Source organism: Lytechinus pictus, chromosome 2, assembly GCF_037042905.1.
Source record: "Lytechinus pictus isolate F3 Inbred chromosome 2, Lp3.0, whole genome shotgun sequence".
In the NCBI taxonomy this organism is placed as follows: domain Eukaryota; kingdom Metazoa; phylum Echinodermata; class Echinoidea; order Temnopleuroida; family Toxopneustidae; genus Lytechinus; species Lytechinus pictus.
In genome coordinates, this window is record NC_087246.1 from 55,215,331 (window position 1) to 55,287,419 (window position 72,089).

Sequence of the window (72,089 nt, forward strand, 5' to 3'; positions counted from 1 at the left end):
TAAAATACCTCTATTAGGTCAGTATATCTGGCAACTGAGCGCGCTTCGCGCGCTCACTATGTGCCTCGAATTTTTTTGCGGGTCCCCCCCTAGTGCCGTGACCCACGGTGCGGCACTGAAATATACATAGCACGTGATATGCATTCCATACGTTTGGGGGCATCTTAGACCCTGTCCCCTTTTTCTGTGCACCAATGTTCACCCCTAGATCGATAAAGAGATTAATGATGATCAATTTACTTTAAGTTATTTTTTAATTCATAGACGATCGCAAGGAGGGTACAGATGCAAATTTGAAAACATTTCTTCAGCTATTTTAATTTGATCGTTAATTCTTTATACATGTTTAAACGAGATACCCATAAAATCGAATGCCAAGAAAATTGAATTGAATTTGGCTATTGAAATGATGATCTCATAGGTCATTCAAATTAGTTGATGTGCATTATTACATCATTAAATCGGTTGATATATTAACGAAATTGGAGGGAAATCTATAAGAATAATAATAACAGTAACAATAATTAAAATTCAATAATCCGCTTTATATAGCGCTTCATACGGATGTCATGAGACTAATTACAGCAGGGTGCAAAAGATATTCGTTCGACCCAACCCATTCGATTTTCTATAATTTGATATTCCTGATTGACAAAAGTGTATGAATATGGTTACAAATCTAACACTGATTCTAGAAATGGTAACTACTGAACTTCCTTTGCCCTAATTGGAAGATACATCAATGACTTTAAAACTATGTTTTAACGTGGCGGAAGAATTAGGGCTATTTTACTGTTTCAGATGATGAATTTGATATTTGTATTCCAACAATTCCACTTTGGTTTGGTAATAAATTCGCCGCTAATCGAAATCACCTTTTTATGTCTTGAAAATGAAGCAAATTGATCTTCATTAATCATTCCATCGATCTAGGGGTGAACATTGGTGCACAGAAAAGGGGGACGGGGTCTACGGTGCCCCGAAAGGTCGGGGTGCATTGCCGAAAATATCGCGTGAGCTGTTATGGCGTGCTATATATTATGGAATCCCCATATTATGTACGTGTATTCCAACTATTCCACTTTGGTGGCCGGGGGCTGGTAATAAATTCGCCGCTAATCGAAATCACCTTTTTATGTCTTGAAAATCAGCGAAATTGATCTTTATTAGTCATTCCATCGATTTAGGGGTGAACATTGGTGCACAGAAAAGGGGGACGGGGTCTACGATGCCCCGAAAGGTAGGGGGTGCATGGACGAAAATGCTATGTATTATATACGTGTATTCCAACAATTCCACTTTGGTTTGGTAATAAATTCGCCGCTAATCGAAATCACCTTTTTATGTCTTGAAAATGAAGCAAATTGATCTTCATTAATCATTCCATCGATCTAGGGGTGAACATTGGTGCACAGAAAAGGGGGACGGGGTCTACGGTGCCCCGAAAGGTCGGGGTGCATTGCCGAAAATATCGCGTGAGCTGTTATGGCGTGCTATATATTATGGAATCCCCATATTATGTACGTGTATTCCAACTATTCCACTTTGGTGGCCGGGGGCTGGTAATAAATTCGCCGCTAATCGAAATCACCTTTTTATGTCTTGAAAATCAGCGAAATTGATCTTTATTAGTCATTCCATCGATTTAGGGGTGAACATTGGTGCACAGAAAAGGGGGACGGGGTCTACGATGCCCCGAAAGGTAGGGGGTGCATGGACGAAAATGCTATGTATTATATACGTGTATTCCAACAATTCCACTTTGGTTTGGTAATAAATTCGCCGCTAATCGAAATCACCTTTTTATGTCTTGAAAATGAAGCAAATTGATCTTCATTAATCATTCCATCGATCTAGGGGTGAACATTGGTGCACAGAAAAGGGGGACGGGGTCTACGGTGCCCCGAAAGGTCGGGGTGCATTGCCGAAAATATCGCGTGAGCTGTTATGGCGTGCTATATATTATGGAATCCCCATATTATGTACGTGTATTCCAACTATTCCACTTTGGTGGCCGGGGGCTGGTAATAAATTCGCCGCTAATCGAAATCACCTTTTTATGTCTTGAAAATCAGCGAAATTGATCTTTATTAGTCATTCCATCGATTTAGGGGTGAACATTGGTGCACAGAAAAGGGGGACGGGGTCTACGATGCCCCGAAAGGTAGGGGGTGCATGGACGAAAATGCTATGTATTATATACGTGTATTCCAACAATTCCACTTTGGTTTGGTAATAAATTCGCCGCTAATCGAAATCACCTTTTTATGTCTTGAAAATGAAGCAAATTGATCTTCATTAATCATTCCATCGATCTAGGGGTGAACATTGGTGCACAGAAAAGGGGGACGGGGTCTACGGTGCCCCGAAAGGTCGGGGTGCATTGCCGAAAATATCGCGTGAGCTGTTATGGCGTGCTATATATTATGGAATCCCCATATTATGTACGTGTATTCCAACTATTCCACTTTGGTGGCCGGGGGCTGGTAATAAATTCGCCGCTAATCGAAATCACCTTTTTATGTCTTGAAAATCAGCGAAATTGATCTTTATTAGTCATTCCATCGATTTAGGGGTGAACATTGGTGCACAGAAAAGGGGGACGGGGTCTACGATGCCCCGAAAGGTAGGGGGTGCATGGACGAAAATGCTATGTATTATATACGTGTATTCCAACAATTCCACTTTGGTTTGGTAATAAATTCGCCGCTAATCGAAATCACCTTTTTATGTCTTGAAAATGAAGCAAATTGATCTTCATTAATCATTCCATCGATCTAGGGGTGAACATTGGTGCACAGAAAAGGGGGACGGGGTCTACGGTGCCCCGAAAGGTCGGGGTGCATTGCCGAAAATATCGCGTGAGCTGTTATGGCGTGCTATATATTATGGAATCCCCATATTATGTACGTGTATTCCAACTATTCCACTTTGGTGGCCGGGGGCTGGTAATAAATTCGCCGCTAATCGAAATCACCTTTTTATGTCTTGAAAATCAGCGAAATTGATCTTTATTAGTCATTCCATCGATTTAGGGGTGAACATTGGTGCACAGAAAAGGGGGACGGGGTCTACGATGCCCCGAAAGGTAGGGGGTGCATGGACGAAAATGCTATGTATTATATACGTGTATTCCAACAATTCCACTTTGGTTTGGTAATAAATTCGCCGCTAATCGAAATCACCTTTTTATGTCTTGAAAATGAAGCAAATTGATCTTCATTAATCATTCCATCGATCTAGGGGTGAACATTGGTGCACAGAAAAGGGGGACGGGGTCTACGGTGCCCCGAAAGGTCGGGGTGCATTGCCGAAAATATCGCGTGAGCTGTTATGGCGTGCTATATATTATGGAATCCCCATATTATGTACGTGTATTCCAACTATTCCACTTTGGTGGCCGGGGGCTGGTAATAAATTCGCCGCTAATCGAAATCACCTTTTTATGTCTTGAAAATCAGCGAAATTGATCTTTATTAGTCATTCCATCGATTTAGGGGTGAACATTGGTGCACAGAAAAGGGGGACGGGGTCTACGATGCCCCGAAAGGTAGGGGGTGCATGGACGAAAATGCTATGTATTATATACGTGTATTCCAACAATTCCACTTTGGTTTGGTAATAAATTCGCCGCTAATCGAAATCACCTTTTTATGTCTTGAAAATGAAGCAAATTGATCTTCATTAATCATTCCATCGATCTAGGGGTGAACATTGGTGCACAGAAAAGGGGGACGGGGTCTACGGTGCCCCGAAAGGTCGGGGTGCATTGCCGAAAATATCGCGTGAGCTGTTATGGCGTGCTATATATTATGGAATCCCCATATTATGTACGTGTATTCCAACTATTCCACTTTGGTGGCCGGGGGCTGGTAATAAATTCGCCGCTAATCGAAATCACCTTTTTATGTCTTGAAAATCAGCGAAATTGATCTTTATTAGTCATTCCATCGATTTAGGGGTGAACATTGGTGCACAGAAAAGGGGGACGGGGTCTACGATGCCCCGAAAGGTAGGGGGTGCATGGACGAAAATGCTATGTATTATATACGTGTATTCCAACAATTCCACTTTGGTTTGGTAATAAATTCGCCGCTAATCGAAATCACCTTTTTATGTCTTGAAAATGAAGCAAATTGATCTTCATTAATCATTCCATCGATCTAGGGGTGAACATTGGTGCACAGAAAAGGGGGACGGGGTCTACGGTGCCCCGAAAGGTCGGGGTGCATTGCCGAAAATATCGCGTGAGCTGTTATGGCGTGCTATATATTATGGAATCCCCATATTATGTACGTGTATTCCAACTATTCCACTTTGGTGGCCGGGGGCTGGTAATAAATTCGCCGCTAATCGAAATCACCTTTTTATGTCTTGAAAATCAGCGAAATTGATCTTTATTAGTCATTCCATCGATTTAGGGGTGAACATTGGTGCACAGAAAAGGGGGACGGGGTCTACGATGCCCCGAAAGGTAGGGGGTGCATGGACGAAAATGCTATGTATTATATACGTGTATTCCAACAATTCCACTTTGGTTTGGTAATAAATTCGCCGCTAATCGAAATCACCTTTTTATGTCTTGAAAATGAAGCAAATTGATCTTCATTAATCATTCCATCGATCTAGGGGTGAACATTGGTGCACAGAAAAGGGGGACGGGGTCTACGGTGCCCCGAAAGGTCGGGGTGCATTGCCGAAAATATCGCGTGAGCTGTTATGGCGTGCTATATATTATGGAATCCCCATATTATGTACGTGTATTCCAACTATTCCACTTTGGTGGCCGGGGGCTGGTAATAAATTCGCCGCTAATCGAAATCACCTTTTTATGTCTTGAAAATCAGCGAAATTGATCTTTATTAGTCATTCCATCGATTTAGGGGTGAACATTGGTGCACAGAAAAGGGGGACGGGGTCTACGATGCCCCGAAAGGTAGGGGGTGCATGGACGAAAATGCTATGTATTATATACGTGTATTCCAACAATTCCACTTTGGTTTGGTAATAAATTCGCCGCTAATCGAAATCACCTTTTTATGTCTTGAAAATGAAGCAAATTGATCTTCATTAATCATTCCATCGATCTAGGGGTGAACATTGGTGCACAGAAAAGGGGGACGGGGTCTACGGTGCCCCGAAAGGTCGGGGTGCATTGCCGAAAATATCGCGTGAGCTGTTATGGCGTGCTATATATTATGGAATCCCCATATTATGTACGTGTATTCCAACTATTCCACTTTGGTGGCCGGGGGCTGGTAATAAATTCGCCGCTAATCGAAATCACCTTTTTATGTCTTGAAAATCAGCGAAATTGATCTTTATTAGTCATTCCATCGATTTAGGGGTGAACATTGGTGCACAGAAAAGGGGGACGGGGTCTACGATGCCCCGAAAGGTAGGGGGTGCATGGACGAAAATGCTATGTATTATATACGTGTATTCCAACAATTCCACTTTGGTTTGGTAATAAATTCGCCGCTAATCGAAATCACCTTTTTATGTCTTGAAAATGAAGCAAATTGATCTTCATTAATCATTCCATCGATCTAGGGGTGAACATTGGTGCACAGAAAAGGGGGACGGGGTCTACGGTGCCCCGAAAGGTCGGGGTGCATTGCCGAAAATATCGCGTGAGCTGTTATGGCGTGCTATATATTATGGAATCCCCATATTATGTACGTGTATTCCAACTATTCCACTTTGGTGGCCGGGGGCTGGTAATAAATTCGCCGCTAATCGAAATCACCTTTTTATGTCTTGAAAATCAGCGAAATTGATCTTTATTAGTCATTCCATCGATTTAGGGGTGAACATTGGTGCACAGAAAAGGGGGACGGGGTCTACGATGCCCCGAAAGGTAGGGGGTGCATGGACGAAAATGCTATGTATTATATACGTGTATTCCAACAATTCCACTTTGGTTTGGTAATAAATTCGCCGCTAATCGAAATCACCTTTTTATGTCTTGAAAATGAAGCAAATTGATCTTCATTAATCATTCCATCGATCTAGGGGTGAACATTGGTGCACAGAAAAGGGGGACGGGGTCTACGGTGCCCCGAAAGGTCGGGGTGCATTGCCGAAAATATCGCGTGAGCTGTTATGGCGTGCTATATATTATGGAATCCCCATATTATGTACGTGTATTCCAACTATTCCACTTTGGTGGCCGGGGGCTGGTAATAAATTCGCCGCTAATCGAAATCACCTTTTTATGTCTTGAAAATCAGCGAAATTGATCTTTATTAGTCATTCCATCGATTTAGGGGTGAACATTGGTGCACAGAAAAGGGGGACGGGGTCTACGATGCCCCGAAAGGTAGGGGGTGCATGGACGAAAATGCTATGTATTATATACGTGTATTCCAACAATTCCACTTTGGTTTGGTAATAAATTCGCCGCTAATCGAAATCACCTTTTTATGTCTTGAAAATGAAGCAAATTGATCTTCATTAATCATTCCATCGATCTAGGGGTGAACATTGGTGCACAGAAAAGGGGGACGGGGTCTACGGTGCCCCGAAAGGTCGGGGTGCATTGCCGAAAATATCGCGTGAGCTGTTATGGCGTGCTATATATTATGGAATCCCCATATTATGTACGTGTATTCCAACTATTCCACTTTGGTGGCCGGGGGCTGGTAATAAATTCGCCGCTAATCGAAATCACCTTTTTATGTCTTGAAAATCAGCGAAATTGATCTTTATTAGTCATTCCATCGATTTAGGGGTGAACATTGGTGCACAGAAAAGGGGGACGGGGTCTACGGTGCCCCGAAAGGTCGGGGTGCATTGCCGAAAATATCGCGCGAGCTGTTATGGCGTGCTATATATTATGTACGTGTATTCCAACTATTCCACTTTGGTGGCCGGGGGCTGGTAATAAATTCGCCGCTAATCGAAATCACCTTTTTATGTCTTGAAAATCAGCGAAATTGATCTTTATTAGTCATTCCATCGATTTAGGGGTGAACATTGGTGCACAGAAAAGGGGGACGGGGTCTACGATGCCCCGAAAGGTAGGGGGTGCATGGACGAAAATGCTATGTATTATATACGTGTATTCCAACAATTCCACTTTGGTTTGGTAATAAATTCGCCGCTAATCGAAATCACCTTTTTATGTCTTGAAAATGAAGCAAATTGATCTTCATTAATCATTCCATCGATCTAGGGGTGAACATTGGTGCACAGAAAAGGGGGACGGGGTCTACGGTGCCCCGAAAGGTCGGGGTGCATTGCCGAAAATATCGCGTGAGCTGTTATGGCGTGCTATATATTATGGAATCCCCATATTATGTACGTGTATTCCAACTATTCCACTTTGGTGGCCGGGGGCTGGTAATAAATTCGCCGCTAATCGAAATCACCTTTTTATGTCTTGAAAATCAGCGAAATTGATCTTTATTAGTCATTCCATCGATTTAGGGGTGAACATTGGTGCACAGAAAAGGGGGACGGGGTCTACGGTGCCCCGAAAGGTCGGGGTGCATTGCCGAAAATACGGCACTTGCTATTATGGCGTGCTATATTGGGCGCTATATTATGTACGTGTATTCCAACAATTCCGCTTTGGTCTGGTAATAAATTCGCCGCTAATCGAAATCACGATTTTATTTCTTGAAAATCAACCAAATTGATCTTTATTAATCACTTCATCGATCTAGGGTTGAACATTGGTGCACAGAAAAGGGAGACGGGGTCTACGATGCCCCGAAAGGTGGGGGTGCATTGACGAAAATACGGCACTTGCTATTATGGCGTGCTATATTAAGTACGTGTATATTCCAACAATTCCGCTTGGGTCTGGTAATAAATTCGCCGCTAATCGAAATCACGATTTTTTTTCTTGAAAATCAACCAAATTGATCTTTATTAATCACTTCATCGATCTAGGGGTGAACATTGGTACACAGAAAAGGGAGACGGGGTCTACGATGCCCCGAAAGGTGGGGTTGCATTGACGAAAATACGGCACTTGCTATTATGGCGTGCTATATTATGTACGTGTATTCCAACAATTCCGCTTTGGTCTGGTAGTAAATTCGCCGCTAATCGAAATCAGGATTTTATTTCTTGAAAATCAACCAAATTGATCTTTATTAATCACTTCATCGATCTAGGGGTGAACATTGGTGCACAGAAAAGGGGGACGGGATCTACAATGCCCCGAAAGGTGGGGGTGCATTGACGAAAATACGGCATTTTCTATTTTGGCGTGCTATATTATGTACGTGTATTCCAACAATTCCGCTTTGGTCTGGTAATAAATTCGCCGCTAATCGAAATCAGGATTTTATTTCTTGAAAATCAACCAAATTGATCTTTATTAATCACTTCATCGATCTAGGGGTGAACATTGGTGCACAGAAAAGGAGGACGGGGTCTACGATGCCCCGAAAGGTGGGGGTGCATTGACGAAAATACGGCACTTGCTATTATGGCGTGCTATATTATGTACGTGTATTCCAACAATTCCGCTTTGGTCTGGTAATAAATTCGCCGCTAATCGAAATCAGGATTTTATTTCTTGAAAATCAACCAAATTGATCTTTATTAATCACTTCATCGGTCTAGGGGTGAACATTGGTGCACAGCAAAAGGGGACGGGGTCTACGGTGCCCCGAAATGTCGGGGTGCGTTGACGAAAATATCGCGCGCGCTATGTGTGTACGTGTATTCCAACATTTTCGCTTTGGTGGCCGGGGGCTGGTAATAAATTAGCCTCTAATCGAAAATAACATTTTATGTCATGAAAATTAATCAGAGTTATCTTCATTAATCACTTCATCGATTTAGGGGTGAACTTTAAATGGCGCACAAAAAAGGGGACGGCGTCTAAGATGCCCCGAAACGCAGGTAGTGCTTCAAAGTTGTTATGTAATTTTTTTATGAGAATTTAATGTGGTCTACCCCCCCCCCCCCCCTGTTCCAAGGCCCATGCGAGAGGGACTGATCTTTCATATGAAATTTATTAACTGATGCATTTTATTTAGGGAATAAGCAAAAACTATATTGATACACATAGGAAACTCAGAACACATAAAATGGTTGTATACTCCGCGCTGGAAATAAGATAGGATGGGAGGTCGGGTGTCCGGACACTTTATATTTTTGAAGCCTTCTTTTTTGTCTTTGGATTACACTAAAAATATGAATTCAATAGCTGTAATCATCTTCTGTTGTGTTCTTTATATTGTTTCCTAACATTTTGTACTAAAAATTGATGAAACTTCGATCGCTTGTAAATTTTTCAAAATGACTTTCTAAAATTGATCGTCCGGACACACAACCTGTCCGGACACACAACAACTGGGTATAGTTATTAATAAGAGTTGAATTTACAAAAGAGAATCCGGAAGCAATCATCAAACTCTGATACTGAATTTTGAAGTAAGCAGTATTTTGTGAAAATAAAATGCACGCAGTCATAACTATCTATTTGAAGTGATCATGATGACGTGTTCCAACTTCGTTTTGCTTATAAAATGCTCTTGCATGAAATCATCTTTTAATCATGTGATGTCTCTTATTAAAATAATGTCCATAAATTAATGAGAAAATGCATTAAATAGTTTTAATACAATATTTGTAATTCTATAGGAGGAGGAAATTTGAATAATCATGAATTCATGTGATTAAAAAAGTGGGAATATACAGGAGAGATTACTTTTCTCCATTGAATGTTAAAGAAGAAATGCATATAGAACTGGCCGAAATGCGGATCTTTAAAATATCATAACTCTATTAACCTTGTCCGATATTGTTTACATTTTACCAACTTTGTTTGATTCTTCTTTATCTGTATTATTTTCAGCTGCACTCATGCCATATAGAAACATACTCCATTCAATTCTTAATGATTATATTCAAATGTTATACAAATCAGTCATATACTAATATTTGAAGCAATCATAATGTGGAATAGTGCATTATGGAAGTTCCATATTTTCAATCATCTGTAAGTTCCGGTAACTATGCCTTTTTACTATACCATTTCCGTGCGCATTATGACAATATTCGAGACGTTTGAGAATTTAAGCTGTATTTAGGGTCTGCGACTAATAGACTACGCACACGGTGTAGGGCGGTTTGTATCGCGATAGCTCTGTGCGCTGGATTTGTGCGCTGGCTTGCTTCAATATATTCTGTGCGCTGGGTTTGTGCGCTGGCTTCAGCCTGGTGCACTGAACCCACTGTTCAGTGTTGAGGAGTTTTTCCATCATCATCACTAAATCTTCCATCACAGGCGTCAATATAATTATTGATCAAGATCTAGATGAAAATTATCAGTTGTATGAGATTATTAGATCGTAAGGGATAAAAGTCTGATTTGTTTTGATCGATTTTGATAATAATTTCATGAAAACTGCGCCTCGAATCTGCACGGTGAAGTGATCGTTCAGTCCCACCTTGTCCTGTTCGCGTTTGCTGTTTTCTTAGTTGGAACGATTTATAAAGCAGGTCGACAAACATGGCCCTTGGATTTTTGGTAAGCAGAGCTAACGTTAGGCCTAACCATTTGTTTTATCTCTCTCTCTCTCTCTCTCTTTGTCATTATATGCATATATGTCAGTATGTTGTTCACAAACTAAAGTCTAAAGCCTCAATCAACTTGACCATAATAAGTTACCTTGTTCATTGAATGAGTGAATTTGACATGATTTGATTTAAAACGTAAAAGTCCAGTGGCAGTAACGACTGTGGACACTAAAGTAAAAGCCTTTTACTTAAGTAAAAAGGCCTTTAAAAAAGTAGGGCTAGGCCCTAATACTTTATTTTTTCAATTTCATGATCACTGACTTGTTTTATTGACTTCTGTTTCTTTCTTTCACTTTTTCCTCTCCCATATCTCTCCTGTTGCGTTGTGTCTTGTTGTTTTTACTTGCACGCTGTAAGCAATTTTTTATCGAATAATGTACATACACTTGCACGCTGCACTTCACCAGTACGACAATACACCAGACGGTGGACTGTACTGTTTCCAGAAGAAGAAGAAGTCTCGAGTATAGATTTTGAATGTCGTATGATATTGATAATCATTGAAAATTATTTTCCTATCAAGTCTTTGCAAATAAAAGGGACTCTTAATTTCAATTTTAATTCATTTATGCCTAATATCTTTATGTATGTATGTTAGTTTGGTCATCTACCGTGTGTGTATATTTAATTGTAAATAATATCTGATTATCAATCAGTTTTTTTTTTCAAGTTTTAACCTGCCATCAACAAACAAACACTGCAATAGTGCAAAGAGGAAAGTTGTGTTTGGCTAACTATGTCATGTTCTAGACAGGAATAACCGTTCCAGGGATTTATTGAACAATTTGTGACATTTTACTATCAACCCAATTTATATGTTTTGGTGAGTAGAGACAAAACAACAAGTTCAGCAAAGCAAAACAACCAATGTCATTGTACTGTGCAACAGAGACTGAAGCTTTTGGTCCGTTCTGAGTTCTGACAGAATCGAGCTCCATCTATGTTTGAATTGGAATTAACAATAGATTGATTGAATTGAATAGAATAGATAGATTGATGATAAACGCAGTATAAACTGTACAACGACAGCATTTCACAGTAACCCAGGGGCAATGTGACACGGTTGAAGAGTTCAAGACTACGTTTTTTTAAGAAACAATGAAAATAAGAAAGAATAGTAATTCAGATATAAAATTTTTGGTGAGTTATACTTGTGACTACATAATGCATAAAAAATATCAATATGTTTTCATTACAGGATGTATAATTAAGCCACCCCCATTCCTCAAATCTATCAAAATACACTTGGACCACCATTTCAGAAACTAAGCTTGTATTTGAAGAGCTCACTTGCAAAAGGGGTTACCGTAGGTCTATATTTCATCATATTTTAATGTTTTCTGTCTCAAAACCTCTAAATTTTAAGTTGCTCTGATGAAAACAAAGAAAATTTGAATTTCACATGAAAACGTGAATAAAAGTGGCAAAGAAAAATCACTTTTTTAATAAAAATAGATAAGATTCATTTCAGTTTACTTGCAAAAGGGGTTAGGTCCACAATGATAATTTTTAAAGAATATATAGAAAAAAAATGAAGACAGGTAGATTTCTTTTATACCCAATTTTATGTTCACATGATAGGGTAGTACATCATGTCAATTTAATTTCTCATAAGAATATTGCAGTAAGTGAGAATAAAAAACATGGTTTTTCTCGGAATGGTCCAAAGTGGACCTAACCCCTTTTGCAACTAAACTCTTCATTTGTCATAAAATAATATTTTGGGTCCTCATAATCTTTCCCTTTTCTCATGCAGGTTGGATTTGCATCAGGAACTGTGTTTGGTGTATATCTCTCCCAGCATTATGATGTAAGTCTTATGATTCTTGCAATTAAGCATCACAATTTTTTCAAAGTATCCCACCCGGCACGCACACATTAATAATGAAGGTTTTGCTTTCATGATTTTGATCCATATTATTCTGAGTGTATTCAAGATGCACGAATCAAGTCATGCTCCTGGTATTGTTGGTACTTTCTTCCAGATGTTATTCAGTTCACCCATTACTGAGAGCCACACTTTACACCAATAAAGCCTCAAAATGAAATATTAGAACTGTCTGTAGCTTACAAATTTTGGAAGCGTTGAGAAATCATTTCTCAATTCTTTGTTTTGTATATTGTTAATTTTGATAAGTATTTATATTGTTGATTCACTTAGATTCCAGATATAGGCAACCTTTTGACATCATTCAAAGAAACTGCCAAGAAATATGAGAAGAAGGATGACAAGAAGGAGTCATGATGGTAACATCCAGGTAACCTATCTCTTTAGTTTCAGATAATGTTTCAGATATTAATATGAATTTAATTATATTGTAATCTGAGATTCAGTTGAAAAAAAGGAATTTCCTTTTGTTTGTAGACATAGATACCGATTATTACAAGACACAATTGATGTTATTTATGTACCCTTAAAACGTAAATATATATTTCAAACTATATTATATCATACATAATTTGATAAATTTAACATCAAAATTTTAGATTTCCATATTAGAGCCAGGCAACACTGCATTAATAATCAATGATTTTTTAATAATTGAATTCAATTTATTGTTTCTCTTGTCATTCTTCTCTTGTTTTGCCATATAACTCTTTAAAAATAAACAAAATCATAAAAGTAATATCATTGCTACATGTATAAAGTCACTGTTTTGTCTCAAATATATATAGAAATAAAAAAGTTCATTTTAAGTAATAACATTGCTATAAAGTCAATGATATTGTTTCCAATATATGTATATAGAATTAAAGAGTTCCCTTTAAATCCCATTTTGATTTTTATTTTCAGATTCCAGGCTACATGTAATTGTAATAAGGAGAGATCCGTGGGACCTGCTTTCATCACTCATGGGCCACTCTGAAAGACAATTATTCTTGTAATTCCAATCGAAAAAAAAGTTGAATATCTATATTCGGAATGTATCAATTTCCATTCCTGCCCCTGCTTCACCAAACTTTTTTTCATGAGCAAGGCTCCATAACATAAAGGTTTGCGATCAGTTTTCAAATAATGATTCTGATTGGTTGATAGTGGCATGGGTCCTGGATTGGTTTTTAAGGGGACTGACCATACAAAAAAAAAAAAACAATTAGATGGTAATTTTCCATTTTTAACACTTTTATTAAAAGAAACTGAACCCCCCCCACCCTTGTTCTGCGGCCCCGAAATGTAAATTTTAAGCAATATGCAAATGCAACAATGATATTCATGGGCTACAGTCCTTTTGCAGTCCTTTTTATTACCAAATTCATGCCAAGGGTCTAAGATCAAACCACATCCATTGTTGAATTTGATTAGAAACGAGCATGGAGATTTTGTAAGGACAATATCATAGTGGTCTCTAAACTTTTATGGAACAGAGACTAGAACTTTCCATCAATTATATATACTTCATTTAATTGCAATAGTAATTGTAGTTTTGTAAAATGAGGATAATCGTTTTCAAAATATAATCTTCTTGGTATGCCTTAAGACCATTCTGTTTTGTGAAAATTGTAAGAGTTTAAAACCAATTCTTTTGATTTATTTTTCATTGTGGGAAAAGAGTGAAAATGTTAAGTGGTGAAAACATGAGTTGTGAAGATTGCGTTGTAACAATAAGCCAACACTCTATATTATAGAGTTCAAATCTCAAGTTGGAAAATTTAAAAACCAGGGGGTGATGTATGTTTTCTCTATTCTCTCACTTCAACTTTCTCCCATGTATATACTTATCAAATATACTTTCTTGTAGAAAGGCATTGCTGTCAAGATTGTGTGTGCCTGAGTTAGATGTCATATTGATTTGTACATATTGATAAGATGCAAAATATATGAGTAGTATATCCTGTTCAAATTGTGCATTAAGAGCACCGCTTGATTTGATCATGTGCTGTACCATACATAGATTACTTCATTTACATGTACACCTGTCATTGATGTATGTCTTATTATCGTGCATTTTTACTTCAAAGCTTCCCTGTCTTATGAGGACAGAATGATGTTAATAAATGATCTGAATTTTTTACATCATCTGTGACCCGTTCTCATCTATTTGCTTATACCAGTTTAGTCTTGGTCCTCCAAATCAGAGATCTTCTGAACTGGTTTAAAGGAAACCAGTTCAAGAAAGTAGATGAGAACAGGGTCTTAATTTCTTAAGGTTATTAAAGGACAAGTCCACCCCAACAAAAAGATGATTTGAATAGAAAGAGAAAATTCAAACAAGCATAACCCTGAAAATTTCATCAAAATAGGATCTAAAATAAGAAAGCTATGACATTTTAAAGTTTCGTTAAATTTCACAAAACAGTTATATGCACATCCTGGTCAGTATGCAAATGAGGGGACCGATGACATCACCCACTCACTATTTCTTTTGTATTTTGTTATATGAAATATTTGAATTTTCTCCTCATTGTCATGTGAAACAAAGTTTCATTCCTCCCTGAACATGTGGAATTCAATTGTTTTAACATTTTGTGGTTCAAACAAGAGGGCCCTAATTGTTGAATCCATAAAAATTGAAATGTTGTATCATTCAAACATTCAAGAACAAAGAAATAGTGAGTGAGTGACATTATCGACTCTCTCATTTGCATATCACTGAGTTGAGCATAGAACTGTTTTGAGAAAAATAAGCGAAACTTTAAATTGTCATAACTTTCTTATTTTCCATCCGATTTAAATGAAATTTTCTGCATTATTCTTATTTGATTTTTCTAAATTGATTCAAATCAACTTTTTTCTGGGGTGGATTTGCCCTTTAATAACTGCCTGAATAAAACAGGTTAAAATTAGATTTCACCATTTACTTTTAAAAGGAAATGTCCACCCTTATTTAAATTCATGAAATAGATTTTCTGAAATAACATGAATTATAGTTGGACTCCTTAAACATGTAAATCTTCATAATTGTAACTTACTGTGATTCAATGAGAAGATTTTTTTTATTAGCAAGTCTATAATAAATGCCGAGTGTGTGATGTTGCCAGCTCCCTCAATTGTATACCACCCATGTCTTGTGCTTTACTAAGTGAAACTGATTTTCCATCTGATTTTTATATAAATATTTTGGGTTATACCAGTATAATTTTTCTCTATTTTTGTTCAAATCAACTTATAGTTGGGGTAGACTTAGCCTGCCTTTAAGTTCAAATTCAGTATGTTTACAAATTTAAACAATATCATGTAAAACACATCATGCTTTAGTTATTATGAGATCTTTCAGATCAACTCAACATGATATTAATGTTATCCTTCATTATCATTCAATATCAATTTATTGTATCTTCCTTGGGAAAATATCACTATTTTTGTATTAAATGTTATGTTTGTGTATGTATTTCCATATCTTTGATATTTGTGTACATGCAATGGAAATTAAATGATGATTTTACACTGAGCTGACTAATTATATCTTCATTAACTTGAAACTTAGTTTATTTGTTTGTTCATGTGGTTTGTCTCCTCTCTTGTATTTCTTAAAGTGGAATCCAACCTAGGTAATATAGTAGTACTGGTAGTTTATGTGAAAATAGACAATAAAAATTGAAATTCCACAAATAAACTTTGAAATGAATAAACATTGTTTAGCTCTCATATTGCCAACTTGTAGCAAGAGCACTTTCACAGTAGTATTTTTCAAAGGAACTCGTTTCTTATTTATATTACTATATAAATACTTCATAGTTCTATCCCACTTCTATAAGACTTGCCTTATTGAATTGTATGCAGAAAAGTAGGAAGGGGGTTGGATATGTCACACTGAACACTATACGCACTCAGTTCATCCACATGAATAATTGATATTGCTGTGATAACACTTTCTAAAATTCGTAATATGAGGGCTAAACCAATTTCATCAATTGCAAACATTTATTTGTGGGAGAAAAATCATAGCGTACATTTTCTTTCTGTAAAATACAGCAACTAAAAAATCCTTAATTGCTTTGCTCCCCTATTAAGGGAAATTAATAGCAGAATTTTTTTTTTACCCTGAACAGTGATTGTTACTTATTTTTTAGTCCGAGTGGCAAATGATGTATATGTGTCAATGGAACATTTATAAGCTATAAAAAAGAAAAGTGACAAAGCATGAATGACAACAAGATCACATTATCCATGGTTGGGTCATTTAACTGTCTAAAGCATTCAAATTCCCTTTTCAATTAAATATGTCTTCAGTTTCTTTTACAGATGGTAATTTCAAATACATGAATGGAATGGGTGTGCATATAATCAAATATAATGTAATTTGATGGATCTAAACTTACAAGAAAATCAGATTTTAAAAATGCATTATAGCAGCTATATTTTGCTATTCAAATTTGCCTGTGAAAAACACTAAAATAAAATTCATATCCTTGAAGAATTCAAGTTTCTATTAGTTTTTTTTTCTTTCTACATATATCACCACATTTATAATAGTAAATTGATTATGGATCAAATTTCATTCTTAAGCTACTAGATAATAAATTAATAGGCCCTATGGCATGTCCAATGCTTTATTTTGCAATTCAATGCCTATTTACACATCCACTAAGGCCAATTTTTTTCTCCAAATGACAGCATACATGCACTTTTCATATTCACCCATGTACTTCTCATATTCACCATCTAAGATATTTACTGGAATCTCTCTCTCTTTTCTACTTGGAAATGAATCTTATTCTAAAATCCAATAATAACATTCACAAGGGGCACAACCTTCATGAATATGCATTTTATAATCTAATTTGCATAATTGATTTGAGCTTCGCGATTCGTTTTACGCCCTGCCGCGGTACCCAAATGTCTGGAACTTTGTCTCATTTTCGCATGTTTTATTTATAATTCTGGAATCAAAGTTGACACATTTTGCGATAAGATGAGTCAAGCATTATTCGATGCCCTCGCTGGTAAGTAAATTGTTCTTCAATGGCTTTAAGTAGTATAAACATTTCCAATTTTATATATGTGTCTATGCGCCCGCACTGCACTGGGCGACTGTCATCTTGGGTACATGGTCGGCTTTTCAACCGGCCTTTACCCGTACCCGCGTGAACACTGAGCCGACGTTGTATTGTTGTGCAAAGCGCGGCTAGTGTACTGTAGTGTGGAAGTGTGACGAGTTATAACTGCGCTCACCCAAAATGCTTGTCATTTTCCAACATTTGACAGCCTAGATAAGAAGTAAAGATAAATCTGATAATAATTTGATATTGTTTATTCTACATGCCAAATAACATAGAAGAATATGCTATCAGAAATAAATATGCATATAAATTATGTTCATGCTTTATTCCAAAGACAAAATTTGAGGGTGTATGAGTCCTTGCTGGAAAAGCAACAACAACTCTTCGCCATGTTGGCTTTGTCCGGTATGAAATGAATATTCATGAGATTGGTATTTTGTCGCAGAGATTTGACCAATCACAGTGGATTTCAATATAAAATGTGTGAAGTATTGTAGATGGTATAGTATCTAGTATGGATGATCAACAAGATAAAAAAAAAAAAGGAAACATACATGTACTATAGTAGAATGGGATACATTCATCACATGAATAAAATGTCATTATGTCACATATCTATTGGGGGATATATTTTTATATAAATAATCAAATTTTAAGGGAGTTCTTTGGAAGTTGCATTGAGGCTGTGTATGGTGTGTCATCGTAAATAAATGCTCTGCAACCCTTGAAGTTCAGTGGAAATCCTCATTTCAGAGCTGACAATTAGTAGGATTTTATCATATTTGGTTTAATTTTTAAAGGAAGGTGACACTAAATAGGATTTTTCCCCCTAGAAATAGGATTTTTTAACTTGTAGGATGATCTTTGGTATGTTTTCAAAATTTTTAAGAAAATAGGATTTTAGGCTTGAAAATACTCAGATAAAAATAAATAGAAATATGATTTTTCACAAGTAAGGTTGACAGCTCTGTAATTAACATTAGATTTGACACTCCTGACCTTTGCTTACAACTTGTTAAAAATGAATAAAGAATAGGCTTATATTGTTAGAATCTGCTGGTGGTAAAAATTCTATATGATATTTGATTTTTAGAAAACCATATTTTACTATTTATTAATCTGTTGCTTTCTTCATTCAGGCATCGATGGGAGTGGCCTAGGAATGCAGAGTCTTTTAGAGACCACTCCCACTAGCACCATGACAACCATTGTTCAAGACCCAAATGCAGGTAATAATTTTTTGGATTTTCCATAAAATGTCTGTTAATTGAATGAAGATCAATCAGTTCTGAATGACTTGAAAATGTTGAAACTATTATTTTTATTATTTACTGTAGAGGCCTTGTATATGAGTTAGAGTATCCTAATAATAATGGAAATGATGAAGCAAAGATAATCAATAGTGGTATTTATGGTAATGATGACAGGCCAAGTGATAATAATAACAATCATCATCATCTGGTTTTCATTGTTGTCATCATCTTCTTCTTTTTAAAATGATGACTTTACTAATGATAATGTATACACATTCTATGGACTGTAATTTAAAATCACATACTTTTTGTGCAATAAATACGATGAAATGACTCTTGGGGGTATAAACATAGGCGGCGGTGGGGGGACGGTCCCCCCCTTAAAAAAAATTGATAATTTTTTTTTTTTTTTTTTTTGCTTGTCAAATATTTTACCTGTGTCCATCACAAAATTTCAGGTGGACACCCCATTAAATTTTTTGGCTTCTGCCACCAATGGGTATAAAACCTTTCACATGTAGTTATTTTATTTCATATTTTAGTTGCTCTCAGATACCCTATTTTGTTTTGATAATTTCACTCCATTGAATATTTATTCAAAACTATAATCAGTCACCCGAGTTTGAAATCCAGTTTGGTCCCCTACTACAGGGGTGGCTGGAGTCACCTTGCCCTCACAGAGATCACCCTCCACTTTCCTTTATTCGGTGTACCCTCAACCCAACCCTCCTACTCTCCTCCATCACTCGTTTTTCCAAGTCTTCTTCAGTTGCTCCCTTCCCCTCTGACTAACCACCTCAAATGTGAATATAGTTATGGCAAGGTTTGTATAATAAAAAATATACACTGTATATTATAGATTTTTTGTGATATATTTGGCTTCATGTTTAGAATACAGAACATAGCCTACATGGTAAACTGTCCTTAACAAGTTTGATTATATTTACAGGTGAAGAAGAAAACTATATAGGCCTAAGGTTGAATTTTGTTAAGTCAATTGGGATTACTGATTTGTCATTATGTAATTCATTTCCTCTTAATTACAGGTGTTGATGAAGAGGACATCTTCCAGTGCGGCAAATGCAAGAAGCAGTTCACATCCCTCAACTCCTTCATGAACCACAAGAGAGATCACTGCGTACCGCCCATCTCAACGCACCCCATACAGACCATAACGACCCTGCCACGCCCTCAACCCATCTCTGCTGCCGCTCCTCACTCTGTCAACAGTGCCTTCTCCACCCTCACCCAGACCTCGCTGGGGAACCGTCTATCGCTGGGCGGGACCGGCATCGGACCGGTGCCCCCGTCCCCCTTGGCGCAGCTTCCGTCCAACATGGTGCTTGGTGAGGAGGTACTGATCTCCCAGTTTGCCAATGTGGAGCAGAACATTCAGCAGCTTCAGAACACCCTGATGAACTCTGGTTCTCTCTCCTCGGCGCCGTTCATCACGTCTCAGGCTGCTTCTAGGCTTTTGACTTCCACCACACCGGTCTCATCAGGAGGTTCGTCAGCTATGTCATCAGGGTCTGTTAACCCTGTACAACAGACTCTAAACATCGGCCAGGTATGCTCAACTTTGTAATGCCAGATTATTTAATCTTTTTTTTTTATTGTTCAGGTTGGTGAAATTTAGTATAGATGAATGTATTAAAGAAAAGACTAGATCTACAACACAGATTAATACATCAAAGTGGTCAAATTTTAATGACTTTGATGTAACATGAGCAATTCTAAATGTTTCTTGAATGTTAAATATAACTGAATGAAGTCAGGATCCGTCTTAGATCATAATTCTTTTTTTTTAGAACGTTTAAAAAAAAATCATCGACTTAGTGTCTGCATTTCTCTACAATACTATTGTTAAATAACAATTTTGGTTCTCAAATTTAATGAGCAGTTTTGGTCTATAGGAAATAATTTCATTTTCAAACAACATTGCTTTTATGTTCATTTCTCAGTAAATACTGGATAATATACAAAGGATAATGCAAAGCAATACAAAAATTCTGTCTTTTCACTGTCTTCATATTTTTCTCTCTTTCTAGGTGACCAATATTCAGATAGTTCAACCCAATGGTAACATCACTTTACAACAGGTACTCCCCAACTCCAACCAACAGGAGCAGGCTCTTCTGCAACAGCAGCAGCAGCAAGGCCAAACCCTGATACAACCTGCCGCCATCATGCCACAACCCCCCAGGACCTCAGGGGTGCAGGAACTCACCCGTATTGCTCCCATGACCAACCTGGTTCAAGGTAACGGTGATGGCGGTGACCCCCTGAACAGACCTGATCATATCTACAGCCTCACTGCCAGGAGGAAGCGTAGGGGAGAGGCTGAGAGTAAGAAGACGGGGAAACTAAGGTATGCAGACTATCCCTTTGTGCAGAAGAATTTGTAGTCTTAGAATAGTAACCTGTAAGTTTGGATTGCATATTTAGAAAGAGTTATTGTAATTAGGGGGATGGAAATAGCACTAAAAATATCTTCATACTAATTGCTAAAGCTTTGTGATGTGTGCCATAATCATTTTTGTAAGTAGTTCATCCCGATAGATTCTTAATGTACTGTAGAAATGTGAACCCTGAATAGTTTTAGAGTTAGTAGAATTGTAAGAGTAACTACAGAGACATTTCGACAACTGGATTTCAAATGACTTGATTCTAGTCCATTATTAAATTTGATGGAGAATATTTTGCCTCTGTGGGTAAAATGTTATTGCCATATAGATCTATAATCTTTTTTTTTCCTTCATGGGGGGGGGGGTATACAGATTCTGTGATGTTTATAAATAATAAATGACTATTGCACAAAATGGATAGGTACTTGTAGAAAATTGATGTAAAACATATATATTTTTTGTGATGTTAAGAAACATACTGATGGAAAGTAATCTTTATCCTCAGATGCAACTACTGCGACAGGACGTTCGCAAAGAACTTTGACCTGAATCAGCATCTACGCAGTCACACGGGAGAGAAACCATTTCAGTGCATTGTATGCGGGAGAGCATTCGCTCAGAAGTCAAATGTCAAGAAGCACATGCAAACACACAAAGTATGGCCAGAAGGAAAGAAAGCAACTTTGCCTAATAAAGTAAGTTAGACAAAAGAATACAATCTTTCTCTAATAACCCCAATATCTCCAGATTCAACAACAAAAAACATATCCTCGAAAATGCAATGGAATGCAGATGTTCTCATGCCTCCTGACTTTGAACCACAAAGTCTGGGGTTCAAATTCTATGGCAGCATTTGCGTCATTGGCAAGGCGTTAATCTAAATTTGCCAATCTCCACCTGGGATTAGTCAATGGGTACCTTGTAGGAAGAAATTCCTTGAATGCTTGAGTGACTCTTAGAGTAGCCATGCTGAAACCAAGGTAATAGTAGGCCTATGCAGTGTTTATAAAATTGTATTAAGTGCTTTAATTATTGCAAAGTATTATTATTATCATCATCATTATATATTATGATGTATTAGGTTTATATTGTCTTTCCATGACAAAGGCATATCAGACAGTAAGTGAAATTTTGATGCATTTACTTCTATGTCATATAGTTCATTGTCTGTTTCAGAAGTGATAATGTATGAATCTGCAATCTTTGGTTTTGTCAAGTATTTGACTAGACTGTTTTTTTTTCTTCTTTCTCGTAGCCTATACTGAAGGTTACCAATCTTGGAGAAGAGAATAGTGCCAAAAATGCCAAGATCCGTTTGGATGCAGGTAAGTTACTTTGTACGATGTTTACAAACTTGTGAGAGAAATAGAGAAGCAGAGATGAATTAAGGTGATTTTTTTTTCATCAGAGAAACTGAGAAGTTGGGATAAGGGGTGGGGGAAGGGTGTAGGGACTCAGATGTTCGTTTCCACTACTACTTTATATTACAGTGTCATTTAAAGTAAAGAAAACATCAAAGAATCAAATACTTTCATGTGTATCCCCACCTCTTACAAAATAAAAGAAGTATGAATATATATGACACACAGTAAACCTCCCCAAACTTGCACAAAATATTTGAATGTGAGATAGTGTCGACTGTCACTGTACCATCATTGTAATTTATACCATTTATAGTGAAAATGGAGTAATCATTAAATTTGATAATTTTAGCGCTTTGTCATTATTCCAATTTTTTAACTTTTTTGAAGAATTTTTAACTTCGGGATACCATCCTTTTCAAATGATCTTAATCCAAATTGGCAGTCTAAGTCAGGAGAGAGAAGGTTATGTCCATCTCAAACAACCTTGGTGGTCCTTTTCAGGACCAAACACATGCCCACAAAATAATACATGGTGTACCGTGAAGCCTGTACATTGATTCAATCAATTTTTATCAAACTATTTCATATGTAGCATCTTGGTATTTTCATGACCTCAGGAGGTAGTCAGGATTTGTTAGAACCCATCCCAAGAGAAGAAATGCTGATCGATAACTCCTACGTGTGTAACTTTTGTAATGAGAAGTTCAAGAACTACTATCAGCTGAAGACACACATGAGACAACACAAAGATGAACAGGTGTGTATGATGATAAAATTATAATTGGAATCACCAGTGCATTTGTATGTTCTTCAGAGCATTAGTCTTCATGAGTTTGTGTCCCAATCCTGCCTCCACACAAGGATATATCAAAATAGACTCAAAGCAATACTCTGATTGCTCATTAACCTTCTTATCGAGAATCTTTTTGTCTTACTGATATCTGATACCACTTAAACATGAGTGGTAGGGACTAGCAAAATCTATAGCAAATAATCTCTTAAAAGCAAAAATTGTATGCAATTCAGGTTTTTTGTTTTATGTCAATTCCTTTTGGAAAAAATGTATATTAATTATATAACAACGCCATCTACTAGTATTATAAATTTGTGGATGTTATCATCCTAATTTTTTTCTGTAGATCAAAATGAGTGATTAAAAACTATTCTTTGGTTTATTAGCCTCCACCTTTGTCCAGCCGAGAGAATTGTCCTTTGAGTGTAGTATATACAGGTATTTATTTATGGGGGAAAATCATCTTTTTGTTGATTATCATATTTATCCCACTTTGTGTGGTTAGGCTTTAATTAATTTAATGTACATTTGGACATTTATTTATTCAATGGCTGCCCTCCACATTTTCCTCCAGGATCCATAGATGGAAGACCATTCTGTTTACAAGTGCCATTTCCCTCACTGCGGAAACATCACTCACCCAGTATATAAAGCTTGTCTGTCTTTACAATTCTTACATTTAGTATACCCAGCAATGTGTATACAATGAAGTTTTTCTAGTAGATTTCAATGTAAATTCTCATAATACGGTGAATATATCATTCATTGTCTGAATGTTTCTGTCTTTCATTTCAAGCTGTACAAGTGCATTGTGAAGAGTTGCTCACAAACTTTCAAGAACCTTGATGAATTCCTGGAGCACATCAGATCCCACGACAAGGAACTATCCTATCGTTGCCACCTGTGCAACAAGCAGTTCAATGACCTCAATGATTTAGGTGTCCATCAATATTCACACAGCCTCTATCCAAACCAAGGTCCAAAACTTGTTCAAAAGTAAGTCAATATTCTGATGGTACAGTGCAACAAACTTTTATTGTAGGAGTTTCTGATTTTGGAATGTGAATATTTATTCTGCTTGTGGTTGCTTGTGATATACATTATATCAGCACACTGCATAATCATCGTGAAGTTCTTCGTACTTATTTAATATCATTTGTGCATTAGCAATGATGTATGATTTTTTTAAAGTCTAATTCAACTCTCATGCCTCCTTTTCATCTTGAACAAAAATGTTTCTTATCCTTTTTTACCTACATGGTTTATCATCGCAAAATTAGAAAGGTTGAATTAGAAACATTGTGTATACCATGATCTCATATATTATTCTATTCTGAAAAAAAAAGGATTGATGCTTAATATCTTTTATCAAACTTAATATAGTCACTGTAGTATAGATATGTACAATTTTACTAAGTGTTCCCATAATGCTTGTTTTTTTATTCAATATTTGATGTAATAATTGGTGACTCAAAAGACTTTCCCTTTTTTTTTCTTTGGTTTGCCAGAGATTTAAATTGAGAACGAACCATATTGTTTCTTCTTCTTTTTTCAGAGAATTCAAGTGTCCCAAATGTAACAGCAAGTATTCATCACCCGATGCTCTTGAACACCACATGAACACCTCGTCACATAAATTCAACTGCCCAGAATGTAACAAGGTCTTTACCTGTGAACGATACCTGCGACGCCACCTTGTCTCCCATTCCACCCAAGCCCTGCACGAGTGCCACCTCTGCAATAAAAAGTTCAAGAGTGAGCACTATCTGAAATCTCACATTCTCATTCACACCGGTCAGAAACCATTCAGCTGTCAGGTCTGTCAGACCGAGTTCAATCGCAAGGACAAACTAAAGAGACACATGCTGATCCATGAACCCACCAAGAAATTCAAGTGTCCATTCCACACGGTAGCTGGCTGCACAATGGCGTTCAATCGGGCAGACAAACTGAAAGCTCACATCATCACGCACAGTGGGATCAAACCCTTCAAGTGCTTCCACTGCTCAAAGACATTCAGCCGGAGGCCTAACCTGGCTGAACACATGAAGCTCCACACCAACGACTTTCCTTACCGTTGTGAGAAGTGCAACAAGGGATACGCCAGAGAGAAGTACCTGAAGAACCATAACTGTAATGCCAAAACAGGTCCCAAACGAACATCGATCATCGATGGTACAAACATAAGCCTGGATTATGCTGCCAAGCTGATTGATGCTGGAGCTATCCTAGATGCGGATGAGATTCAGTTGCAGAGTAGTATCGCTGAAGCCTTGGCCCTGAAGACCAAGAAGAAGAGAGGCAGAAAAAGGAAAAGCGATATTCAACTAATGAAAGCAAAAGAAGATACAAAGGAGGAGGAAGAGGAAGTTAGGATCGTCCAGACAAAGACAAGACAGGTGAGGATGAAAACTGGTTCTATCCTCAGCAAACAAAAACGAACCAGGAAACTAAAGACTAAGCCAAAGCAGACCAAGCTCCAAACGCCACTGATGTCAGAGAAATCCACCATTGCTGCAATTGAGGAAGACCTTGCCATCATTCAAAATGTACTAGCCCAACACAGTAATGATGTCAGTGTTAGTGTGGGTGTCGGAATGGAAGGCCTTGGCACGGACCAAACAGACAGTGGACATAGCCTTGCCTCCTCTCTTTCTCGTCAATCTGGAGTGAATATCAGTCTTCCATCGGAGTCTTTGATCCAGGATCCTATAAACATGGAACCTGGAGACCTGAGTGGGCCGATGCTTCCAGTGGTAGTGACACACGGTCATGGACTCGAAGGAATGGAGGACGTGGTGGTGGTAGTATCTAGACCTTGACTGTTCAAATAGGCTCTTTATTTGGAGGAAAGAAAAGTCTCTAAAGAAAGTTTTAATTATGTATCCTTTGATACACATCGCATCAGTGATTCTTAAGTGATGATAGTTTGGTAAAAATCATCAAACAATAATAAAATAGTGGCATTAATTACTCATTAGTTTGCAAAATAAAACATGCTCACACTGACATGACAGATTCCATCCACCTAATATTTAATGTCCCTTATTTTGTTATACTTGGAGAAACACCCAAGATATATTAAACCAGCTACCTCTTCATAAGAAGTCAGGTGGCCAAAATAACCCTCGTACCAGCTACATATAGGTGGTTTGAATGAAAATGAATAAAACGGCTGTTTTCAACTCGCCGTAGAGTCGCTGTAGATGAAATGTGACTGAGGTATAAAGGATCATTTTAATATACTAACTTTAGTATAATAGTATGTCAAATTCATGAAGATTCCTGTCGTTATTCCCGTACGATTACTTTCATTGATACTGGAATCCTCAAAGCTAAACTGTAATTCAGATCATGTGGATTGAGGTGCATCTTCTGTACCTTAAAGGTCAAGTCCACCCCAGGAAAATGTTGATTCGAATCAGTAGAGAACAATCAGATAAGCATAATCTCAAAATTTAATCAAAATCAGAAGTTAAAGGAAAAAATTATGACATTTTAAAGTTTTGCTTATTTTTCACTTATCAGTTGTATGCACAACTCAGTGACATGCAAAATAGAGAGTCGTGATGTCCCTCACTCACTATTTAAAAAAACAATTTATTGTCTGAATTATACAATATTTAAAGATTTAACAATAAGAACCAACTTGAATGAACCATAAAATGTTTAACAAATGGTAATACCAAATGTTCAGGGAAGATTCATGCTTGTTTCACATGACAATGAGAAAATTAGAATATTTCATATTCCATATAATAAAATACAAAATAAATAGTGAGTGGGTGACATCATCAGTCCCCTCATCTGCATACCGACCAGGATGTGCATATATTAAACTGTTTTGTGAAATTCAGCAAAAATGTCATAACTTTCTTATTTTACACCTGATTTTGGTGCAATTTTCAGTGCTATGCTTGTTGTATTTTTTTTAAATTCAAATAAACTTTTTGTTGGGGTAGACTGTCCTTTACATTTTTAGTAACTTTTTCTCTCTTATATTAGAAATCAACAGTATCTTATGTAGTCTAGATTCTATCCGTTGGTGTTTGTTATTTCTCTCTTTCCTTTTTCTCCAGTGCGCTATCCCCATTGATCGCGATGTCCCCTCTTTCACGCCTCTCACCAACGGCCGTAAAATTGGCAGAGTTATCTAGAATTTGTGTGGGGCGTGAAAGAGAGGATATTGGGATCAATGGGGATAGCGCGCTGGAGGAGAAAGAAAGAGGAGAGAAATAACAAACACACCAACGGATAGAATCTAGACTACCTATATCTTTAATATGCTGTGAAATACCAGCACTTCCCTTTTGCAGTAGATTAATACCAACTTATAAAAAAGACAGTTTATCACTGATGAGCTCTCATTATCATAATTTGATTATGTTGAATTTGACAATATCAATTTGAATATTTGAAAATATGGTTGCTCAATTTGTGTGAATTATGTTTGAATATTATCAAAGTTTATCTTAAAAGTATTCATGTTTCTCTGTCATATATTATGAGCTTTTTAACAAATTATATCAAATCTTGCTATAATTATCAAGTTTTTTTTTTTTCTTGTGATCATAGACAGGTATTCTTTATTTCAACCATGGAGGTAAAAAGGAACCTACCTTCCACCCCTAGTAAAGTTACCATTATATTATTAGGACCCTGGAAATTGTTGACATCAATGGTAACGATTAAACTTCGATTCTGATTGCGTTTTGAAGAAAGATGCAAGGGTAGTTCCAAAATGCATGTTTGTTCAAAATATCTTCTAGATACGGTCGAGTATTCATATATTTACCATTTTCTTGAAAATTCAGTGAGCTTCTCTCTGTTTAAAATTGATATTGTATAAATTCCCTGCAGAAATGATTATGACATTGATGGATTTCCATACAGTTGAGTTTGATCGGATCAATCGTAACTCTTTATGAGACGGGGGCCCTGTATCACAAAGCATATCAGGGAATAATTTTCCTAGTATCGCATTGCAATTTACTCCACATTTTTGAAAGACTGCTATGCATAAAGTCTTTTGTATAGCATATTTATACATAGGACTGTACATTACTTAGTTGAGAGCTTTTCTCTTATGACCAAAAATGCTATTCAATTTTGTAATGCAAAAATATTCCCTGCATAGCATTTGATGGCAGAGCTGATTGCACTGATTATTATATGCAATTGAGCTCACCAATGAATATTATGATCAATCTTGAAGTTTTATGTTTCAAGTAGTACATGGTAAACTTTACTTAATTCATTCTTTCCCAGTACTTGTGAAGATAAGAATGTATGGTGCCTCTTAAGACCCCATGGTACATTGAAGGCCGTTTTGTGATAGGAATAATATGGCATCTAGGTTTCTTTGGCACATGTACAGTGTCACCATGTAAGGTATTCATTTCAGTCCTGGGGGGCCACTTCCATTGACGAGTGGATACCATGCGCGACCATGGGGTCTTGAAAAGAACCCTAAACACATATTTTCCATCTTCTGACAATGCACCCCTTAACAAGTATTGGCGTGTAAAACCCTACCCTTAACAAGTATTGGAAACAAAACGATACTCTTGGCAAGTATTCCCTGAATTGGACCCCTAAACAAGTACAGCGATATTTCAATCGGTCGTCGGTTTACCTTTACGTACATCATTGGGTTTAGTACAGCCCCACCTCCCCACATCTTGCGCAAATCGTACTCTAAACACGTAGTGTTGACTCTTGGGGCAAAAAGTACATCCTTTATAAAACATTTTTGTACCCTCGCAAATTTGACCCTAAACTCGTAGCTTTCCTAGCAAAAATAGATACCCTTTTTAAATTATTTTAGTGTTTTTGATACCCTTATCACGCTACGTACGTAACGTGCCCTATCTTGAAAAAGACATCCTTTTTACGTGTTTTTTTGGTCGCGCATGGTATCCACTCGTCAATGTAAGTGCCCCCCCCCCCCCCCCCCCCGGATTTCAGTACTTTGGGGTTTGGGACATTTCAAACAAACTTCAACGGCATTGAAATTATTTGTGAGCCAAAAGGGTTGTTAAAATATGATCATTGTAATTTCATTCTATTCTGTCTCTCAGTGGATATTGCAAAGGGGAATATCTGAAAAAAAAATTTAATGCTATTGTCGAAGAAGAGAAAATAACACTGTTGAATTAGAAAAAGTTAGAAGTAAACAGTTACTTTCTACATTTCTGATGTACCAGCATCAACTGGGATGACTTTGGAAAAAGATAATACTTTTTTCCCAATAATTTTATTTTTTGATATGAGGCAGTACTTCAGTAATTTAATAGCAGGATCTTTGAATATTTTTTGGAAAAAGAGTAAAGAAAAGAGGGATACATATATATATTTATCTTTTTTGTGTGTTCTAAGTCACCCTGGTATCTCACTTAAGTCACTTCTGTCAATGGTGTAGGAATTCCATTAAAATGGTCTCCGTCATTTAACCCAAGAGAAATAGGTACATGCAATTAATACTGATCAATGAAAATCTCAGTTCATTGTACTTTTTACTCCCTACTGCCGAGATAAGTTTATCTAATGAAGTACTTATTAGATTATTTGTATTGTATTATTATAGGTGTTCCATGATTTATGTAATATAGGTACTATTGAATGTATTTTTCTTGCCATTGTTGGTTTGACTGAAGATATTTCAATGGTATACACCTAATTATACTTAAATAGCACATTTGTGATTGTCTGGTTTTTGCTTAAATTGTCGATGTGAAGTCCATCCAAATAAAAAGTTGATTTGAATAAAAAAAAATCAAGTACAACACCAAAAAAAAAATCATCAAATGGGATGTAAATGAAGAAAGTTGTGACATTTCAAAGTTTCGCTTATTTGCACTACACTGTGAAATGCATATCACAGATAATATGCAAATGAGAGAGCTGGTGTCATACAATAATTTTTTCATTTTGTATGTTTTTTGAAATATGGAATATTTCATTTTTTTCCTCCAATGAATTAGAACCTGGTTTGATTTCTCATGGAAAATGTTAAGTCTTAATTTTTACTATGCTGTAATTCATTGAGATTTCATGGGAATCTATCATCAATTCCATCAAACTTGAAGTGTTTGATATTTATAAGGGCTTTTCATAATGTGAAGTAAAGAAAGAGTTGTAGTGCAGTAGCTGTCTCAGGTATGTTATGATGGGGGAAAGTTGAAAAGAGAGAGAGAAAGTGACATAATATGGAGGCAATATAGAATAGAGAAGTGGGGTATGTCAAGGAGAGACAGAGTAGAGACTAGAAAGATGATAAGACACAAAATAGAGACAAACAGGCAAGAAGAGAGAGACAAGATTAGACAGAAAATTTTCAAGAAAGAAACAAAGATGTTCAGGCCCTCCCCGGGGGAGCGTTTCATGAAAGTTGTCAGCACTGACAAGTTGGCTTTCTCCAACAGTTGCCATAGTAACAGTCAGAGGCAAGTGCCTCACAGCCAATCAAAACCAAGGATTTCACTGAAATTGTCAGCACCGACAATTTAGTAAGTGCTGACAACTTTCATGAAACACCCCCCCCCCCCCCGGAGATTAGAAAAGAGATGGCCAAAAGAGCCGCACAGAATTAGAAAGAGAAGAAAAATGAACAGCGATAAGGATAGAAAGAATAAGATAAGGAGTGGAAAAAAAAAAAAAGGCTGGAGAAAATTTTCATAAGACTAAGGCTGAAACAGAGAAAGAAATAAAAGTAAAAGATGTGAATGAATGGAGTGGATTGGTAGATTTGAAAAAACAAGAAATACGTGTAGATGCTTCCATGAATATGACAATCTTCATTGCCAATGACACAAGATCACTTTCAAGGTCACATCCTTCACAGTCGATCAATTTTACCTACACAACAAATTTATGGGATTTATACTTTACGCTTTCATTAATACTGCCTCAATAAACGTTGCATTATATCCCTCCTCCGCACAATCTCTCTATACCTTCACTCATTCGTTTTATACATGAAGGGCTCTGTAACACAAATGTTTGCAATCAATCGCTGAACGACAAGATCATTGATGCATGGGCATTTTATTCAGGACACTGACCAGGAACCAATTTTTTTTTTGAATACTCGTTCATATTTGCGATCCATTGCATCCCTATCCATCTCTCTTTCTCTTACATTCTGCCTCCTCTCCCCCCTTCTTACCATCTTTCCTACCACCTGCTACTCTATTCTCGCTCCTCTCCAACTCTGCATCTTGTATTACTCACTCCCTCTTTTTTTATAACCCTTTTCCCCTCCCTACCCCTTCTCTTATCTCTCGCACCCTCCTACCTTTACTTCCTGGTATTCTCCCCTCTCCTTTTATTAGACCAGGGGAGTGTTTCACAAAGATTTAAGTATGACTTTATAGAGTCGCACTTGAATGCTGTCGCGTACACGATAAGAAACATGCAATCTATTTATCAATGTGCAGTAGTGTGCATGCTCTTAGCATGATCTGACCGATGTCCTACATTTTATACCGCATGCAACTAAGTCACACTTAACTCTTGTGAAACACCCCCCCCCCCCCCCCCCCCGGTGTATGTCCCAACTCCTACCCCATAATAATAATTTTGGCATTCACATTTGCTGGATACCAACATATGCTTCCTAACATCAGTTCTACTTATCCTTTCTCTCTGCCTCTATTCCACTCCCCTCTCTCTCCATCTTTTTGTGTCTTGCTCATCCATCTTGCTGCCTTTTTTCCGTATCTCTCTATACATCATTCCTACTCCCCTCTTCTCTACCTCTTGCTTTAATACTTGTCTTGAATACTCTAAGCCCCCCTTATATAGTCCTCTTTCTCTCTCACCATCCTCACCTATCATCCCTCCTTATTTCTTAATCCTCTTACCATCCATCCTCTCTCACTTCGTTATGCCCTGTATCTATGTTTTGAACCCCACCCGTAAATTATTTTGGCATTCATGACCAATCCCTACTTGAGGTATCTGAACAACGCTTTAAGCTCAAAATACATTCCCTGAAAAGAACCAGTCACAGCTAGTATTCCATGATCATAAAACATTTATTACTGATCACTATTACACCAACAAATCTCAACATATATAATCTATAAAATACAACCCGCATAATCCCATAATAATTTATTTCAACGTCTACTGCTCATGATTCGGGAAGACATAAACACTCTTCTACTTTGTTTCCATAACAACCATATCAAAAAAGAATTGAAGGAAGACTTCATATGGAAGATTGTTGTTTTACGACACATCAAGAAAGTGAACATGATAGATATAAATGGCTATTAATTTCAAGTCAATACACAGATCAAGGCACAAGTGAATAAAGAAAATGTTTCTTGATTAAACTAAAATACAATTATGTGAAGAAAAAAGAGTTTTGGTGTCGTATTTTGGATGGACTGAGTTCGAGGCCATTTTCCACCTTTATTTCATGATACTGGGTAATAACAAATTTGAAAATTCCTTACTATATTTGTCAGTTTCCATGCAAATTGAGATTTTCCATACAACTTGGTTGAGTATGGTTCGGTATTACTTTTGATTATATTTAATATTCTTCCTAATTATCAATATTTGTTGCTTTTTTTTTCCTTCAAACTGACAATTATGATCTAATTTTGATTTTTTTTTTCCAAGACAGTACCCTGATTAAACCACACAAGAATTCCCAAATATCACTAAAACAAGTTATCAAAGTGGGTGGAAAGCCGTAAATATAAAACATTTCTTTTTAATGTAAGTTCTGATGACCCTAATTATACTGATGTTGAATTCATGTGTTTTCTATTCACAAACATCTCTATTGCTAATATTTTCTTCTCCACAATTTAAAAACAATGTAGAAACATAAATTACCTCCATTATAGGGACATGAAATCAACGTATGAATAACCTTTAGTTTTCAAATCTTAAAATCATATCAAAATTGTTATAGATGTGATATCTTCTTACATATATGTTCCAACCAAGTAACACGTGAAGAGAAATGAAAGAATTTACATATTAAAATTTTGCAGCAAATAGATAAAAAGAGGGACAAAAACAGACCGTCTGAATATTTCCTATTCCATGAAAATTTTAGAAACAACAAAAATGTACATATATAGTTTCAAAAAAGCGAAATACTTTAAATTGCCATCAATTACTCATAAATCATGTGATCTGTTTTTATATAAATTCAATAAACAAACATGAAAACCAGACTTTAGTAGTCTGATCATTTTCTACTTTTCATAAAGATTTTTGTCAATCAATGACACATTTCAAAGATAATTTTGTTGTATTTCATATGTGATTTCTACTTATCAGTATCAACACAATCAATGTGCAGTGTCTCACAAACTTAAAACTCTTCAAACATATACATAAACTTTACTGATTTCAACATCTATAAAGAAACTCAATAAATTTGATAACTTCTTCTAAACAAACAGAACACTCAGAGTCATATTACCCATAACACAGAAAGAGAATTATGTACAGTAAACCAAGTTTTTGCCATTATCATTTTCATATTTTACACTTGCCCATTTAAATGAAAACCTTTATATATTGAATTATCATATAACACTATTACATACCTATTTTAGGAGTATGGTGTCTTCTAATAGTGATTGCTTGTGCCCAGTCTAAAACATAATTATTTACATCCTTTCTGTTTAAGAAAATCTGTGAATTCATTTCAACCTATCAGTTCTGTCACATTCATTACAAATATAACCATATCACTCCCTATATTGAAGGAGTGTTTAAAATGAGTCTAAAATAAATGCACCATAATGAAATGTATGAGAGTGTTAATTATGTTTTCATATATTCTAGGAAATATATCTGTGTAAATATTGCAGCCATTCAAAGGTAAAAGAAATCAAGCCTAATATAATACCTTGATTTTGCATTTGATAAATGTGTATTATGAATAAAGGTAATAATACAGTACATAAAGATGTTATATAGCATGATCATATTAAACAAATTAAAGCATAACGAATAACAAAGCAGTTAAGAACCTCCAGAAGTCATGATATGAATGTAAGAGTCTGTTTTGAAAAAAATAAAATCATAAAATGAATGCATGAAGTGATTGATGTATTTCAGAGTTATCTCTCATGATTTTCAATGCATTTATATTGCATAAAGGATTTGAAAATGTGATTTGAGTGGAATAAGAATGTGTAAAATAAACCGAATAATATCAACACATTCACTCAAATGCTTATGGAATAGAGCTTACAATGTAATAGTCAAATTAACATACATTCTGAACATTTCACTAGCACTGGTAAAATTCAATCAATCGGTTACATGAAAGATGACTCCAAGTTGTCAATACATTTCATATACAAGTACAATAAAGAGCATACAAATTATTGGTCATTTGAACTGTAATAAAATGAAATTAAGAATAAACGTTTCTTCTTTAAATATTTAAGGAATTCAAATATACACAAGAAACAGAACGACACCAATAGGTTTTTTAAAGAAAAGAGAACCATATTTTCCACACATGCATAAAAAAGTAGAATCCTGGGCTGTGTAACATAAAGCTAAGCATTTAATCTTAGGGCTGATTTTCAAAAGTGATCATACACAATAATCAATGCAATCAATCATAAAAATCAGCTCTAAAATCACTTCATAAGGTTTATGTAACAGGGCCGAGATCGGCATATCAGGTCCCATTTCAACAAAGTAGTTACGACATGGGAATGTGAAAAGAGCCATCAAACTTCACAGTTTATCATCTCTGTAATTATAGACTTCACACATCCAGGCACAAATTTTGACACTATCAATACAACCAAAACATAAATATACATATATTTCATCTAATCAAGCCATATTATTGAAGAGGTATATAAATCCCGGCAAGGCAGAATTAGTTTGGAAAAGGCACAAAGACATGCAAGATGGAAATACTGAAGTGGAAATGCAAGAAACAGGAAAAAACAGAGGAATGTGCAATAAGAGAGGAAGATTCAGAAATGTCAATAATTGTAGAAAATGGAAGAGATAATGAATTGAAAGATCGATATTAGAGGCACAAATGCAATATAAATTCTTCAGGAAAAACGGTAAGATTTTCTTGTTTTATAAGATTTTCAAGACAATCAAGATAGTTGAGTGATGGAATGTAAATCACACAAAGAAATATGTACAAATCACATCTGTATATTGTAAACGGGTATTATCTATCCATTCGATACTCCTAGAAGTCTTGCAGCCGAGTCAGCAGATTCAAGCATCTGATCTAGGACAGACGAGTCCTGGATTCCTAGGAGATTTGATATGATGTCATTCTTTTCCTCACCCTGTCCTCCGGAGAAGACATCCGAGGGGTTGGCAACATCCTGAGCCACCAGAGAGTCCTCATCTTCCAAGAAACTAGACACATACAGCCCCTGCTGCTGTGTTGGTTTCTTGGAGCTACTAGCCTTAGTAGAGCTTGCAGAGTTACGTTGGCTTTCTTGAGTGGATGTGGGCGACTCTGGGTTGAGAATAGGTATGTCTCCATCATAGTTCATTTCATCATCTGAGGCATAGCCATTCATTTGACCATTCTGCAGGTCAAGATCAGAATTCAACCAGTTCTCAACAGCCATTAGTTTATCAGTGTTTCCCTGCAGATCTTGTACTGCACCAGACCTCAACGCCTCATCAAGCTTTGGAGACTTGGTCATCTTCATAAGTTGAGCCAAGCTTGGACGTTTCTTACCTTTCTGACTAAGATGGAAAGGGACAGGAGTACCATTTCTGCTCTCCTTGTTTGACTCCCCTAAGGCACTGACACTATCACCAAGGTTGAGCGAAGTGTGGGACATATTATCTAGTTCTTGGTTGGCTTGAGGATTAGTTTCTGCAGTCATTTGGCCAATGTCCCCATTCATTACACTATTCTTGACACTTCCAGTGCCATCTACTTTCAATGACCAATTAGCCATGTCTTCTTTGTTTTTCTTGTGCAGCTTTATCATATGACGATGGCAGTTGAATTTGGTGGTGAAAGTTGCCTTGCAATCCGTGCAGTGGTAAGGGTGTTCAATTTCATGAACTTTCTCATGTTTCTCTAGTGTTGCAGCAGTCTTGAAACGCTTGCAGCATTGGGTGCATTCAAATCGAGCTCTGTTTTTCTTTCCCTTCGGACGAGACTTTGCATCAGAAGAGCTCAATCCAACAGCTGCAGCAATTTGGGGCACAATTTCATCTACATCATCACCGGAAGGCTGAACACTAACTACTCCTTCATCTTCAAGAACATCTTTCATTTCTTCTTCTAACCCTTCTTCTATCTCTTCCCCCATCACTTGTGAGGCACTTTCGGCAAATGAATCTCTAGCATCATCTTCTATCAGTGATCCACCATTTGTGGTTGCAACTTCATCTTCCCCTAAGGCATCGGTAGAATCACCATTCACAGCACCAACCTTGACAACACCCTTGCCAGTAAACATTTTCACTCGAAGTGGAACACCTTTAGATTTTTTCTGTGACTTGGAATTAGTAGTTGACAAGTCAGCAGGGATGTCTTCAGATTGCGTAGTGTCCCCCTCAATGCTCTTTCCACCGTTACCGTTGTCTACTCTCAAACACAAGGGAGCTTCTGAAGTAAGTTTAGCATCAAGTTGCTTATTTACTATCTCTACAGAAGTTGATGCTACCTTCTTGGCTTCTGGGTAAATGCCAGCAAAGTCAATTTGTGGATGATTCTGCTCATAGTGACCTTGCAGCTGTGTTCTTGTAGTACATTTGAATCCTTTGCATTCTGGACACATGAAGGGTTGATCTTGACCTCCAGGTACAGAACCTCCTAGACTACCAGGCCTTGCACCACCATGACGCCTTACTATGTGTCTCTCACAATTGGATTTGGTTGAGAAGTTGGCACCACACTGAGGGCATTGGTAGGGCTTAAGACCAGTATGGGTGAGGATGTGTCTTCGCAGAGAACTGATCCAAGGGAAGCGCCGGCCACAGTACGGACAGCACTGTTTGCTCTCAAACTTTGTTCCCCTTCTTTCCTTTCTCTCATCTTTTGCATTCTTATCACTGCTATCTATTACTTTGTCATCTTCCACAATATGAAGTGCTCCACCCGATTCATCATCTACCAATGAGTTTTGCTCCTCTACTTTTATTGACATACTTAAATCCATGGTTTCACTAGCAGAGTCTTGATTGAAGACATCAACATTTTGAATGCAGTCAAGTCCCATTTCAGGGGGTTGACCGGTGATGTTAGTCAAGATTTCCTGGCTCTCCTCATCCTTGTAGTCATCATCTGTTTCATGGAAAATCTCAGTAATTGTTAGGGGTGATCTAGATTCTGGTGGTGATAGAAATAGTTTGAAATGATTTGAATCAGTAGCTGCCAGCATCTTACTAACACTGGCAAGTTCTCCACTGGAGTCTGAACCAACACTGTTATGTGGAGATGGACCAAGCTTGATCTGTTGAGATGCGCCAACTGGAGTGTTGGGTGAGATGAGAGGGACCGCAGTCTTTGATGCTCTTGATGTGAAACGCAGACCTGATGAAGACTTGGCCATTAGTTTGAACTGCATAGGTGTGGCACTCTTTGGGATGAAGGATTGCTGGGATTCAGAATGATCTGAATTGCTGTGACGACGTACTATATGAGCTTCAAGGTTTGCTTTCATTGTGAAGGCAGCTTGGCAAAGGTGACATCGATAAGGTCTCTCAGCTGTATGACTCCTAATATGTGTCTTAAGATGGCTTCCACGGTTGAATTGCAAAGGACAATGTGGGCACATCAGTGCATCAGTAACTGCATTGTAAAACTTATGGTAGACTTCTTTGAAGCGATAGATTCCAAGTGAATTTGCAGGCTTTACAGAGAAGTTCAGAGGTAGAGCAGATTTAGGCATGGACAGATCGATTGGGGTGTCTTCAGTAAATATTGAATTTCTGCGTTGACCAATCTGTGCAGTAGTGTTAGAGTTCTCCGGGGATTTCTTTAAGCTAAAATCTAATGGCTCTAGCTGCTCTCCTTGATTATCAAAGTTAGGGGTAATGCTTCTCGACTCACTCTTTACATATTTAGGAACCTTGATGATAGGGGCATTCTTCTCATCTTCATGCTGGAACACAGTGATATAGGTCTCCACTTCATCTGCTTTCACTTCTTCATGGCGCCTCATGATGTGCCGAGCACAATTACTGAGGCTACTAAAGCCTACTTGACACTTGGTGCATGTGAAAGGCTTCTGTGGCGTCTTCTCATGAACACGCAGATGGTTTTGTAAGTCTCTGAAGAATTTGAAATCCCTGTTACATATCTTGCAAACTGTGCATGGTGAGCTGTACTTGCTTTCATTGTCATGCTTGGGGCTTGGATTGTGAATAATGACTTCTTCTGCTTCTTCTTTGGTATTCTTGTTATGCCGCTTCCTAACATGGCGCTCACAGTTGGCTTTGGTGGTGAATGCAAAGTCACAGACCTTGCAGGCGTATGGGCGTTCTCCACTATGTGTGCGCATATGTCTAACAAGGGTACTCTTGTCTGCACTCGCATAATCACACAGCATACATTTGTAAGGCATGAGACCCATGTGGCTGCGTGTATGAACCTTCAAGGTGCTGGAGAAGGGGAAGACTTTCTTGCAGTATTTGCAGGTATGGATTCCTTTCTTCTTGTTAACAGATGAAAGATCACAAGGTTCCTCCTCTATTTCCTCTAGTGATGCACTAAATTCTCCTTCCGCTTCAGCTGCTACTATACTGTTAGCTAAATTCTCAGGAACTTCTGCTGTTGCATTATTCTGACTGGCAAACTCACGAGGTGTGTGCATTTCCATGGCAACATCACCAGACTTGGGCTCAACTGCATTGTCCACTCTACACTCTGATCCTTCAGCGACATCTCGTTCTGATTTGATGTGTGGGAGACTTCCTGCTGTAACACCCTTGACTGGGGAGTGCTTCATGAGCATTGGCTTAGCCTGAGCAACGTGGAGCTGTGCACCTAGAGGATTTGAGAAGTGCTTCATTGCTAAAAGAGGTGAAGCTTGAAGATGTTGTTGAAGCAAAGAGCTTTTGGCTTTCTCTGGAGATGTGAGTGACGGTCGGCTCAGCATGCTATTCAGGATAGGTGCTGGGCGGATGGATTCAACCATATCAATGTCTTTGGATCTTAGTGGTGACTTATTGGGTGATGGTTTAGGCACTTTCTTAGGTGACTGCGGAGGGGTTCTTGGTTTGAGATTCAGCGCAGCAAGGAATTCATCACGTGATACCTCATCATTTGAAAGTTCAATATTCTCGCTGTCAGCATCCATCTCTCCAACACTACCTGTGGAATGCTTTTTTTCATAATGAAGGTTTAAGGCACTTTGACAGGGAAAAGATTTATTACAGTCCTTACACTCATATAAACTTTCTAGATCAGTTGTTCTGGGAGAATTCTTTTCACACCACACCTGAGCAATGAGGGCAAACTTTGGAGAGGAAAATTCAGCAAAGCCCAACTCGGTCATACTTGAAAATTCTTTCTCACTAGCTGTGACAGGGGATGGGGCTTTGCTTCTTCGATGAGCCATGTGGACATGCATACGGAGACCCTTCTGGTTGCGGAATGTTTGATTACAAATCATGCATTCCAGTACTTTGTTAGGATGTTGCTCAATATGAGTCTGGAGACCATATCTACATAGAAATGTTTTACCACATATAGGGCATGAGAGTTCTTCCTCTACTTTCTTCTCCTCTTCAACGCTTTCACTCACACGTGTCTGTGTTTCCCCTGAGGACAAGTCCATAGGCATATTAGAGATTTCTTCATCAGAACTTTTCATACTAAGGTTCAAAGGCTTTTTCCCTTCTACAAGTACCTTCTTTTCTGGGGATTTCTTTTCACTATGATGCACCTTCTTCTTGGCAGGTTGTCCTTCCCGCTGTGCACTCCCACCTTCGATGTCAAGGTTTTCGATGACCCTTCGAGAGGGAACACGCTTGCGGGGCTTGGCGTAGTCGTGCTTCACCACATAGTCTGGAGGAGGCAGCTCACCTCCTTTCTCATGGGTTCGGAGATGACGATGCATGTTGCCATTGGTGGTGAAGGACATGGAACACAATGGACAGGTGAAGGGCCTTTCTCCAGAATGGATCAACATGTGACGGTCCAAGGAACTGGTCGAGCTCAGCTTCTTTCCACAGATGGTGCAAGAGTGAGAGCTGGCAGCGTTGTGGGTGCGGACATGGAGTGTAAGCTCATGAGCAGTTGGGAAGTCAATGTTGCAGACCTGGCACATTAAGGACTCAGGACATTCAAAAGGACGTCTTCTCTTCATAGAGTTCTGTAAAGAAAAAAAGGGAGCATTTTGTTAATTTTCTTAATTTTTTTACAATATGAATTTTAAGAATTACAAAAAGAACAATTGACATTATCAATATCATCATATTCAACTGTTTAGATAAAATAAGATGTATAAAAGAGGCATCCATACAGATTAATTCACCCTAGCAAAACTCTGTAACAATGGCAGAATCTTGTCAAGTGTCTTTCACAGCAGCAACCCCCACATCCACCATTGTGTTAAGTATGCTGAAATTAGAGAAATAACAGGAATCCTACTGGAAGATGGGGCAACAAGCATTTTTGTTAAGGTGCTAAAGTTTCATTCAACATTGCTTAAAAGAAACAAGAAAATTACAAGAATCCATCTTTCTATTTCAAATGAAGTATCAAGACAAATCAAATAAGGCAATGATAACCATGTCTGACATCACAGCAATAAAGTATGAATTTTAAAAAAAGCAGGGGAAAATTGCTTATCTCAATACATGACAGCCATTAATTTGGTAATGTGCCAATATTCATCATTTTGTGTGCATCCATCATTCCCGTAATATATAGAACATGTAAATGTATCATGGACCAAAATAAATGACTAAAGCCAGAGATCATGTTTTAGGATTTTACAGCATCGATAAATGATCGTTACAATGGAGAAAGAGCTTGATATTCAAAACTGAATATCAGATGACACCACATACATGTAGTATGCGGTGTACAACTGTAAATGTATAACAGTTCTCAATGCAAGTGATGTATAATGATTTTCCATAAACTGTATATCCATTACAACCAAGTTGTCACTTCTCTGGTTCAAATTTAGAAGACTCCTCTCATAATTTGTGTTGATTGTATATCTCGTTTAGCACTTTCAAACATGAATTACCTCATCAGTTCTTAAAACACAGCCCAATATGCCAGCAAACACTTCAAGTTCATTTTTAACTGATTCAGCCTGCATCATTCCTCATCAACTTTGCCACATTCACGCCGAGAGGGGGGAAAATAGGGGTACTGAAAAACCTCAAGGACTTTGCAAGATTAGAACTAAATCTATGCTCCCCAATGCCTCAACTCATAAACCCCCACTGTTGCCATGACATCCACAAGACTATGTGCACTATTTTGTGTTTCCCATTGACGAGTGTAGAGGGAGTAAGACGAGGAGGACTAGTAAAGCAACCTCAGCTGAAGATGAATATTACATTACGTATACACACCCTGGATTTGTAACACTGGCAGGATGTGGGTCAATTTCGTTCTACTCGATAGTTTGGGGGAAAGGAGGAAAAGTTCAACTTTAGACTGGAGATAACGAAAAATGGCTGAAATCAGAGAACATGAAGGCCTATTGCTGACACTGTTCAGGGTATCACTTTATCCTCTCGCTAGTTTCAAGTTCATCTTAACTATATGCACAAATAGCTATATTGATGCAACGGCACTGATAACTAATTTATATTGCCCCCCTTGGCCTTATCCAAATGCTGACAATACTCACTACTTAACCAACAAGCAAGCAGAGGAATGATAAAAATACATTGTTGGTGTTCATATAATTTTCTGATATTATGTCCTTCTTTGCAATCTTAAATTTAAAAATGTTATGTCAATTATTTTCCACACAAATTAAATTAAACAGAACTTTTGTATGTTGTGATTGTGTAAATAGCAATACACTGTAAAACACCACGAAACAAATGTTATGAAGTAAAATATGTTACTGTTTTTGTTATTTAGTCAAGCAGTGTTATACCCTGTAGTAAAATTCCTTCACTTTTCTTCAGCAAATTGAACCACAAAATGGATATAAAGATTTAATAAAATCAAAGAAATACAATAGTCAATCAGGATGATTGTAGGAATAAAGATTTAGAATACAAAGAGCTCTAAATCACAGTTCATTCAAGACAAAAGTCCTAGTAAAAGACCAAATGGCAATATTGATGGTCTTAATGAAATTAGTCTTGTGAATGCGGATTCTTGTTCCTTCCATCAATATTTCATATTTCTCCATCTCCTTACACAGTGCAATAAGCCAAGAAAATCAAAGGATTCCCTAAAATTAGCTCAAAATTGGCCTTGGTTGAGGGGCGAAACTTGGCAGTGTTCTTGAATTGTTTTTATGCAGATCTGAGATACACTGTACTGTATGCTAAATAGGGTTTTCTCCGAAGTTTCCTTCAATGAAGCAATAATTTATGATGAAAGTGATTTTACAGTTTACACTGGCATAGAAACGTAAAGGTAATGATGTCACACCAATTATTTTGTCTATAAATAGAATGATGTAATACTGTAGAGTACTTACAGTGTAGTAGTACGGAGTATTTCTTTTGGGCTGTTTACTATGTTTCCAAAACACATCCATTGTTCTGAGTGCAATACATTTTCTCTTAAAATTGTGTCTTAAATCAAAATTTGAAAGATGTCAGCTATGATCTCAAATTAGATCAACTAGTGACAAAATCTCACATTCTATTTTTTTTTCAAGTTTTAAGAACAAATATGCTAAACTATGAGCAGTTAGCTTTACAATAGAAAAGAATCAGGATAAAAAGTATATTGGAATTAATATGATACTTTGTTACTACCATCTGTGCAATATAAAAGCAATACACAGATTTAAAAGAGGTGATAAAAATAATAATTCTGACCCGGTTGTCTAACTTTCTTTGTATGTCAGTACTACATGAATTGACAATGAAAATGACTCAATTTCTCTCAAGATATTTTTACAAGACGAAACAAAAAAAGATGAGCTGAGGGGAAGCAAGAAATTGGAATCACAGAGGACAAAGATGGCACAAAGACAAGGAGATTTAGAAGGATGCTAGACAGTGTAATTGAGAGTCACCAGAGAGGCAAGATGGCTGCCATCTATCGACTGCGCCCCTTTCCTTCAAATGACTGCATCCTGCTCTGAGTTCCACGAGAGACAGAGACGACATCATGTGACTGGGTTCGATCCTGGAGGTTGTTATGCCAGTATAAACCAAGCGAGGGCAGCGCACAGAGTCGCTAACAGGGAGGATGTAGAGATTGGCACGGGTAAATTGGTACATCCTGTTACTCCATCCCAAGCCTGGCTCTATAAAAGCCTTCATGATGAACCAACCCATGCTGTCTTCTTGCATGGCTGGAGTCTGTCTAATGTAGCCAAGGGGCCCCCACTCAACCACACATCATTGTTTTTCAATACAAATTTCATAACATATTGTGTCCATTTATTGTATCAAACAACTTTATGCTGTTTAAATATTCATTTTATGTCAAACAATCTTTATCTTTTCGTTTCATTTTCTCATTTATTTTTCATTTTGGACTTCATCACATTGCTGTTATGCATAGTTTTAAGGCTTCAGGCTAAAGTTAATTATTAAAGTCCCAGACGAGCAAGACAAGTCAACTAGTCAAGGTGTAGGCCTACATTAATATTAAGGTTAGATCCAATAAATCTCATATAGTTTCAAAACATACTATTCCATAAAGATCTGTAGCTTCAGTTTGTCAAATTCCATAATTGTCTTAAATAGCCTAATCAGTTAATTTACAGGTTGCAGCTCGTAACTCTGAAATATATTCTCATCAATTTGCCAAAATACCATTAAAAAAAAGAGGATTTGGAGTAAAACGCATCCAAAGCAGCATACATTTGGCAAACACAGTCATAGTTGTTTGCGAGGATTTTTTTTCTTCAAAGCACGCATCTAAATTCCATCAATCTACAAATCAACTTCGACTTGACTCGACTCATCTCTTGCTCTTTTAGCCCAAGTCAATTTCCAAGCGCAAATTCATCACCACTGCCTGCTTGGGCTTTCAAACTTTTCCAAAGTTGTGTGTGATTGAGGCGATAACCGAGAGGGTCTCTGACGATGATTCATGCCTTGGATTAGGATGCTGAGAGTTTGTTATCACCCCATAGCAGCAAAGCAGCTTGCTTTACAACCCATGCTACGTGTACAAAAACTACGCTCGTCGTCTACATTACAGAGGACTCTCGTGTTCCTCCCCGATGCAAACGTGCTCGATTCAATATAAATTTACAGATGGGTTTCAGAGATAAGCAATGCTCCAACGTAATAGAGGAGGAGGAGGAAAAGTTGGTTTGGAAAGCTCTTGATGAGGAAGTAAATTGCCGAGTGAAAGTTTCTTTCCTTCCATCTGTCTGTAAAGGCAGGGTACTTTCTATGCTCCATGGCTTTGTTTTCAGTTCTTTGGAAACTGAAAATTATCTAGTTTACAATCTCATCATCAACTATATTACTTGTTTCCCTCTTGGAAATTGATCACAATAAGAGTAGAGTAAATCAATTGTAAAGTATCAAGACCCATTAAAGGTCAAGTCCACCCCAGGAAAATGCTGACTTGAATAAACAGAGAAAAATCAAACTAGCATAGTGGTGAAAATTTCATCAAAATCGGATGTAAAATAAGAAAGTTATGACATTTTAAGTTTCCCTTATTTTTCACAAAACAGTGATATGCACAACTAGGTGAGTCAGTCGATGATGTCTATCACTCACTATTTCTTTGTTTTTTATTGTTTGAATTATACAATATTTCATTTTTATAGATTTGACAATAAAGAACCAACTTGACTGATCCATATAGTATTAAACAATGCTAATTCCACATGTTCAGAAAGGAATTAATCGTTGTATCACTTGACAATGAGAAAATTAAAATATTTCATATAATAAAATACAAAAGAAATAGTGAGTGGATGACGTCATAGTCTCCTCATTTGCATACCAGCCAGGATGTGCATATAACTGTTTTGTGAAATTAAGCGAAACTTTAATATGTCATGACTTTCTTATTTTATATCCGATTTTGATGAAATTTTCAGTGTTATGCCTGTTAGATTTTTCTCTTTTTATTCAAATAAACTTTTTGTTGAGGTGGACTTGTCCTTTAAACATGGAGTACGCAAACAGAGAATGATACAAACAAAGCCCAATCGGTTGACTTAAAGATGAATTATTCTTTAATCACACAGGAAGTAGATGAAGAGTTGGTAATGTTAGCAAGTGATTGAAAAAAATGAAAATGATCATGTTTCATTTAAAGGACAAGTCCACCCCGACAAAAAGTTTATTTGAATAAAAAGATAAAATCGAACAAACATAACACTGAAAATTTCATCAAAATCGGATGTAAAATAAGAAAGTTATGACATTTTAAAGTTTCGCTTCACAAAACAGTTATATGCACATCCTGGTCAGTATGCAAATGAGGAGACTGATGACATCATCCACTCACTATTTCTTTTGTATTTTATTATATGAAACATTCTAATTTTCTCCTTATTGTCAAGTGAAACAACAATAATTCCTCCCTGAACATATGGAATTAGCATTGTTTAATACTTCATGGTTCAGTCAAGTTGGTCCATATAATCAAATTTGTTAAAAATGAAATATTGTATAATTCAAACAATAAAAAACAAAAGAAATAGTGAGGGACATCATCGACTGTCTCATTTGCATGTCACTGAGTTGTGCATATCACTGTTTTTGAAAAATAAGCGAAACTTTAAAATGTCATAACTTTCTTATTTTACATCCAATTTTGATGAAATTTTCAGCGTTATGCTAGTTTTTTTTTTCCTCGTTTTATTCAAATCAACATTTTCCTGTGGTGGACTTGACCTTTAAGCTACATGTACATAATGTGAAATGACCTACTGAAAATTATTTCCCTTTCTAATAAGATCAATTCTTCCATTTTACTTCGGTATGATAATTGTGCTTTCCTCTTCCATTTATTAATTTATTCATTTCAATTCAGATAAAGAGATTCAGATCATAATTCAGTCCTTATCAATGATCCAATAATCAATGTATTTCATTTTTACTTGAAATTCTTATTCAATGGATAAATAAAAATGAATTTGGAATTATAGATGCTGGATTTATACATCTTCTTCATCCCCTGCCCCTCCTTCACTTTTATTTTCATTAAAAAGTTTATGTAGAGAGGCCATTAACTGTTTTGTTTTGATACAAATAACACAAAACCAATACAGATCAACCATGTAAAACACATAAGGCCTACAGCCCATTTTTCAGATAAATTCTGAATTATATATATAGCCATCAGGCAATAGGAAGAGGGAGAACAGAGGGATCACCCCCCCCCCCCCCCCCGAAAAAATAAAAATAAAATGAATACTATTTCTAATGAATAAATAAATGATTATAAAAAAAAACATGATACAAGCCCAAACAACTTAGTTTTGAGAAAAACATAGGTCTCAAGAAATCACCATCCAGAAAAGGTTTAGGGCTTTAAAAAAACCTATTATAAATTATTAAATATATAGCAGTATCACAAATCCTTCTCGGAAAAGGTCAAATTTGAGGAAATTGTGAGTAGTAGCAGTACATGGATGGATGAAATGCATCACAATGGTAGCATCAGATTACATTAGTTTCTAATACAAATAGGAAAGAAGATGGTTTTACATGTTTTTCAGAGAAGAGAAACCTTGCTGTGGTAGGAAATCAGGAAATGATAAAGGGAAAGACCTGAACGATGAAGGAAGTAGGAGCGTTTCTGATCTAGAGCAGAAAAATCACTATGTGGACAAGTAATTATCACTTTAGATTTCTTTACAAGGTGGTCAACTCACATTGTAAGTCTTCACAACCAAACCTAGCATAGAAATGCTCTTTGAACATATATTGTGTAAGAGAGATATTGCTTTACTATCTTTATAATTCATGGCTATAGAAGTAACCTAACACTTGCTCTCCAAAAAGTGCTTGTGCTTAAATTTCACCAAGACATAAGTTCTTATTAATTTTTAGTCTATTAAATTTTAACTATTTTTAATCTTGAAGTTGATGCTAAATCATAATATATAAAAAAGCAGACCCTTGTATCCTGCAGACATCTGAATAGGGATGGTCTTGTTATCATCATCTCATCACCGTGCCAACAAGCTAGTCAGAGCAAACATCACCTCACAGCCGTAACCATCGACCCACTGTCTTTTGCTCAGGTCCAAAGTTCAAATGCCACATTGACAACCCAAGTAAAGAGATCAAATTGCTTTAATCTCTTATCATAAAGTTTTTTGAGTGTCAATCAGTCATAAACGCAGATATCACGCTTCTATCAACTTTATCTATATTTCACAATTCATATCATATAAAAATACAAGGAAAATTTGAGGGCTAATCAAGTATGGTTTTCAAAAGAATTCGAATATTCTAAAAAGAGCTTCTCTTTCTCCCCTCTCTGATGATCACGAATGCAGACACAATGGGTGATTTCAAGTTCAGTATTGACCTTTTGGTGTTGGTGTTAGGTCAATCTTTACACGAGTATAACACCAAACATAAAATGAAAATGGTCTGAAAAGTCACTCACTAGTTGTTGAGATGTCAATAATGTGATCTGGTTCAGTTTTACAAACTCAGAAAAGGTTTTGAAGCTAGAGGACGTAATCCAAATTGTGCTTCCAACACCAACGCCAACACCGGACTTGAAATCACCCTTTGCCTCAAATTACTTGGACTGTGGAACTTTTAAATAATCTGAAGTTGTTCATGAACTCGAACTAAAAGATTGACTCTTGAATTAATCAGGGTTGTGATGTTTAATTCAAAGTCAAAGGCACACTGATTATAGGGAATAAAATTCCATATTATGCATCAACATCAGTGATGAAACACGAAGGCCTGTATTCTGAAGTCAGGTTCAATTTAAACTCTGGTCTAAAGTTGTGGTTTAACTATGGATAGCCAATTAAGACACAAATCTCTAACAGTAGAGGTTCATAGTATCAGCTCATTGACTCACAATTCATTCTTAATTGTCTGGGAAGGATAAATAAGATAATTGTCTTCACTATTAAAGAATCAAGAAAGAGCACAGTAATCATAAGAAACATACCATATGAACAAACTTTGACATGCTTGGTTTCCCATAATTTCAGCAGAGTTTAATACTGAGTTCAGAATATGGGCCTGACTGTACAACATTCTCTTGCACATAATTGTTGCATGAAGAGCAGGGATCCTATCACTGTACATATCATGCATGTAGGGCATACATACATGCCAAGTATCGTGTAAGTGGGAAAATAAGCATCTGGTGTTAAATTATGAATAGAGAGGTCTAGGAGCAATTGTCTCGCTTTAATCAACCCTGCATCAGTCCTACGTCAGATATAGCATCTGTCCTCTCACAATACCCTACACTCCATCTCAAATATCACAAGATATTTCAGGATGCCTGCAACTTTTTTTTAATAACAAGCTCTTCATCAAAAGCAAGTCATCCCAATCGACTGCAACATCATCATCATCATTGGTAGATGTTGCCATGGATATGATGCGGGAGATGAGGTGAGGAGGATCTATATTGCTTGAAAGAATACTACGGGTGCCTCCAGAGCGTGTCAAGGAGAGAGACTTCATCAGGGCAACAGAGCGTTGCTAGCAACCGTCTCGCAGGATGCTGCTGACAACGCAAGATAAAAGAAAGTGAGAGAAAGAGAGAGCGGGAGAACGAGGGAGGGATGGGAGACGGAGTTGAGATATTGGAAGACAGACTGAATTATCATTAAGGGGAGGGAGGGAGGGAGAGAGAGGAGTCATCCTCATGGTAACCTAGCAAAAAGGATGAGAATCTTCACATATGGTGCCATCTATTCAATAATCCTTGTCACCATCACCTGCCTCCACATCTACTTCTACATACATGTAGATCTATCCAAAATTGTTTCCAGTTTAATATCTCCTGATGTAATATTACTCACTAGAAGACAATCTTTACCAATTTTACAATTCTTTGCAGTTTACAACTAATTTTCTTCTACAGACGTCTCGAAAGGATGATTATCAACTGCCTTCTACTTCTTTATTTCTCTTCATCCCTCATCCCTCTCACTCCCTCTTCCTCTTCCCTTTTTTTATTTTCTTCAGACTTTCCTTCTTTCTTTTTTTTTCTCTCTCTCTTCCTCTCTATCATTACACTTCTTCCTTTCAATCACACACTTCTACAGTTCTCCCTGTCTCTCTATTTGCTTTTCCTCCTCCTCCATCTCTTTCCCTCTTCTCTCTTTCTATCCATCTCTCTTTTATATTAACCCCCCCCCCCTAAATCTTGCCCTTTAACTTGAATTCCCTGTTCAGTAGGTTGAAACACAGCCTGTATTGGATAACCAGATGGTGAGACACTTCTCCACTCTCAATATATCAAGTCCTCATACCAGCCCATAGTAGGTCCATGATATAACCATCTGATCCTCAATATTCGAGCATGAGTTAAAAAGGCTGCTTTGGATTCTTGCACATTGTAGAGCAGTATTCTACCAAATTCTACTTAGAATTTACATCATGAAACAACTGAAATAGAAAAAATCATATCGTACCATATACTAGGCCTAGACATACATCTTTAATAAAGAAAACTGATATTAAATGTGGTTATTCATTACTCATTGTTAACCTCGGTTCATTGCTGATAAAGTGATGAGAAGAAACAGCAGTTTGGTTAATAGTGGAAGAGAAAGATGGAGAGAGAGAGAGAGAGAGAGAAAGATAGGAAAAGAAAGAAAGGAATGAATAGATGTCCAGAGAAAGAAAGACATGAATGGAAAGAGAAAGAGAGGGAGAAAGAAAGAAATATATATTCTGGTCTCGCTCCCCAAGAAGAGATGCATGATGGGACTTCAGAAGGGTTGATGAAACAAAACAAAAAGGAGAGAAAGGAATGACTGACTACCAGCACAAACTCCCCATTAAACAAATATCACTGGTTGTATGCATTACGGAGGTAGTCAATGGTATTGTGCCATATACCTACAGTGAGTAGCAATTATAGGCCTGTTTCAACAATCCTATATCAACCTTTGGACCCATCCTGTAAGAGGCAGTACAGAGGAGAAAAAAAGATAATACCAGGATAGAAGAAGAGGAGAAGAGGAAAGGATAAAACATAAGATAGAATGAGAGGAATTTAGAAACATTAATTGATAAAGAAATACATGGAGAGACCGGTGAGGGAAGGTACATGTAAATATAGGACCCACGGTATGATATAGACAAGCATAAAGCATGGACATAAAAGAAAAGGACCCATTTCAGAAAGAGTTGCGATCAAACACAACTCCAGCAATCATATGCAACTGATTCTCAACTAATCAGATACACATATAGGCCTTTATATACTGTATATGGACTTGTACTTATATTTGTGTTACAATACAAGCAACTCTTTCTATAGGTTTATTTCCAATTCATCTAATGCCAATTCGTCCAATTGCCAACTCGTCTACTATCATTTGGTCTACCATCAGTTCGTCCACTCGCCACATGGTCTACTTTTATTTAGTCTAATGCCATTCCATCTAATGCCATTCCGTCTAATAACCAGTTGGTCCAATAGCCATTTGGTCCATAGACCATTTGGTCTTATTGGACTAAGCATGGAGCTACCACAGACTTAAGTGCTAAATTGTGCAAAATGAATGAAAATTAATATGGATATTAGACCAACCAGTTATGAGAAGAAATGATCATAGACGAAATGGTGATTAGACAAAGTGATGATTAGACCAAATGGTCAATGGACCAAATAGTTGTTAGAAGAAATGTTGATGGACGGAATGGCATTAGACTAAATGAAAGTAGACCATGTGTTGAGTGGACGAGTTGGCAGTAGACGGATTGGCAATTTACTTTTCTAACAGGCCCCTACATTGATTGGAAAGCCTAAGCAAAGAGAGAGAGAGATAGGGGGTAGTAAGTTTTGGTATCAAGGACAGGACACAATAATCAGCATAGAAACAGAAAAAAATATACTTAAGGAATAAACTAGCACATGTTTTATAGAGAACATTGTTTTAAAATGGAGAAAATGGTTAGTGCCTGCATATAGAAGTTGCATGCAGGATGAAAGAGCCATTTGATAAAAAACTAAAGAAAAACAAACATATAAACAACAAATAAGTACAAAGTTGAGATAGAAAATGCAGATGACTTGAAACATCACATGAAGAAACCATGATGAAAATCTAAAAAGTGCAGTACATGTTTAGTTTGATTTCTCATTAAAAACCATACCCTGCCCCCCCCCCCCCTATTGGTTCTCAAACACTTATTCTCAAAGTCGTTAAGACCTACATTTATAATACTGTACATAGGTTCTCTTTCTCTAACTCCAAAATCTATATCACTATATTAATTCTATAAAGCAAATATGCCTAACGAGACATGGAGGGCATCCATAAATGTACATGGCTGTGTGGATATAGTCTGGATACATGTACTGCATGGGTGTCCCATATCAAGCCAGAAGGAAGCTGCATTAAGGATGATAAATACCCTAGTAACCAAAACCAAAGTTCGTTTGTACATCAAACTTCAGAGAAACAAAATACACTTAGACAATGCACGGCCAAGATAGCATCATAAAGTCCCTCAGACGAGGCCCTGATTCAGTTATCTATTTGAGTACAAAGTACTTCTCTTTTTCGTGTCATCGTGGAGCATATTATTGGACCACGGAGGACTGTAAAACGGTGAGACGGTAAAACAAAGTTGGAATCAGATCCGTACATAGCCACGCATGCCAAGCGGAGTGCCTCCTCCCTCTGTAAACACAACCTTAACAATGAATGACATGCTCCTCAAATCAGAACAAAATGAAGCTGAACAATACCCTGAATTTCAATCATCATTATCACTGTCTATTCATACGCAGTAATGTACATCATCTAGCTCTCGTGGAATGCATACATGCTCCTATTTGCCATGGGTCACTTTCTGGGTTTTTTTCTCGAGTAACAATGGTTCAAAGTGAATAAATAATCAACATTGATTTGCGCCATGTATATTATTAGTTTAGATGTGTTTCCTTAATGTCCTTTTATCTGATTTCTTGTATTTCTAATATTGCCAGTAATTCAAATACTTCCATCAGATAGTATATCATATCCATCAGGCTCTCAATATTCTTACAGTACAGTGTGTATTATCCTCAAACTTCAGATGATGTTGATTAATGGATTGATTGATGTATCTATAATGTTTATGGACAGCAGTGTATATACTGCATTTGAGGGTGATGAGAAGGGTAGTGACACCTGTTGATGAGTTTCTTACCTTTGATGGTGTACTGTCATTGGAAACAGAACTCGTAGGTGAAGCAGCTCTTGGCTTCATTGACCCTCCATCCACCCCATTCTGAGTCTCCCCCTCCTGCTTCAGACATCTGTCAGTCCACATTGGTGAATCACTCCTCCCCATTTCCTCAGGACCCCTCATGCTGCCACCGCCGAAGCTACTCGCAGTCGACTGTTCATCCTCCATGGATACCGCAGCAGCGAGGACCGCCCCCGATACGACCGCTGCCGCTGCTGCCTTCGCACTCAGAAAGTCCACCTGGTCGGGGAGAGAGTTGTCCTGTAAGACCGACATTGATGAGTTTGAAGTCTCTGCATCATCAAGCTTTGTGTCCTCCTCCTCCCCCTCTTCAGTTTGATTTTGCCCCCTCTGCATTGCCTCAACACCTGTCAAGGGTTGCTGTGATGAAGGCACTTGATCCACGCCGGCTGTCGTGCCCCCTCCTCCTATGTCTGACTCACCAGCAGGCTCTACAAGGCAACCAGCAATGCCAACACAACTATCCTGCAAGTCATCAACGGTGGTGGCAGCATCATCCCCATCAGCGAGGGACGCATGCTCATGCCCAACTGCGTCACTTGGCTCTACACCATTCACCACCTCGCCATTAACATCTTGTTCCTTCACTTCAGGTTCTTTCACTTCATGTTCTTTCCCATCCGGTCCTGTTTCCGGTTCCACCACATCATTAGCTTTACCCTTTTTGAAAGACTTCTTTGTCACACGCAGCTCGCCAACATCTCCATTTTGCAGATCCGACTTTGTCGTTGATCGCTTCTGAACTTGAGTTTTCTTATCCTTGGCTAATGAGTTCCGCCTCTTTGCCGTGGGTCTCTCTCTGCTGTGACCGTTCACTGATCTTACTGGGGGCTGCTTTCTGTCCACTGATTGACGACCCTTAACAGACGATCTCCTCGTCACTTCTGATGCTGGCTCTGACTTGGCTTTCTTCCCTTTTCCTGTCCCCTCTCCTTCAAGGTCTGTTAAGAGAGGCGAAACACAAACAGGGATATTCAGATTAATTACCTCAATGATACTCTATCTCACTGTATCAAATGCCTAATTCCAACTTCAAGAAGAGAGAGAAATGGGTTCTTCCTTTGCAAGTTCGGTATTAATTGGGAAACTATTTCATACAGGAAAGAGAATGAATCTTCAGATTAATTCTGTCAATGATAAATGACTTCATAGTATCAAATATCTTAGGTCAGAACATACAATGAATAAAAGCTTTTCACTTCAGAACATAATATGCACATGAGTATTTTAAAAAATGAAAAAGTGGTTTTACAAATATTGTTTATAAACACTTCTAGTTAATCTTAGCCTATATCTGAAGAAACTGGTCGTCTATATTTTCTCTTTTTTTCGATCAAAATACCAAATGTTATACAGAAATAATCTGACACCTCACTCAAGCTTTGTTGAATCATAAATTTGCAAGGAATTGCTCAATTAAATACATAATACTAGATAATAAATTAATAATTAAGTCTAATAGGTCCATGGTCTAACAGAGTGCGGGTTTCCGAAATCAGGTGTTAATTTCATGGCACTCGATCCAAAAGTATTTTTCAAATATTTTTAATATAGTCCCAAGTTGAAAATTTAATGTGAATTTTATGAGGTGTGAATGCATAAATTCAGGTGTTTTTTTTTAAATACAAACAGCATCAATTGATAATGGTTCATTTTGATACATCTTTCTCTTTCTCATTCTCTGTTTTTTCTTCTCTTTCTCTTCCTTCCTCTCTCCTTCTCTCTCCCCTTATCAACTTCATCTTGTATTTCAATTTCTGTTATCACTGCTCTCTTTCTTTCTCTCTGTCACACACACATTAACAGCTTCACCCACACACAAACACTCATCCATGACCCTCCTTTCCATCCCAAAGCCCTCTGTCCTGCACCCCCCCCCATCTCTCTTTCTCACTCAGACTATTTCTTACAACTTAGGCATCATCAATCAATCAATGCAACACTGCAAATATTTCACTTCCTTGTATTCTCACAACACGCAAAGCAAAAGCACACACACACACATACAATCCATCTCTCTCTACGCCTCTCTCTATCTCTCATGCTCTCGTATGCCACTTTGAACTGATCAAACACAATACCCAGAAACTAATCAACTGTATCCCAGCCCACACCACTCAAGGCAAACCAGAGCAGAGAGAATGAAAGAAAGCGAGGGGAAAAAATCATTATGGATGGATGTGTTTTCAGATATTTGGTATGGTTCTGTTATGATTTATGGTATTCACAGAAAGATGGATTTGAAAACAACTCGTTAAAATAGTGGAATGCATACTTTGACGGTAGACACGTATCATCTCATTTACTGAATTTGTCTTTAAATTTACAGGAGTCACTAAATTCGCACACTGAAAAGACAAACAAATGGTATTTTCCACAAATTTCATCTTAAGATAATTTGCAAACTTTTTCTTTAGAAAGACCACAACTATTTCAATCATAATATTTATATCATGATTATATAGCCATGTACCTTCTTCTCTTACTATATGTCTATTTCAATAAGTTGAGTAACTAATTAGCAGATATAGTTTTTGTACGAACTTGTGGTTTGTCTATGACAATTTCCTATTGATTACAAGATAGCCAACCTAAACTATTGACATAAATGAGAATAATCATTTTAAAGTTAAAACAAGTAATAATTGTCACAAGAGCAACTTGACTAATGATGAGGCAGATATATCCTCATCGCAACTAATTCACATCATGATAATAGAAGACAGGAACAAGTGGAAGACTGTTTGTATATTCTTGTTACCATGGAAGCCAGAACAATTAACATGAAAATACGACAATTGTAGAAATTGCAATATTTGTTTGAGTATATGCTGAAGGTGTTGAAAATGGAGAATGCATCCAGATATCACCCCCAAAGCAAGAAATGACAAAGTCAAAATTGAAAACCAAAAAGATGAAGTCGATAAAAAGCTTCTGTGATTGATTATTTAGAGGAGCAAGAGGGATGATGGGGAATGGGAAGATGTTGCCATGACGATACCATGTTTCATCACTTCTTCAGTAGCATTCCAGGAGTATTAAACAAAGCTAGAATTTCCTTGGTTACTTTGCAGAAGGCAGCGTATCCTCTTACCAAAGAGGAGGATCATGTTACCATGGTAACAAGAAAACATTAAAGATGACTCCATCCCACATGATGCTTGCAATAGTATCCTGAGCAAATTAGTAGCAAGGTGTCTGGAGGAGTATATCAGGGAATTATCATGTGAATAATTCATTTTCATTGTCCCTTTAATCAATATTATAAATGATATAACTTTTACTCCTTCAACTTCTTCCACTTTCTTTTCTCAATTTGTCCAAATATCGTTTTGCCTACATATAGGCAGTGTTAGACAAAATGAGAATAGGCTAAATGAAACTGGAAAAAGAAAGTGGATGAAATGTTAAGGGATAGATGGGTTTATGGATCATCACAAATTTCCAAATGGCTATCGTACGATTTGGTCTTAGACAAAATGGGATTAGGTTGTGCAGGGTGAGATCAAAAGGACAATAGGCAAAGTGAAACCAGAGTCACTAAACCAAGTTAATTTTTTTTAATATTTTCAGGAATACTATCATTCTACATCACCTACTCACTGGAAACTACCAACACAATTGGCGTTTATGTTAAGATGGAGGAGAAAACATACCCTGGTCTAGAACAATATATGTACATGTATGAAATTTGACACAATTGTTCAATAGACAAGGCAAACACAATGGACCTTTAGTCTAGATACATCAACACATGTTACAGTCAGCAAGAGTGCTACATGTGGAGGGTTTGCGTCATAACTGGAGCTAGAGCGATGGCTGCTGAAGGCATTAAACCCTCAAAACGTCTTTCTCGGGTCTTTGTTCTTGTTTTCTTGGCCCGACCATCTCCTTGCGTTCATCCTATTCCACTTCCTGTAAACCAGCCAGCTAGCCAGTCAGCCAACTCAACCAAGCTCCCTCCCTGCCTGGCTGGCTGGCTGGCGGGTTCAGTCGCAATCCCTCAGCTCATGGATCAATGCAGAGTTTAAGAGGGGAGGAAGAGCAAACAATACCCTAAATCAACAAGTGATACGAAGACTATGGGATAGAAATTCCCATGCATGATAAATCAGTGGTAATGGAGCCGTGATCGATGCTCTGATGATATGCTATGATGCTTTCTGGCAAAAGGCAACATCAAAATGACTCCCGGATTCATTCTCTCTCTAAAATGCCTTTCCATAAATGCTTTTGGCAATAATCCTTTAACAATAACAGAATGTATATCTTTGTAATCTACTCTATCTTGAAGAAAAAAAACAATTCAAAGGTCTTGATTTTTCTAATCACTATAGAAACTTTTCATTTGATTACTATATCCTCTCATCATTTTGTTTCATATCATTCTCTTTTATCCAAAATAAAGTAACTTTTTATTAAAAAGGAACTTTCAAATTTCCATGCAACATTTACCCCCCCCCCCCACTTGTCACAGCCATATCCCCATCCTTCTCATTTTCAATTATTTCTGAGCAAATTAAACTTTTATTAGTTATTCACACCTACATGTAGATCCTAATCAAACTTTTCCTTCATCTTAATCATTTATATTTTTTCACTCCATGAGAGTGATTCTTTTGGAATTATGAATCCTTTACTTTTTCTTCTTTCACTCTGTCGTTGAACTGAACCAAGTTAGCAACAATCCATTTGTCTATTAAAGCAACTATCATCATCCTCTCCTCTTTTTGTAACTTCAATGAAATGACACTGTTAGTTTCTACAAATGCTCTTTCATTCTCTCATCATCTTGTCATTTTTTTAGAGAAATGAAAACATAATAATAATAGGCACTTATATAGTGCCATCTATCTAGAAATATTCTATTCCAAGGCGCGTTGTTATTATTATTATTACCCCGGCCTTAGCTCGAGCTGCCTTTCAGCGCTCATGCATTCAAGGAAATAATCCTGCCGGATACCCATTCACCTCACCTGGGTTGAGTGCAGCGCAATGTGGATAAATTTCTTGCTGAAGGAAATTACGCCATGGCTGGGATTCGAACCAACGACCCTCTGTTTCAAAGTTCGAAGACTAATCCACTGGGCCACAACGCTCCACTAGATTATCTTTCTTCTCCACAAATGCATATATATTTTCATCCTCTCTCATCTATTGTTGTTGTCTTTTACTAGCAGATTGTTGTCTTTTACTAACACTTTTCAATTAATACTTTTTATTCTATCTCCATCTACTATGATACTATCGCTTTGATTTAAATACATCATCTCTTTCAGTCTTTCTCCACTCGCAGTCTGTTCTCCTCCTGTCATCCAGGGAGTGTAATCTCTGGTTCCCTGGCTACCCGCATCCTGTCCCCCTATCCCAGCATCCTCTATTCATTATCTTGGGAGGAAGTGAGGTGAGTCTGACTCAGGATGATACGTCCCACCAGCATGCGCGGGGACACCAGTAATCTCATCAATTTCTTTTTTCTTTGTCTCTTCCTTCTCCATCAAGCACTGCCAATCATCTTGATTCCTCTTTCAGCATCTTGACACTTCTAACGCTGTGTACTCACTTTCTTTACAACTTTACTTTTCAAGTTCTGAAAAAGACTTTGAAAGTTCACATTAAATCCTTGAAGTCTCTACACTAAGATGAAACAAAATGGTGAAGACCCTTCAAGCAAGATCTTGGACTGTACTAAATGTGAATTTTTTCCCTTTTTGAAATTTAATGGTGATGGAACATCTCCTCATTCTCTCCCTCCCTCTCTTAGCAAGATGATCTCTGCTCACTCACCACCTTTCCAACTAAAATCAATAAATACCAAAGTGGTTTACAACATCTAACTCCTACTTATTATTTAACAGATTGCTTTGAATTTGATAGCTGGCCACAGAATACTCATAAAATTCTAAACACTGACATTGGAGCCAAATCTAAGAGTTTGTTGAATAACCGAGCTGTGTATTAAAGCTTACATTAAAAGAGTCAGACTAACAGGACCTAGTCCTATCATCCAAGAGCCTAGAAGAGCTTGATCAGAGACCAGGTCGGGTCAAGCCAGTCTTCCTGGTTCATGACCACAGTCGGGTCACTCATGAACAGATGATAACCAACTGTTAATATTCTCATTTACTCACACACAGCTCTGCTCAACCCCTGTTATGTACTACACCACGGATGACTAATATCAGGACATCAGCCAAACCGTCTCCAATACACAACCCACAAGTCAGATACTGATGGCATACATCCATGAAGAAAAGAACATGGAGTCAAGATCTATTACTCTCCTCAACCTTCACCACTCTGGAAGGACAAGCCCCGGGGGGGCCACTTCCATTGACGAGTGGATACCATGCGCGACCACGGGGTCTCGAAAAGCACCCTAAACACGTATTTTCCATGATCTGAAAATGCACCCCTTAACAAGTATTGGCGTCTGAAACCCTACCCTTAACAAGTATTGGAAACAAAACTATACTCTTGGCAAGTATTCCCTGAAATGAACCCCTAAACAAGTATACAGCGATATTTTATAGTTGTGTCACGGGTCCGTTGGTTTTACCTAATTTACACACCATTTGGTTTAGTAAGGCCCCACCTTCCTCACCTCGCGCAAATCGGGACTCTAAATACGTAGTGTTGGGGCAAAAAGGACATCCTTTATACAGCATTTTAATTTTGTTTTATCATCCCCGCAAATTTGACCCTAAACACGTAGCTTTCCTAGCGAAATAGATACCCTTTTTTCATATTTGTGTTTTTGACACCCTTATCACGTTACGTACGTAACGTGCCCTATCTTGAAAAAGACATCCTTTTTACGTGTTTTTTTGGTCGCGCATGGTATCCACTCGTCAATGTAAGTGGCCCCCCGGGGGACAAGCCTACTGTGAAATTTTGCAAAAATTTGGAAATGATCCTGAGAATTCCCATTATCACAACTTTCCAATTACCATTTCCATTTGAGAAACTAAACCAAGAAATTACTTTAAGTTATCACATCATTAATTCCCAACTCCCTAACCCCCCCCCCCCCATTAAGAAAATCAAGATAACAAATGGATAAATGATCTCATCATGTAGTAGGTCCACGATCTCATGCACTGAGTCTTGTGTCTAGTGAAGTACATAAAACTTTGTGGTATCATCACTGCATTTATCATTAAATGGACACATGAAACAATCTACTTGTTCTATCCCTCAATACAGAATCTATAACCAATGATGGGAGTTTTCATGTTTTATTTTATTTCACTTTGAATTTAATGGATTCCTTACTGTATATTCAGTTACTACAATTCAACAGAATGAGATAAATTTCTACTTTTTAGCCAGAGAGGCAGAGACATACTACATACTGAAATTTAAACCAGAATATCAGTTGTATATCTTCATTCATTTTATAATGTCCATTCAAGTGGTTTACAAAACTAAATAAAATATTAAAAAATCAACCAATTCTCTTTTTATCAAAGATATATGTAGCTATAAATGTTTTCTAGAAATTTATTGAAGTATTACTGACATTACTAGGGCACCCTTTGTGGTGCTATACTAGATCAGCATCATAAATAACTCTCTGCTTTAAGTAAGAGGATAAAGAGCCATAAATGCTGAACAAAGAAAGATCCCATATTACAAACATACTGGTAGGATTAGAAAACTTATATGAGGAATAAGATCAGATATAACTGGATTTGCAAGGATAGGATAAGATGGATGGCCTGGCTTTGTGTAGATCCCTCACGCTGTTTTCATACAGAAGACAATGGATGCAAGCAGGAAACTAATGGAACACACACACAACATTCATAAATGAGTGGAAAACTTGACACATAATGAAAGAAGGAAGTCCAATTAATGGGGAAGCACATCCTTAGTAAAGTTTGATCTTGATGAGGAGCTCAGCGACTTGATAAGTTAGGGGTATGGTCAGTGAATAGACTGCCAGCATGTATTGCATTGCACCGGGATGAGAGGCACCAAGAAAGGAAAATTATTTTTCATCCTGCGGCTCGCTTGCCTCGTACATATGGACCTCGGTTATCTCATAGCTTTACCCCTGTCACCTCATCACTTGAGCAAGTTAAAAATAGGATGAGCAGAGCCCTCTACTTTATTTCTGGCGGGGTCAGAATTACTTAAAAAAGCTCCAGGAGATTAAGAAACATGATAGACCAAAGTCTTTCAATATTTCAAAATTGTAACTATCCTCATTTCTATGCAAAGTTTAATAATGACAAACATTATTTATAAAACCTATAATATACATGTAGGCCTTCTTCCTAAAGAATGAAACGTCACATCACCTTCAAATTCTATCTTAGACTAACATTTCTATCCTGCAATTCACATACAACTTTATATATGTAGAAAAATGACTCGCATTCTTTTAAAATAATTTTATATTATACATTTCTAAAGGTATATGATGCATAATACTAATCATCTGCTAATGTCAAGAGAATGTAGATAGGCCTAAATGGTTCATCAGTTTTGCAGAACATCAAAGAGAAACCTCTTTAATGGTTTCATATAAAATAAACCAGTGGAGTAATTTGATTTTTCAAAGAGCTGAATAAAGAGTCTGCTTTTTTTTAAACATCACTTTCCAAAATTGTAACCGGTGAAGGGATGTTCCACTAATGTATGTTCTCATGCATACTGAACTGAACTTGGCATTCCATCAATTAAAGAGCAATCTATTTTCAATTCTTCAGCAGGATCTTTAATTACGAGTAGGCCCACATATCATCCTACCACTGAGCATCATTGAAATACCATATAATGCCATTTCATGTTTTATGTGAAAAAGCAAAGGAGGAGCAATGAGACTGAATATTAACATACATGTATACCCCCATAATCAATATCAAACTTGTTTATCATTAACATCTCTCATAAATTACCACATCATCATCATCATCACTTCATCGTTGGATCATTTCAATGATTCCATTTCAATATCAGTTACAGAATCAAAGCATTGTTCTAGAGCGTATCAATCATCTCTGCTCGCCTCAGACTATACCTATTTCATCCATGATTAATTATCACATCAATAATAGTCATCATGCAAGCTGAATTAACAAGGAAACTGGATTTGGAAAGTGTGAGCTCACATCTCGATTCAATGTAACCCCTTACAGAGGATGTCCGCCAGAGCTGCAATTTTCAATTTTCGGTTTCAGCTTGCAAGCACGAGGGCAGGCTACACAACCGTTTTATATCTCCTGGTACATCTGTGCGCAAGCAGAGCCACCGCAACCCGCTTGTTTGTTTCCCAATGCAGATCAAGGCTCATAATCGAGTGCAAGATGATAACTATTGAGATTTGCTACAATGTACAAATCACACATGTTCCTTGTTTTAGGAGAATATGTAAATTTTTCAATGGTAAGCTGGTTCTTGACTCCTACAGATAGCAGAGAGAGAAATAAAAACAGGTATTTGCCCATTGCCAGTTACATGTTCTTTCTTCAAACTACAGCATCCTACATCTTGGGCCTACACTTTTATTGCTTCTCCCTATATTCCATCTCCTTTGAGAATCACCCTTTACTTTACTGAGATCTTAGATCCTGTTTTCAGCCCAAAATGGTGATTTTCTTATTTTAGTTCAAAGCACGGTTGTGTCCTTTCTCATTTTCTTTCATACACCGATTGTAAACTAGAATTTCTAACACAGATCATACAACCTTACAAACAGATGCACTTATGATCAGCATTCTCCAAGCATCATAAGCAAGTTAGTTATAACCCTGTCTCAGGTTTGAGTTTAGTGGCACAATGCGCTTTTGGAAAGGTGTGGCATAACTTGAACTCTCCTTCCGGATCAAATTAGCATACGCAGTGCAATCAGTATTCCTTGGAAAATGAAGCATAAATGCATATTATTATTATTGTTATTATTGTTGTTGTTATTATCATTATTACTATTATTATTATCATCATCATCATCATCATTATTTGTTTGGTGTGACCTGTGCCTGGGGAGGCACAAAGAAACAATCATCTTTTCCCTTCTCTCTTTCCTCTCTTAGTAGTAATACTCATTAGGGGGGGGTCTGCACCCACTGCCCATTGAACACCCCACCCCACCCCCTCCACTTCCTACAGGTATTGCATGGATGATGGAACTGGATTTAAACCACCTCTTGGAATGAAACATGACAGTTCATTTGAAAGAAAAGACCACCTGAGTACTATCAAATCAAAACTTCAGTGATAATTTGATTGATTGCTCGCGGAATACATTACAGGTCTGCATGAAGACCAGTCATACTTGGAGTAATTACCAATGATCCAGGCTCCAGGCAACACAACTACAGAGCAATATATTGACCGATACATGACGAGAAACAAAAAGTCATCTTTGCAGTGTCCACATCCAGTTCCTGGGAGTCATATGTTTTTGCATCACATGGTGCTTCAGTTCAGTACTGGTAACAATCTAGACTGTGTGTACACTTCTCACCTTGCGAGCAAGGTATGGTTTGTGAGTAAATCTGAACCATCATTACTAGATTATCAATATCCTATAGCATTTATACATCGAACGAACAGTAAGCTTGTCAAACTTGGAACCACTTATTCCTCAGATTCTACATACATGAAGATGGGCTCTATTGACATCTTCCAAGAATCATGCATCCAAAGGATGCCTTTGACAATCCTTGACTACAATTATGTGAATCCATCACCTACATGTACATCATCAAGATTTCAGTAAATACAGAAGAATACTTGGCCAATGAAGACTGTCAGACAACTTCATATATATATATATATATATATATATATATATATATATATATATATATATATATATATATATATATAATATGCCTGCATAAATCAGCATAATTGTTTAGGTTTATTTAGGCCTGGCCTGGGTAGACTATTGAAGTGGATCCTCTAATAAAATAGATGGAGCTACATGCTAACCAGGTCCAGTACAATTCAAAATAATTGATGCCCCCAACGAGTCACCACCGCTATCATCTACACTGCAGTTTGGATTACAAGACTAGTAGTAGTCCTCAAAGTCTACCAAAGACTTCAGAGCAGAAGGGTCTGCATTAAAAGACTAAGTGAGACTTTGATCTGGATGACTGCAACAAGGTGGTTGTAATAGATTTATCATACTTAGTAGATGCAGTCATCTAAATATGCAGGGATAAAGTAATTGTGCAGGCATGATAGGGAATAGGAGGAAGTGGTAGGATGTGCATGAGGACAAAATGATCTTATAGGTTGGAAACTCTCATGTATTGTGTTTGCGAGGCCTAATCGTCATCGTCATACACGGAGCAAGGGCATTATGCTGGGCAGGAACTGTGTAAATAGATTTCCATGGTGTGATTAGCGATGGATGATGAATGTACTTTAGAATCGATGTTTGAGAGTGTTTAGAGTTTAGAAGGATAGCATACATAACAATCTTCCATCCATATGGTCTTCCCTGTTAAATCCAGGCACACTCCGGGATACACCGTCAAAAATCATTGAAATTAATCAAATAACTCAAATAATTATGACAGGAATGGAGAAAACAATGAAGATACACCCCATTCAGTGATGCAGTATAATTAAAAATCATTTGGATTCCAAATGATGCAGATTAAATTGGGGGTCAGAGTCAACAATGCCTAGCAAACTTCAAATTCATATAAACATACCTGTATACAAGAGACATTACTTAAATACCCATATACAGCATTGTCTGTCATAGCGAGTTCTCAATCAATTACACTATTTGTACTACACCCACATCATACACAACATAAAACTAGGCACAAAAAGACCAAAAAGTTGTGCTGTTTCCATGTCATTATACTTGGTATATTTTCAGACCCATTCTTCCAATAATCACATTTTCACCCGCCAAATCAGGTAAAACACCAAATATTTTTTAACTTGGGCGAATATATTTGTAACATCCCCAAAACAAAGAAAAAAGCCTGCAAATTGATACTTCGGAACTTTTCAATAAAAATTACAAAAACTTTGGCTAGGATTTCTCCAAGTTTGCCTGTGTATTTGAGTATGAAAGCAAATTTTGATAACTTTTCTCACATCATACTTCAGACATGATACATATCAGGAACTCTATCTGCTTTGAGTTGGTGTGAATGTGAGAACTTAAAACTTTGATAGGTTCGTAAAAATTTACAGGTAGTGTTCCTGATGGAGGGATGTAAATGAACCCAGTAGGTGGTTTCTGACCGCCTCGAAGTTCGCCAGTTCCAGGTATTCTCTGATCGGGAAATTTACCCCGATCAGAAAATACCAGGTATTTTGGCGGTCTGAAAGCAAACTACGCGTAATATCCCCGAAAGAAAATACCCGATAAATAGTAGGTACTTGGCGAAATTACGAGAACTTTCGCGGGGATTTTTCCAAGGTCGTGGGTATTTTGGCGGTCTGAAAGCAAATTACGGGAACTTTTAGCCCAGCATGTCGTTGGGTGCGGCGCCGTGCATGGGTTGCTGCTGGGCTAGTGATTTTGAATTTCGCGCCTTGCTGCTTATCAGACCATACTGCGCATGCTCGTAACTTCAGGAACTTATCCCGAAGGGTATGTTTCGGGGCGGTGTGAATGCAGGAATAATTAATGGGTATTTTTCAGCCTAAAAAAGTTATCGTAATTTAACGGGGATTCTTGTGATCGAGGCGGTTTGAAACCACCTATTGATGCAGACTTGCCATCAATCTCTCTTCCAAACCTGACCTTGATAAAGTACCACGGTCTGACCTTCTTCCCCTCTCCTATTATTCACTCAAACATCTCCATGGAAGATGCCTTCAAAAAGAAGTTACAAGCAAGAGGAAGCCAGTGGTAGTTGGGTCTGGAGGAAATTTATCATTATTGTGTGTGGAGAGGATTCCATCCATTTGAGCTCTTAAATGCCTAAGTCAACCGTTCACACTATACGCATAACATCCATGACATGTTGATAGGATATATTGATCATTTAAGATGGATAATGCCCGAGATCACTAAAATTGATCAAGTAAAAGAACATCAAATCCATAATATTAAATGTCATTATGATGATAATTATACCAATGACAGTGGTTGTGATGGTCACTAATGATGATAATACTGATTGTGGTAGTGACCATGAGGAGGTGGGAGCAGAGAAGGTGGAGGGTAAGGAGGGAAAGGAGGAGGATGTTGTGATGGTGGTGGTGATGGGATGATGAGGAGGATGTAATGATGGTAATGGTGATGGGATGAGGATGTAATGATCATTGATGGTGGTGTTGGTGATGTGGATGAGGAGGATGCAATGATGGTGATGGGATGATGATGATGATGTAATGATGGTGATGGTGATGGGGATGATATGAAGGAGGAGGAGGATGTAATTAATGGTGGTGGTGGTGATGGGGATGATGAGGAGGAAGATGCAATGATGGTGATGGGGATGATGAAGAGGATGCAATGATGCCTGGTGATGGTAATGGTGATGGGATGATGAGTAGGATATAATGATGGTGGTGATGGGGATGATGAGGAGGAGAATGTAATGATGGTAGTGGTGATGGGGATGGTGAGGAGGAGGAGGAATGGAGGATGTAATGATGGGGATGAGAAAAAAAGAGTAGGATGTTGATGATGATCATGGTGGTGGTGGTAGGGATGATAAGAGGATGTAATGATGGTAATGGTGATTGGGATGATGAGGAGGATGCAATGATGGTGATGGGGATAATGATGAGGAGGAGGCTGTAATGATGGTGGTGGTGATAAAATGATGAGAAGGAATAGGAATATGTTGATGGAGGTGGTGATTGTAATGAGTCGGAAGAGCAGGATGTTGATGATGGTTATGATGACGATAATGACGATGATGATGATACTGTGATGAAGGTCCTAATGAGGATGATAAGTTGGCAAACTACAGTCAATAACCATTTATTAAGATAGGAGCGCAAGTGATGGCCATTTCACCATCCTCACAACCATCATTACAAAGGAAGAAAGAGACATAAAAGATATTATTGAGTTTCATCCTATTGTAGCAAATGGAGGAGAAACCTCTAAAAATTATCACTTAATCAAAATGTGCATAACATTTACATTTCCTGGCAATTTGTGGTTTAGAGTCCACATGACAACATCCACTCTCAAACAGAAAATGACAAACAAAATATCAATGATGATTAATACAAGTACAATAACAAAGCATATCTACATTAGTATATTCTACAGACCCACGCAAACTGCTGGGAGGATATCATAGTCTTTCATCATCAAACTTAAAGGTAAAAGACAGTAGTTGCAGCAAAGAATTATTTCTTGAAAAGGTCTTTTAAATCAAGGTAAATTGTCAAAATATTATCATACATCTAGATCAGGTACATAAATGTAAACTTATCTTAGTAAAATCATTAAATCTTTGCTCAAAATTGATAATTCTGATTATCATTAATACAGAAAAGCATATGTGGGACAGTGTATTAATATTGCTTTGAAAAATACCTCAAATTTGATGGAATTTAGTGCATATTTTGATCATTTCTCAGCAATTACACATTTCTTCCAGAGCTATTTGGCACATATTTTTATTGTATACAAACACTTTGAGGGTAATTTCATTGGATTCTGTTCAGACTCATTTTGAGATCGTTACCACAACTGGTATTTATCTTTTAACTGACAAATTTACATACACTGTTACGCCAACGGGAAATTTCATCACACAAATTATCAATAGCCAAACAACTTTTTTATTCAATTTTTTTTACAAACCATCAAAATGTACTCATCAACTAACATCTTGGTGTTCCAGTGTAAAATAATTACCTATCTCGTGTCCTGATTTGAAATATTTCTGTGTTAAATTCTGTCTATAATCACCACTTTTGCTTACATCTCAAATTATTCATAAACAGTTCATCTTTCACTCTTGATTCTCAAGTCTTGATAAGTACATCATAACAGAGGACAAAGAACTTGAATTCTGTTTAATTTTTATCTCACACCATTTTATCCTTCCAGTGATAATTCTCTATTTCAAGGAAATTCAAGAAACTTCTTCATTCCATTATTATATCAATAATGAACTGATCAATATAATACTTCCTTCTAACGATTTCTATCTAATCTCAAGCCGTCTAGCTGTTTAACCCATCATTCCTGGAAGCTTGATGATAATATATAGTCATCTTAATTTAGAATAAGTTTTGAAGGTCAAGGTACTATATATCTGGAAAAGAAAATGATTACCCCCATAATCCCTCTCTGAAAAGTCAAGGGTGAAGTTGTACGAAATGACACACTTGACACACGTTGCTCTACTTGTACCTCAACTCCATGGAAGTAGAAAACCATGATTACGAGAGTATTGTTTGCAAAGCACTGCATTATGAGACAATAACTTTGTACATATATGGGCCTCTATTTTCATTTGTCTTTCTGGCAAGTCATGGCACGAAAACTTGCCAACATCTGAACCTAGCATCAGGACTAAAAATACAAAATTTGGAAGCCTTGCACGAGCTACGTCTACTACGTTTAAAACTTGGGGAATTAAATCAGGCCAAAGCCAACAAGGTAAATTGTTTGAAGGAGTGCCTCTATGATGGAACAAGATTATATTCCGTAATAACAAGTCATGTTCTCTCGCGTATACATGTGGAATAATACGGGCCTGATCTAGGCTGTGTAACAACCACTTGAGATGATATATTACACGCTAACAGAAGGAAAACTCGATAGAACATGTAATAAATGTGATCAGCCACACACATCTGCCTCCACTTTTCCCCACAATGACTGCATCTCCAGATTATACTCTCTATCAATGATGTTCACTTCCTTGTTTGCGATTAGAATGTACATGGTATCACATTAGCTTTGCACTAAACTCTCTCATATGATCAAATAGAAATAAAACTTGTGCCATTCTTCCATTCACCATTTCTAAAAGTCATAATAGTTTGGGGTTTTATCTTCTTCTTTTTTTTGGTGGGGGTGGATAATGTTCATAGTCATATAGGCTTAAAAAGAACCCCCTTCACAATTTACCATTCAATCCATTTCCCATCATCCTTGTGTTAGTGTGTGTGTTCTTAGGCCATTAACTTATCAATGTTAATTCTAATAACAATTAAGATGAATCCTTGGGGTATACTATTAATATCCTTGCATGCACAATCAAAATATTGTATTTCCTAGCAATTAAAGATAGATAAATTATTTCAAAATGTTTTAAGAAACTATTTTTCTAAAAACATCTAATTTAAATGATTTATTAATATTCATCTAAAAATCTAAGCATGATTTATAAAATGCAAATTTATGCAAACATCGCAATCATTGAAAATGATAAAGCTATTCAACATCTGTAAGAAACTGTGGTATTACTGATATCACTGTTACTTCCTTCCCTGTATGTTTTTCTTTGAACACCAACCATTATGACTGGATAGAAATCTCCCCATCTTGCCGGATACATCCTCTCTTTCTTGGAGAGAGAACAATTGCACTGATTTCATTACTCATGATTTCAGTGTGCCTAAATTCCTGTGGTAAAATACAAGCAGGAATCCACAAAAAACATCCTACTTGAAATGAATATGTGAGTAAAAAACATATGGAAGGCAAGAGAGATAATGCCAAGGTGTTTACCTCAGAGCAATTCAGAGTGGATGTCAACATGGTTTCTTTTCATTTTCGATTTATTTCTTTACTTATTCATTTGCTTTTGAAGTTTTATCTAACTCCATCAAACAGGTCTTTTAATTTGTGATGAGTTTGGATGTTGTTTTTAGAAAGCTTGTGTATGTATAATAGTCAAATCAATATATGAAGTGATGGCTAATAGATAATTCTGGATGTAAAGAGTCTAAAGAGAGCAAGGATTGAGTATTGGCTTGGGATCACTGAAACCTTCATCATTCCGTATTGTTGCGTGGAATTTTTTTTTTTTCGCAAGTACACAGGAAACAAGAATGGCATGACGCAAGCAGGTAAAAAACACCCCATCTCACCAAAATCCATATTTGCCTATTGCTGCAGTCCAATTGTATGCATGCTCAATGAAACCTAACCATACCGTTTATGCAGTCAACCATGAGGTGATGTATTCAAGGTTTGTATCCTCTCTCTATTTCTCTTTCTCTCCCTCCCACTTCCAAACACAATCTCTTTCCCCAACTCAGAGATGTGAGATCATGGCTTGTTAATGTAATGAACTTGATTTACAGATCAACCCAAGCAGAACTCAATTCGTATTTTGGGAGGAGGGCATAATGCAACCGAGTGTAGGAGATGTTTGTCATTCTTCCGAGACCTTCGCCTCCCCGACAGCACAAAAGTGTTTTTCAATTCCATAAAGCTCCCTTATTCCGTGATTTTAAAGGTGTAAAGCAAACTGTTGGTATTTTTTTCCACCACTAAATAACTGCAAACAGTATTGCATTTCAAAGGGTGATGTCCTGGATGACTGGGCTCATGTTATCCGTAATTCAACACAAATATTCAGGAGTGATAACAAATATTGCATTGATAAAACTTGCTTCCTTCATTTTCTCTTGAGAGTATCGAATGGCATTTACAGAGCATAACACTGGCATACAAATTGATGCAGTGATATAGATAATATATGATCAATCTGAATGGGGAGGGGGGTGGGGTAGAAAGCAGATTGGCAGGGACAGGGTAAGATGTGCTGGTAGCGGCTGATTGAACAGTATCTACCATCCTCCTCCTCCTTTGCTTAGACATATCACAGACTACCAACATAATTATCCACTTAGTGACCTCTCAATAAAATAAGCCCAAGAGCAAACTGAACTTTGCCTGATAAAACAGCATCTTATATAGCCTAATTATGATGGGTGGTATGATTGTAGTCTGAAAAAAAAAAAGATTGGCAAGCTAACCAGCAGAAATTGAAAGATGATGATCATATAACACGATCTAATTTCCTGGAGGATGATAGTGTCCAAGATAAAATATTCTTCATTCAACAGAATAGGTTTTTCTTGACTATCTGATCAAAGAGTCTCATGGCATGCTAAAAAGTGAAAATTAGAATGCCGTTTGACCAAGAATTCTTCACTTTTAAAAAAACTACTGTCACAAACTCGCAATGCTATTCATCACCCATTTTGCATTTATCCCACCATTTTTCAGTTTTCATCATAGTTTTCATCTCTTTTATTTTTAATCAAAGACATTCTATTACTACAATACAATGGAAAACTATATCACATTAATTACTTAATTAATGTTAACAATTGCCAGCATCAATGGCAAATCATCCAAACTAATGAAATAATACAGGGATAGAATGATTCTGAAATGGAATCCATCTCTGACAGATTAGAGACCAGATATAACATTTAGTCATCAAAAGACAATGGAGTCTGCAGTAACTTTATCTCTCTTTCTCTCCCTCTTTCTCTCTGCTGTGTTATTTGCAGATGTGCACATGAATGAGGGAAGATAAATTTGTGTAAATTTGTGAATTGTTCAATAACTCTGGGAGTATAATCATATCCTTACATAATTATGGTAAAAAAAAGGCAAACTGATAGCACTAATGATCCATTTGTAACATGAAAAAAAACTTTGAATTTTTTCCTTGATGATCTATACTAGATATCCGTATTCAAATTGCTTGTATTGGAAGAATTGAAAAATGATACTAGGGAAAATTACAAACAATAATTTTAATAAAACAAATTTGCATTACTCAGACAATAGCATGGAAATGATGCATACGTGTGTAAAGAATGAGAATGTAAAATGATCACACTTGAAATTGATGCTTTGTTTAAACTGCACCCCATTAACCCTTTTCTTCCTGAAACGTTCATGACCCCTGTATTGTTACCATAGCAACCTAGGAAGTGATGGAAGCTTAAGGTCAATTGACTGTTCCTAGTTTTATTCTCTAACTATGGTCAATAGATGTGCAAAAACAAATTCCATATCACCAAGCAATTCTTAGATGTGCTGGAAGACCATGTATTTCTTTTTTTCTTTCTTCTTTTTTTTTCAATAAAAAAAGGAAACAGGCTGGTATCTCTCTCCTACTTTACATCACAAATGCACAATCTTATATCTGGTGGTTTCCCATACTGATGATTGTTCCCAGTCATCATTTCTTCATGACTTCAAAATTTGAAGAAAATTTTGAGTGTGAGATTATATCAATAAAAAACTAAAATGCTCTCTGTTAATACAATAAATGAGTAATTACTATTTACACTTTAATGGTTATTAAAGACTATAATTGTAGTTTTTTTTTTAAGCAACACATCATACCGATTTGGA

At 37.1% G+C, this 72,089-nt stretch overlaps 2 protein-coding genes and 1 long non-coding RNA gene across 3 annotated transcripts; 2 read left to right on the plus strand and 1 right to left on the minus strand.

The window, feature by feature from the left end:
* Window positions 1–10,138: 10,138 nt before the first annotated feature.
* Window positions 10,139–15,947, plus strand: LOC129253944 (uncharacterized). The gene is made up of 4 exons (XR_008583752.2): window positions 10,139–10,495; window positions 12,302–12,355; window positions 12,707–12,803; window positions 13,340–15,947. It is a non-coding gene; the product is annotated as an uncharacterized LOC129253944 (long non-coding RNA).
* Window positions 15,948–17,272: 1,325 nt separating this feature from the next.
* On the plus strand, window positions 17,273–27,316 carry LOC129253943 (zinc finger protein 341-like). Its single transcript, XM_054892382.2, has 9 exons — window positions 17,273–17,430; window positions 18,627–18,716; window positions 19,787–20,307; window positions 20,789–21,108; window positions 21,651–21,840; window positions 22,401–22,470; window positions 23,127–23,266; window positions 24,099–24,298; window positions 24,858–27,316. Exons 1-9 carry the CDS (start codon window positions 17,400–17,402, stop codon window positions 26,122–26,124), a joined length of 2,829 nt encoding a protein of 942 aa, XP_054748357.2. The 5' UTR covers window positions 17,273–17,399; the 3' UTR covers window positions 26,125–27,316.
* A 5,005-nt stretch (window positions 27,317–32,321) lies between these two features.
* On the minus strand, window positions 32,322–40,614 carry LOC129253942 (ras-responsive element-binding protein 1-like). Its single transcript, XM_054892381.2, has one exon. The coding sequence runs from the start codon at window positions 40,603–40,605 to the stop codon at window positions 35,491–35,493; it is 5,115 nt and encodes a 1,704-aa protein (XP_054748356.2). The 5' UTR covers window positions 40,606–40,614; the 3' UTR covers window positions 32,322–35,490.
* Between the last annotated feature and the right edge of the window lie 31,475 nt (window positions 40,615–72,089).

Coding starts and splice junctions, on each gene's coding strand:
- LOC129253943 (XM_054892382.2), top strand. CDS start 17,400: ATGAGTCAAGCATTATTCGATGCCCTCGCTG. Junction 17,431..18,626: donor ATTATTCGATGCCCTCGCTG/GTAAGTAAATTG, acceptor TTCTTCATTCAG/GCATCGATGGGAGTGGCCTA. Junction 18,717..19,786: donor TGTTCAAGACCCAAATGCAG/GTAATAATTTTT, acceptor TCTTAATTACAG/GTGTTGATGAAGAGGACATC.
- LOC129253942 (XM_054892381.2), bottom strand. CDS start 40,605: ATGAAGAGAAGACGTCCTTTTGAATGTCCTGAGTCCTTAATGTGCCAG.